The sequence below is a fragment of the Jaculus jaculus genome, chromosome 19 (genome assembly GCF_020740685.1).
Source record: "Jaculus jaculus isolate mJacJac1 chromosome 19, mJacJac1.mat.Y.cur, whole genome shotgun sequence".
Lineage (NCBI taxonomy): Eukaryota > Metazoa > Chordata > Mammalia > Rodentia > Dipodidae > Jaculus > Jaculus jaculus.
The window spans coordinates 20,615,091-20,674,265 of record NC_059120.1 but is presented as its reverse complement, the minus strand read 5'-3'; the positions used below and the strand labels follow the sequence as shown (position 1 = coordinate 20,674,265).

Sequence of the window (59,175 nt, the reverse complement as noted above, 5' to 3'; positions counted from 1 at the left end):
CCTACATGGGTTCTGGATGCTCTCAATCTCTCCTACTTCTCTGCTATCATTTTAATTTCTTACAAACCTTACTTTTTAGTAAAAGTGTGTATTTTGCTGGGGTTTTTTGGCCTTTTTTCCCCAAGGCTGCTTTGGCATGGTTCCTACACTGCCATCTTAATGGGAAGTCATCTAAATTTTTTTTTGTATTTATTTATTTGAGAGCGACAGACAGAGAAAGAGGCAGATATATATAGAATAGGAGTGCCAGGGCCTCTAGCCACTGCAAATGAACTCCTGACACGTGCGCCCCCTTGTGTATCTGGCTTATGTGGGTCCTGGGGAATCGAGCCTCAAATCAGGGTCCTAGGGCTTCACAGGCAAGTGCTTAACCACTAACCCATCTCTCCAGCCCCTCAATTACAACTTTTAATTTTATGTGCTAATGCCAGTAAAATATCCTACCAGTTGCCTTTGCAACTTGTTACTGAAATTCATTTGCTCTCACTACAAACTGATTTCATTGGATGGTCATATCTTTTTCTTTTTTTGAGAGAGAGAGAAAGAGTGAGAGAGAGAATGGGTGGGCCAGGGCCTTTCAGCTGCTGTGAAAGAAATCCACATGTGTGCGCCCCCTTTGTGGGCATACGTGGCATTGCATGCTTGCATCACTGTTGCATCTGGCTATGCCTGGGATCTGAAGGATTAGAATTCTTAGTCTTTGCAGGCAAGTGCCTTAGCCGCTCAGTTGGCTCTCCAGCCATGGTCATATCTTTTTATCTTAAGAGGTTTAACAATGACACCTTTGAGCCTTTATGTTATGAGGATTTTTCCAATATGTTGATCATTAGGAAGGAAGAGATGTTAGAAGAGTGAGAAAGAGAAAGAGAAAGAGAAAGAGAAAGAGAAAGAGAAAGAGAAAGAGAAAGAGAAAGAAGAAGGGTAATGGGCTTCATATGACATGAGGGAGGAAGGAAGAAAGGGAATCAACAAAAGGAGTGAGGAAGTGGGGGAGGACAAAAACAAGGTCAATGAATAAAAAAGAACATAATGCCAAGATGGGCCTGGTGGCACATGCCTTTAATCCCAGCACTCTGAAGGCAGAGGTAGGAGGATCACTGTGAGTTTGAGGCCACCCTGAGACTACATAGTGAATTCCAGGTCAGCCTGGACTAGAGTGAGACCCTACCTTGAAAAACAACAAAAAACTTTATATATATACATATACATATATACATATACACATACACATACACACACACACATGCCATTTATGAGTGAAAAATGCCGTAATGAAACCCATCACTTTGTATGTATGCTAACTTAAAAATAATTAAATACAAAAGAAAATTAGAGAATGTTTATTATCATGGGCCAGAATTAGCTATGCATGCTGGAGTCATATTAACTTTGGTTTACATGGACCAATCAACATTCTAAACTGACTTTCAGTAACCACAAACTTGCAAAATCAGCATTATTAGTAAACAGTTTTGATTTAAATAAAGCAAGGCCTACTTGAGTGTGTCAACACATAGTCCCCAGGACCTATTCCTTCCTTGTTTCACGTGTGAAGTGACCAATAGGGCGCAAGCCAGGCTTTCTTCTATATTTGGTAACATTCTCAACTCGGGAAATGCTATATTGAGGCTTCCAGTGTTTGCAAATTTTCCCAGAGCTACTTATATTGTAAGTCTCTGAATTCCCATCTATTGAACAAAGCACACCAGGTTACTGCTATAACAGGAAGAATTGTGTGGTACCAAATCCAGTTATTCCAAATATGTATGTGAAAGATCTTGGGCTTTACAACCAGGTAGATCTGAGTGACTTCCTGACTCCAACATTTCCACAGGAGGTGACGTTACACATCCAACCTCATTTCACATCTACAGATTAATGATACTCCCTACCTTGCAGTGTTGCTGTGAGGCTCCAATGTGATGTGCATAATTGACTTCTGTTATAAATACAGGTTGCTATGGTAGAATGAGCATTCTCAGGGACATTCCACTTACCTCTGTCATTATCAGGGAAACATTCCTGTCACAAACAGGAGCTTATTTGAGAATACATGGGCGTCACTAAGGTGCCATGATTTGGCAATGTTACCAGTTGCCTCCCATGTCAAAAGAGGATCACCCAATATAATTAGCAGCTGTCCCTTGGGCAGGTATTGTCCTTGTCTGTCTTCTCACTCTTATGATATTCAGTTTTACTCTTGTTGTTGTTGTTGTTGTTTTCGAGGTAGGGTCTCATTCTAGCCTAGGCTGACCTAGAACTCATTCTGTAGTCCCAGGCTGGCCTTGAACTCATGGTGATCCTCCTATCTCTGCCTCCTTAGTGCTGGGACTGAAGGCATACACTACCATGCCTGGCCCATTTCTACTCTTTAAATTGTGTGTAATTGCATTTCTGTTTGCTTCCTAAGGGAAAATATGTGGTATCATGTCATCTTTCTTTTATATTCCCTCACATTGCCAAGAAGTATGTCACATATATTTTAATATTTTTTTTAAAAATATTTTATTCTATTTATTTATTTATTTTATGAGAGAGAAAGAAAGAGAGAGAAAGAGAATGGGCATGCCAGGGCCTCTAACCACTGCAAATGAACTCCAGATGCATATTGCCTCCTTGTGCATTTGGCTTACATGGTTCCTGGGGAATTGAACCAGGGTCCTTAGGCTTTGCAGGCAAATGCCTTAACCACTAAACAATTTCCCTAGCCCTATATTATAATATTTTAACAGATGACCCCCCCTTAACCATAGTTTCAGTTAAGTTACCTGGTTGACCAATCAACTGGGATTTGAAAATCTTAAGTGAAAAATTCCAGAAAAAGTTCTTAAGTTTTTAACTGTGCACCAATCTGAACAGGCGATGAACTTTCACACTGTCCCCGGCCTCGCCCCATTGGGGGCGGTAAATCACCTCTCTGTCCGGCCATGACCAGGCTGGGTACACTTCTACCCAGGAGTTGGTCACTTAATTTACCTGGTAGCCACTCCACTTTCAGAGTGATTGTCCTGGTATTGCAGTGCTTATATTTAAAAACCTTTATTTCACTCAGCAAGACTTTCTTTTGCTCACTGAGGGGAGAATAAGGATGGTAGAAATTCAGATTAGCCAAACAGAAACTGTGAGTATGTGATCCTTTTCAGTGAAAAGCTTCTCCAAAAGGAATGGAAAAGTCTTGTATGCTATGAGCATGGAAGGAAGGGGAAAAGCCATGCATTTGTCACAGCCACACCTCAAGCTGAAAAAGTAACAGCCATAGTTCAAGAAACATGCTAAAGTAAGTTGGAAAAAGCATTATGATCTAGGGTTTGCTTTTCTATCTATAGTTTCAGGCATCTACTATCAATCTTGAAATGCATCCCACATATATTAAAATATATATTTGAATGTCTACAGTGTGCTAGACCTTTATTCTACATTTGCTGTACATCAGTTTTTAAAATCAACCAAAAAAACCCTTACCCTGTAAAATTTAGATTCCAGTGTACACAAGAATTACAGTATTCATTTTCACTGAATGAGGCAAAAGACATTTTTATTCTTTTCCTAGGTCTCACTAATTAATCTGGAGAATCAAGGTGAGTAATTCACTGGATATGCTTTCTTGTTCTGCATTGTTTAACAAATATGTAAATATGACATGATAATTTCCAATTTATTAGTTGATGTAGCATGATACGAGTGTCAAATACAGTTTAACCTGCTCAGTATAAATAGAACTTATGGCCTACTTTAAGAACATATAATCATCTAGTTATGTTCACTTTCAAATTAATTTATATATTATAAATCCAAGAGATTTGATAATATAATTTTGATGGTTAAAAACAGTAAAAAGAACTTTTAAACAACAAAATTAAAGTCAATATCACTGCAGACTTGGCTTTTATGCTATGGCATCTAATCTTTCTTGTGTGTTTGTGAAAGGCACCATATGTTAACAGGATAAAGAACGCAAACAACCAAATTGGAGCCACTTTTCCCAATTTCCTTTTTATACAAGTGTGTGTATTTTAAGGCAGACAATTTTCTGTGCAAGGTACAACCAATGAAAATAAACAGCACATTACATGTTCACAACAGGCATAGATTTTTTTAATACCACTGGTCACTATATTTATGATAAAAGCATAGTAAAACAAGTTTTTTCCTAATAAAACATAAGCTGATGAACATTTTTTAAAAAGTATTTAGAGATTTCATTATAGAGCCTTCATAGAAGATAAAGAAAAGTCACTCTCTTCTTCTTGTTTCTTCTTTCAGAAATGTCCATATCAATTTGTTCACTATGTCAGGTTGGTCTTGCTGAAGCCAATGGCTGGCTTCTGACAAAATAGTGAGTCTGAAGTAGTTTTTCACATAAATCTTTGTGACTTCAGCCATCTCAACTTCCATAAATGCGTCATTCTCTCCCCATAGCAGTAGTGTTGGAGTGCTCACCATGTGGTGTTTGAGAGGCAGGCAGCTAGCAAAAGAAAAGGCAGCTTGAGAGTCATTGCAAAAGCTAAAGTCACATTTTCCTACAATGTTCCACTAAGGCCACATATTCCTTAAAAAGGACAATATAGACTTTTTCTAAAGGGGCAAAAGTTGATTCTTGGGAGAGTAGAAAAGGCCTCACATTTTACAAATAAAAATGCATGAACATGTAGTACATAAACATATTAAAATTTCATGGGGGGATGATTAGGAAAAATGCCTCAAAAGGCTCCTTAGAGAAGTGTTAATGAAAAAAATTTCTGTGGGACATGAGGGGGGGGGGGTGGCATAGTGGTTAAAGGCATTTGCGTGCAAGCCCTGCCTGCTCAGGTTCAATTCCTTAGCCACCCAAAGCCTGCTGACCCAGATTTAATTTCCTAGCCACTCATGTAAAACCAGATGGACATTTGTTTGCAGCCACAAAAGGCACTGGTGTGTCCATCATACACACTCACACACATGTACATGTACAAATACATTTTACTTTAAAAAAAAAAAAAGAGGGCTGGGGAGGTAGCTCAGTAGTTAAGGAAACATGCTTGCAAGCATTCTAGCCTAGGTTTGATTCCTCACTAACCATATAAATCCAGATACACAAAGAGGAATATGTGTCTGTAGTTTGTTTGCAGTAGCAAGAGGCCCTGGTGTGCTTGTTCTCTCTCTTTCTCATAAAGAGATTATAGATATAGATATAGATATAGATATAGATATAGATATAGATATAGATATAGATATATATTTTGGGGGGGTTCGAGGTAGGGTCTCACTCTAGCCCAGGCTGACCTGGAATTCAACTATGGAGTCTCAGGGTGGCCTCAAACTCATGGCGATCCTCCTACCTCTGCCTCCCGAGGGCTGGGATTAAAGGAGTGTGCCACTATGCCTGGCTAGATAAAATATTTTAAGATATTTTTTGCAAGGAGAGAGAAAGAGAGGGAGGGAGGGAGAGAATGGGCATGCTAGGGACTCTTGCCACTGCAAATGAACTCCAGATGCATGTGCCACTTTGTGCATCTAGCTTTATATGGATACTAGGGAATAAAACCTGGACTGTCAGGCTTTGAAAGCAGGCATCCTTAACTGCTGAGCTATCTTTCTAGCCCTAAACAACAACAACAACAACAACAAATTTGAAAACATGTAAAAGGAACTAGTTGTGAAACGCTGCGTTAGAGGCTGGGGATATGGCTGATATAATGCCAGTGCTACTCCAGCTGGTGTACCCAAGACTGGCCCCCAACCCTGTGTAAAAAGCAGGCTTCTGGCTTCTGAATGACTGGGAGATGGGAGGCGGAGATAGAATTTTTCAGAAGTTCATGGAGAGCCCAGCAAATAACAAACAACAGAACGAGAATCCAGAGCCACAAAAACTTTGCCTAAAATGAGGTACAGGGCTGGAGTGACAGCTTAGTGATTAACGTGGTTGCCTGGGAAGCCCAAGGACCCAAGTTTGATTCTCTAGTACTGACATAAGCTAGATGCACAAGGTGGCACAGGCATCTGGAGATTGTTTGCAGTGGCTGGAGGCCCTGGCATACCTATTCTATCTCCCTTTTTTCTCTCTCTCTGCTTGCAAATAAGTGAATACAAAAAAAAAAAAAACAAAAAAAACAAAAAACCACTGCACTACGAGATCAACATGTACAGGATAAATGTTAAAAGGCTATTTTTAAAGGTCACGTGTACTGGGCATGGTAGCACATGCCTGTAATCTTAGCACTCAGGAGCAGAGGTAGGAGGTTCTGAGTCCAGCCTGGCATACATTCTGAGTTCCAGGATAGACTGGGCTAAAGAATGAATTCTGGGCTGGAGAGATGGCTCAGCATTAAAGGTGCCTGCTCGCAAAGCCTGTTGGCCTGAGTTCAATTCCCCAGTATCCATGTAAAGTCAGATGCACAAAGTGATGTATGTATCTGAAATCTGCTTACAGTGGCAAAAGGCTCTGACATGCCTCTTCTCTCTCCCACCCAAGTAAGTAAATAAAAATATTTTAAAAATAAAGAGAAGTGAGATCCTTACTCAACAAAAACACAAAAAACTTCTGTGTGTTTATAACCATGGATTCATTACTGTGGTTATTAAAGTTTGTTTCTCCCATGAAGTGACAAGTTTAGTGAATTCAGGAGACTTATAAAGTTTTATTCATCACTATTCCTTGATTACTAACATAGTCTAGTACAGGGGGAGTGCTTAATAGTTTTTAAATGAATAAATGATCATTACAATAGAACTAAAAAGATAAATCTATGCATAATAACTCAAAGGGAAAGAGTTCCCCAGCAAAACAGATGACAGCTACGTTGGGGAATCTAAGACATTATTCTCTGTACTTTCCCACATATTTTAAGTTTTATATGAAAAAGATTATACAAACACTAAGGAAAAATCAGAATACTATGTCTGGCTCTTTAGATAAGTGGTGAACTTAATCTTAAAAAGCTAGGGGCTGGAGAGATAGGCTCAGTGGCGAGGTGTGCTTTCTGCACCAGCAAGAAGGCTTGAGGGAGCCTGAGACTGCCCGAGTACAAGTATACTGTAACCCCAGTCCTGCAGGGGAGCAGAGACCTGAGACTCCCTGGAACCCCACAAGCTGCAGAATGAGCAGTAGTAATAGTAACGTGACTCCGGCTGATAACAAGGCCCAGTGGAAGAACAATGGAGCTGGACACTTAGGTGCCACTCCAGCTATCCCAGGTGAGCATCCTCTGTTACAGGGAAGAGTATGGGGTGTGGCAAGGGCCACATACATGTGCCTACCTCTCACATACCACACTACACACACATGCTACGTTATACTCATGCACACACACTAGCAAAAAAAATCGATAAAATCAAATATTGTCTCTTCAAGATTGGACTGAAGTATTTTACTTAACCCCAAAGAAATGATACTGACCTGAAAATGCTTCGGTAATGGTTAATGGGACCACTCAGTGCTCCAGGCTGGGAAAAGACATAAACATAAGCTTCAAGATCTTCTGTTGTTAATCGACAGCCTTTTCTTCCAATGCCGGTGCTTTGACTGGTAAACAGGTGTTTCAGAGCCTAATTTAAGTGAAAAGAGAATAATTACAAATGTCCCATTATATAATAATTAAGTAAACCTTTGTCTTTTCTTTAAAAGGAGATGGTAATGAGCATGAAGTGACAACTCCTAATTTCTGTTCTAGTTAGGTTCAAGGTCTCAGAACTTATGAATGCATTTTAAAAAATATTTTATTTATTTATTTGAGAGAAAGAGAAAGAGAGAGAGAGGATGGGCACGCTAGGGCCTCCAGCCACTGCAAATGAACTCCAGATACATGGGCCCTTTGTGCATCTGGCTTACGTGGGTCCTGGAGAGTCGAACTGGGATTCTTGGGCTTTGTAGGCAAAACGTCTTAACCGCTAAGCCATCTCTCCAGTCCACGAATGCATTTTATATGTTTCTGTTTTCCTGGCTTTGTTTTTCATATTCTTCCATTTCATCTCCATTTTCACACTTCATTCTTATGAATAGCATCTTGCCTTGGATGCCTAGACACATTCTACAAGGCCCAACTCAAGTGCCACCTCTGCCAGAACCTTTTTATAATACCCCAGCTATTGCTGGCTGATAACTAGTCTTCTTCCTTCAAAGTTATTCAAATCAGAGTAACAGGTATATGCTACGTCATGACCTAATTCACACCCATTTCATAAATATATGCTAGAAAAATATAAACAAGCATCCCTTGCTCTTAATATAAACATATAGCAAGTAATTTATGTTCTTTGATTTTTTTTTTAATTAAAAAAAGAGGAAAAGCCAGGCATGTGTGGCACACGCACACACTCAGGAGGTAGAGGTAGGAGGAATGCTGAGTTTGAGGCCAGCCTGAGACTAGAGTTAATTCCAGGACAGCCTGGCTAAAGCAAGACTCTACCTCAAAAAAAAAAAAAAAAGAAAGAAAAGAAAAGAAAGAAGAAGAAGAAGGAGAAGGAGGAAGAGGAGAAAGAAGAGAAGAGAAGAGAAGAAAAGAAATAGAGTCAGGCATGTTGGCTCATGTCTTTAATCCCAGCACTTGGGAGACTGAGGTAAGAGAACTGCTGTGAGTGAGTGAGTTTAGGGCTTCCTGGGCTACAGAGTAACTTCTAGGTCAGCTGGGCTAGAGAACCTACCTATAAAAAAGAAAAGAAAAAGAACAGTCCGTGGCCATACCACCCTGAATATATGCAATCTCTAGTCTGACAAAAGGAAATTGAGTAAATTGTTAAATCCATAACAGTTAGGCATGTTGGTGTGCACCTGCTACCTTAGTTACCACAGAGGCTGAGGAGAAAGGATTTCGTGACTTCAGATTTTCAAGGACAGAGCCAGGAATGGTGGCTCATGCCTCTAATCCCAGCACTTGGGAGGCAGAGGTGGGAGGATTTCCATGAGTTTGAGGCCACCCTGAGATGACATAGTGAATTCTAGGTAAACCAGGGCTACAGTGAGACCCTACCTCAACCCCCCCCCCCCACAAAAATTTCAAGGACAATGTGGACAACTTAATAACATCCTGTCTCCTAAAAGGTAAGGAAAAGGAAGAGGAAGAAGGATCAGGGGAGGAGGAGAGGAAAGGGGTAGAAAGAAAAGGGAAAAGGAAAAGAATGTGAAACAAAGCTGTAACAACCAAATCCAACATGAGGCCCTTGTTAGGTTCCTGATTCAAACAGATGAAGTGAATTGTGACAGCTGAAGTTGTTAAAGGAATATGAATAATATTAGATGATATTAAGGTGTTATCATTCATTTTGCTAGGTTTAATAGTAGTATTGGAGTTGTGTGATTTATAAACCCCTCTGTTGTAGTTACCTTTCTGTTACTGGGACAATCATGACCAAAAGCACTTTGTGGGAGGAAAGGGTTTATTTTGGTTTACAGACTTGAGAGGGAGCTCCATGATGGTGTAGGAAAACATGGTGTGAATAGAGGCTGGATATAACATCTTGATCAATATCAGGTGGACAGTAGCAGCAGAGAGAGTAGCTGAGCACTGCCACAGGGAGCTGGCTATAAGACTCACAAGCCTGCCCCAACCACACACTTCCAGGAAGCTCCAATTCCCAAATTTCTATTAGCTAGGGACCTAGCATTCAGAACACATGGGTTTATGGGGGACACCTAATTCAAAGCACCACATTCTGTCCCTGACCCCTATAAACTTTTGACCACACATGATATAAAATACAGTGCATTCAACCAAACATTAAAAGCAAACCTTTAATCCTAGCACGTGGGAGGCAGAGGTAGGAAGATCGCCATGAGTTCTAGGCCACCCTGACACTACTCAGTAAATTCCAGATCAGCCTGGGATAGAGTGAGATACTACCTCTAAAAACAAACAAATAAAAAGCCCCCCCCCCAACAAAACAAAACCATAGTTCAAGGTCTCAAGTGAACTATAAAACTAAAACAAACAACAACAACAACAAAAAAACATGATGGCCTAGTGTGAAAAATATTTACACTGCAAAATGTGGCACTGGGCATAACAAGGAAAGATTGAACCAATACAACGTCTAAAACAAGCATGGAAAATAATCAAGTTCTATAGACCCAAGTCTAACATTTCTAACCAGTAAGCCTCTAGAGTTTCAAAAGGCCAAAGGCCACACAGGTTTCTAGTAGTAAGGAGCCCCACTCTTGGTACCAATTTTCTGTTGCAGTTACATTTTCATTCCTGGGACAAACAACTGAGCAGAAGCAGCCTATGGGAGGGGAGGTTTTATTTCAGGCTTATAGATTCCCAGACAAGTTCCATCAAGGTAGAAGAAGTTAGCTTACCTCCATAGATCCATAGTCAAGAAAGAGAAAATACAATAGCTAACAAGCAAAGGCATATAGAGCTCAAACTTACTCTCTACACACCTTAGAGTTAGACTCAAGATCATCCCCCCAAGTGACACACCCTCCTCTAGCAGGGTTTTGCCCGCTGAAGACTTAAGTAGGCATCTTAATCCTAATAAAAAATCATTGATCTTCTGTGTGTGGTGGCACATGCCTTGAATCTCAGCACTCGGGAGGCAGAGGTAGGAGGATCATTGTGAGTTTGAGGCCATCCCAAGACTATTCCTGGTCAACCTGGACTAGAGAAAGACCATACCCTAAAAAACCAAACCAAAATTACCTGATCTCTTGGGGGCTTTCAGGGACATGCATTCAAACCACCACACCCTTATTGGCTGAGGTGCATCTCAGTTATGTATAAAGTTAGGGTATAGGCTGTAGAAATGGCTTGGAGAGAGAGAAAGAGAGATTTAATTGGCATGCCAGGGCCTCCAGCCACTGAAATTGAACTCTAGACATGTGCCATCTTGTACGCAGGTGCAACATTATACACATGTGTCCCATTGTGTGTCTGGCTTATGTGGGATCTTGTCAAACATGGGACCTTAGACATCACATGTGAGCACCTTAACCATTAAGTCATCTCTTCAGCCCAAGTTTCAACATTTTAATTTCATTTTTCATTCTTCAGATGGGCTTTCATTAAAATACTTTCATCAATAATGACCCATGTATCTGACTTACCTTGAAATCATTTATTGAGAACATAAATTCTGGGAACCGTGGTATTTGGAAGAAGTAGTAAAAGCTGGATTTGAACATCTGGACAGGGTGTCGTAAAATATATTCTGAAATTAAAATGCCAGATTTTATCCAAAGCTAAGTTATTTGGTATTGAGTAAAGGTATTTTTTGGGCAATTTCACTTTTAAGATGATTGCATAAAAAATCCATAATCTTTCTTCATATTTTTAGAACATTTTCTGTGTTGTTTTATTTATTGTTGCTATTTCTGGTATTTAGAAAATTTCTATCACTTTAAGTCAAAAGAAAGTGCCACTTTATGAAGTCTTGGCTCAGAACAAAACAGGAAGTCCAAATTATGAGTAACCTAACACTTTCTTAGTAATTCATAGTGACATAATTTACCATTATTTAGAACATTTTGTTTAAAGACTGATTCAAATTGAAATCCTTATTCATTTCCTATAAATTCATTCATGCATCTAGAAAATTCACTCATTCAATGAATGTCTACCAAGGAACTTAGCAGTAAATGAGACAGAAAGGGCCTCATGAGCAAGGTCCCTTGCACAGAAAGCAACAAATATTTAAAGATCACTTTAGTATTAGGCCAGTGGTAGTGTGCTTGCTTAGCATGAACAAGGTGCTGGATTTAATTCCCAACACACACACACCACTTTGGAGAGCAACAACATCATAAAGAAAACAAGCTAGCCTTAATGAGATGGATAGTGGGATGGGGTGGATGAATTATTAATAGAAGCACAGGCCTCTCTGGGGATATAGTACATGAGCTCAGTGCTAAATGATAAGAAGGTGCCAGCCATGCAATGATCTAGGAAGATGTAGGAATGGTCAAGTCAAGTAGGTCCTGGACTTGTCATATTCAAGAAGCAGGGAAATGGCTCAGTCAATAAAACACTTGCCTTACCAGCATGAGGACCAGAGTTTGGTCCCCAGTATCCATATAATGTCAGGGGTGGTGGTGTATGTCTATAATCCAAGTACTGGGGAGGCAGAGACAGGAGGATGGCTGGGGCTCACTGGCCAACCAATCTAGCCTAATTGATAATTTCCAAGCCAATGAGAGACCCTGTTCCAAAGAAGCAGATGGTATTCCTGAAGATGGCACCCAATGTTATCCTCTAACCTGCACATGCATGCGAACGCAGAGGCATAGTTGAACACACACACACACACACACACACATTCTCTCTCTCTCTCTCGAACATACACTACCCATGTGCCATAAAAAGTCCAAAGTAGCTAGTTTTCAGGGAAGGAATAGATTGTATGGGATGAGTCAGAAGGAGAAACAAAAGCCTGGTTAGATAGGTGTAGAATGGTAGGGAATTTTGTTTTCAGAGAGAGAGAGAGAGAGAGAGAGCAAGAGTGAATGAGAGAGAAAGAGAGAATTAGTGTGCCAAGGCCTCAGCCACTGCAGTGAAACTCCAGACACTTGTGCCACCTAGTGTGCATGTGTGACCTTGCACTTGTGTCATTTTGTGTGTGTGGTTTACAAGGGATCTGGAGAGTGATTGAACATGGGTTCTTAGGCTTCTCAGGCAAGCGCCATAACCACTAAGCCATCTCTCCAGCACTATGGTAGGGATTTTAAGTGCTTTGACCAGGATTCTGAAATCTTAAACTGGGAGTAGCATGCCCACACATATTGGAAGTATATGTTAGTTGGACATTGTGCACTATACTTTCATTTCTTGTGCTATGGACGTCTGTTTTTTTTCTTCTTCTCATTTTATAACTATATTCAACATAGTTGGAGGTTTCAGAAATCAAATTTTCAGGTAAGTGTACCATTGTCATGCTAGACTTCTGTAGTCACCAGCAAACAAGATTTCTCCTCTCTTGCATTAAGAGAAATCAGCTTAACTTCAGGACAAAATATAGGCATGTAACCTGAACATCTCATATTGACCTGATAGGGTGGAAACTATTATTGATAAAAGCTTCCAGAATTATTCCAATCATCTTCTTGATGAAATCATCAATTACAGTCAGTCCACCACCAAAATAACATCTCCTTGAGGGTCCTGATGAGTTGAACCCTTGTGTAGCATTATTTCTGTTGTTTAAGTCAATTGAGAAAACAAATTAATCTCAGGACATTTGGATACCAAGCATGCCCTACTCAACAGAGCTTAGTCAGGTTGAGGCAAATCTAAAATTCAATCTTTACACTTAATAATATATAGTATTTATTTACATAGTCATCAAGGGATTGTTTTCCTCACTTGTTTAATGTTGAGTAGCATAAGGATATTCTGAAATTTGTTTTTAGTAGTTTTTGAACTTGAGAAAACCTAAACAGGGTAATTGATCAGGACAAAATTACAATTTTTCCAAACTCAAATATAAATGTGCCTGTCCATTACCTATAAGTCATTAGTCATTATTAAGCTACTAAAAATACTCATTAATTTGCAAGTAGAAAAAATAAGAGAGGGAATTGGCATGCCAGGTCCTCTTGCCAATGCAAATGAACTCTAAATGCAAGCACCACTTTGTGCATCTGGATTGATATGGGGACTGAGGAATTGAACCCAAAGCAACAGACTTTGCAAGCAAGCGCCTTTCATTACTAAGCCATCTCTCCATCCCCCGCTACTAAGCTCTTAAAAGTTCCCAAAAGATTTCTGAAGTATAGTGCCTTCTTGGGGCTCTCCAGAGTTTCTAAGTGGTTCCTTTCATACCAATACTAAAACATTATTTGCTTTTTGCCACTGTGTTAAAATTTGCATTGATGGTATAGAAGCAATAGTAGATAAAGACCATTCTTGATCTTTGTTAATCAATTTAGTGGCCCCAAACAATATTAATAAGCACTGTATTATTTGCCACTGCACAGTTATAGTAAATAAATTAGCTAACAAATTCAATTGTTGGTTTTATTTTATTTAGTTAGTTACTTTTTGTTTTTTTGAGGTAGGGTCTCACTCTAGCCCAGGCTGACCTGGAATTCACTATGGAGTCTCAGGGTGGCCTTGAATTCACAGCCTCCTACCTCTGTCTCCTGAGTGCTGGAATTAAAGCCATGTGCCACCATGCCCGGCTGGTTTCTTTCTTTCTTTTTTTTTTTTCAAGGTAGGGTCTCATTCTAGCTCAGGCTGACCTGGAATTCACTGTGTAGTCTCAGAGTGGCCTTGAACTCAAGGCGATCCTCCTACCTCTGCCTCCCGAGTGCTGGGATTAAAGGCGTGCACCACCACGACTGCCTGGTTTTATTTTCTTAATTTTTATTTTGTTTATTTATTTGAGAGAGAGAGAACAAGGCAGCGGGAGAGAGAGAGAGAGAGATAGAGAGAGAATGGGTGCACCAGAGCCTCCAGCCACTGCAAACGAGCTCCAGATGCATGAGCCACCTTGTGCATCTGGCTTATATGGGTACTGGGGAATCAAACCAAGGTCCTTTGGTTTTGCAGGCAAGTGCCTTAACCACTAAGCTATCGAGTGTTGGTTTTATTAAACAGTGTCCTGGATGAAATAGAAAAATACTAATTCTATTAATTTCAACCTCTGAACATACTTTTTTTTTTGTAATGAGACAGGATCTTATTAGCCCAGGCTGGCCTCAGAGTTGCTGTGCAACCAACAATTATCTTGAACATCTGACCCTCCTACATCCACCTCCTGAGTGCTAGGATTTCAGGAATCCATTACATATTCAATTTTGTTTGTTTATTTATTAGAGAGAGAGGGAGAAGCAGAGAGAGAGAGAATGGGTGCACCAGGGTTTCTATCCACTGCAAACGAATGTCAGACACATGCGCTACCTTGGGCATCTGGCTTACGTGAGCACTGGAGAGTGGAACCTGGGTCCCTAGGTGTCACAGGCAAGCAACTTAATTGCTAAACCATCTCCCCAGCCCCATAGTTAGTTTTATGTGGTTCTGGGGATTGAACTCAGGCCTTGGTGCATGCTAGGCAAGCACTCTACCAACTGAGTTACATCCCTAGCCCCCACGCATCTTTTAATAATCCATGTGATGAAACATAAAGTATACACAAAGCAGTTCTGTCAAACACCCAAATGCAGTGGTTGTAGCAAGGAAGAATGCTTATGCAATTGAACTAATGAGTGAACTAACTTCACTTTTAATGAAATACCATTTTTACTAGAGAGAAGGTGTAACAAACTATCTTTAACTAAATAGATATTTGGCAGATAACCTCTAGAAAATGAACAAAATGAGCATAACACATAAAGGCAAATAATCCACACTATTGGTGGCCACTGAGTAAAGTTTAGGCTTTCAAATGAAGTCGAATTTTGGAAAATTTTATATCTAGTACTGCCAGTTTGAAAGTTGTTTTTTTTTTTTTTTTTTTTTCCTGAGGTAGGGTCTCACTCTATCCCAGGTTGACCTGGAATTCACTATGGAGTCTCAGGGTGGCCTTGAACTCATGGTAATCCTTCTACCTCTGCCTCCCTGAGTGCTGGGATTAAAGGCGTGTGCCACCACGCCCGGCTTGAGAGTTTTTAATAGTGAAGACTTTCCTGATTTGATTAGGGTAGTATTAATGTGATTTTTTCGAATGTTATACAATGCAATGGGTCAACGTATTCAAGATCTGTCTAACTCAGCAAGCCAGTAATGTTCTAATGAATGATGATACAAAGTCATGGACAGATAGAAAGAGTCACTCAAAGTCCTACAATGACCAAGAGATTTCACTGCACCATGGCATGCAAATTATTCTGTGTTATCACATTCACATTCCATGTGTTACTAGCTTCTAAGGAATGAAATTATTTTTTCTTTCATTTTTAAAAGTCTATTTCAGGCCGGGAGAGGTGGCTTAGCAGGTAAGGCACTTCCCTGGGAAGTCTAAGTCAGGTTCGATTCCTCAGTACCCAGGTAAGCCAGATGCACATGGTGGCATGTGTCTGAAGTTCGTTTGTGTTTGTTAGAAGCCCTGACACACCCATTCTTTCCTCAAATAAATAAAATAATTTCTATTTTATAACAATAACATTCAGATAGATTTTAGCCCAACAGCTGAATACAAAAAAAAATTGGGGGGCTGGAGAGATTGCTTAGCAGTTAAGGCACTTGTCTTCAAAGCCAAAGGACCCAGGTTCAATTCCCCAGTATCCATGTAAAGCCAAATGCACAAGGAGGCAAATTTGTCTGGAGTTTGTTTGCAGTGGCTAGAGGCCCTGGTGTGACCATTCTCTCTCTCCACCCCCCGCAGATAAACCAACTAAAAACTAAACTAAATAAATAAACTAAACAACTAAATAAATAAAATATTTAAAAAATTGGTTATTCAATTTTCCATTAGAATTGTTCTTAGTCAAATACAATATGTAAAGACATTTTTATTTATTTAACTTAACACACAAAGTATTAGATACCATTATGGCATTTTTAAACCCATGGCTTTAGTTGATTGTCCTCACAACCCTAACCCCAAAGAAACCACTAATTTTTGAGTTTATATAGTATTAAGGAAGAAAACTCACTGTTATCTGAAAAAAAAAGCCTATTAAGCCGGGCGTGGTGGCGCATGCCTTTAATCCCAGCACTCGGGAGGCAGAGGTAAGAGGATCACCATGAGTTCAAGGCCACCCTGAGACTCCATAGTGAATTCCAGGTCAGTCTGGGCCAGAGTGAGACCCTACCTCGAAAAACAAAACAAAACCAAAAAAAAACAAACAACAACAAAAAAAGCCTATTAAAACCCTCCTGAGGCTGGGAAGAGAATTCAGTGGTTAAAATTACTTGCTTGCAAAGTGTTCTGGCCTAGGTTCAAGTCCCCAGGCACCTATGTAAAGCTGGATGTAAAAAGTGGTGCATAAGTCTGGTGGTCATGTCCAGAAAGCACTTCTCTTAATGTTCATACTCATATATTAATGCTACTCTCACGTTTGGATTACAGAAGCTTCACTTTTCAGATGGAAGTGACCTCTAGGATGACTCATAAGGCACCATAGTGCTGAGAAGAAGTGACGGAGGAGTGCTCAGCACTGAAACATTTCTATTACACCCTCCAAGGCTCAGGGTCCATTGCAGAAGACGTGGCAGAAAGAATTAAGAGCCAAAGGAAGGGTAGGATTCCTTACAATGCAGTCCTGCAGATACAAAATGGCCTGGATATCCATGACCTCATAATGCCTGGTACTACCTATATAATACCTTCATAACAGGAGGAAAAGATGACATCAAAATAAGAGAGACTGAGAGGGGAAGGGGATATGATGGAGAGTGGATTTGTGAAGGGGAACGTCGGGGGAGAATTATCATGTCTATAACTATGGAAGTCAATAAATTTTTTTTTTGAAAAGTCTGGTGTTCATTTGTAGCAGCAAGAGAAGCTGGTGTGCTCATATACACACAAGCACACACACACACTCACATGCACAAATAAGTAAATAAATATTGTTTTAGAAACTTTCCTTTTTCCATTGACAAATCTGTGTGTGGCCAGTTTTCTTCACATACTTCCATTAGAACAACATTTGCAATAAATGAATTCAGAAGTAGATATGAGAATCCAGCTATCTTTTTCTTAATTTTAAAATTTTATTTGTTTTCAAGCAGAGAGAGGGGAAGGAAGAGAGCGTGAATATAGGCACACCAGGGCCTCTAGCCATTGTAAACTCCAGATACATGTGTCACTTTGTACATCTGGCTTTATGTGGGTACTGGGGAATCAAAGCTGGACTTCTAGGTTTTGCAGGCAAGCGCCCTAACTACTGAACTATCTTCAGTGTCCCTATTTAAATTTTATTATTTATTATTTTTATTAATTATTTGTAAGGAGAGAGAATCTAGCTATCTTCTACTGTAGCAAAACTTATATTTGCCTGGGCGTGATGGCACACACTTTTAATACTAGCACTTGAGAGGCAGAGGTAGGAAGTTTGCCATGAGTTTGAGGCCTCCCTGAGACTACGCATAATGAATTCCAGGTCAGCCTGGGCTAGAGTGAGATCCTACCTCTAAAAACAAAAAAGAAAACTTATATTTGCAAAAAATATAAAGCAATATCATTCTTTTCACTAAAATTTTTCCCAGTGTAGCTAGGAATTAATTTTATAGAGCCAAGTTAGTTTTAATTAAAATATTCTTTTCATAGGTTTGGTGTAGAAGTTCATGTCTATAATCTTAGCATTTGAAAGGCTGAGGCAGGTAAATCACCATGAGTTCAAGGCCAGTATATACTGAGTTCATGATGGTCTGGTGCTAAAGAGTGTGACCCTTTCTTTAAAAAAAAAGTTATTTATGTTTATATGTAATGGATTTAAAAAATACAGATTTGATTTCCTAAATAGTCATTTTTTACAGATATAACCTGTGTAGCAAAATCTCTTTGGGGGTCTTCTCTAATTATTTTAAGAGTACAAAGAAATCCTAAGAACAAAAATTTGAGAAGCACTATTTTGAAAAATACTTTTGGGGACTTCCAGTTAAGATGGTGGCATAGGAACCACACCAGAGCAGCCCTAGGGAAGAAAAAGCCAAAAAAACAAACAAACAAAAACAGCAAAATACACTCTTCTACTAAAAATTGAGGTGTATAAGAAATTATCAACTACAGCAGGGAAGTAGGAGAGATCCAGAGCGTCCAGAGCCCACAGAAGGAGGCAGAAGTGGCTCTGGCAGTGGTGGAACCAGGCCCACATGGCCACAGCCGCAAGGCTCACCCTGAGCCACAGGAAAAGCCAGGTGAGGGGATTCTCCACTCACACCAGCCTGCTCGCAAACTCAAGAAATGTGAAGGGAGGATTGCAGGGAAGAATGGAGAAGTGACTAGTGAGGAAGAGGATCACATGAACCAGTGGGAGAACTAGAGTCACCATCCACAGCCTACCCTCCCCCACCGCCAGTGCAAGCACCAACAAGCACGAGAGATCTGGGGAAGGGAGCTCACCTACATAGCACCTGGCACAGGCAACCAGAGTAGCGATCCAGTGACCCAGCCAGCCTACCTGAGTCCACACCACAGCAAAGAGGGACCCAAGTGGGAGCACAGCATAACCAAGACCAAAACAATCCAAAAGGCAACAGGGATTACACCAGGTTAATACCCGCCAAGTAAGTGTAGTGTATAGACTTGAATCATAAGTGATAATTGTACCGTCCATGTCAGGATAAATTATATGTTCATGTGTTAAACCTGATGGATGGTCGAATTTTCCATTCTTCAGTAAGCTATATTTGGGGCTTGCCATTTGTTGCTTCCTGTTTATAGTGACTTTGTCTCCTCTTCTGTTGTACATTAGGGAAGGGACTCACTTGATCACAAGCTGACTTGGAACCCTTAACAGAACAGAAATCTTAGCCTCTTAGTTGACAGGATTAAGGGTGTGGGGTGACACACATCCTAACGGACTGTGACTTTGTTAGAGAATCTGGTTGTCAGAACACCTACTCTTGCATAAATACTCTGTGCTGTTTTTTATTGAATGTGTACCTTGTTTAATAAATTTTAGAATCTGCCTGGATTTTGCTCCACTCAGTCTACTTGAATACCCTTACAATATGCAAACCCAACATCTAGGGTGACTTTTGTAGATACTCTGAAAGTCTTAAGAGCCACACCTAGAACCTTAAGCTCCTACCCTGAAGATATGTAACAGCAGATTGATTGATACATCTAATAATACTGCAGAGAATTAGCAAATCCAAGCATTAAATTAATCCAAGGTGCCAAAATACGTACATTATAACACAAGAAACACAAAAAAATTAAGACAATATAAATCCACCAAAAAGTATTAATGCATCAGAAATGACATCCAGTGAGAATGATTTAGAGGAAATGCCTGAGAAAGATTTCCAAAGAATGATTATAAATATGTTTGAGGAAATCAAAGAAATGAAAGAAGACACAGGAGCCAAATTAATGAAATAAGGAGGTCAATATAAGACATAAATAAGGAAATAAAAATAATAAAGAAAAAGCAGTCAGAATTACTAGCACTGAATAACATAGTCAATGAAATAAAAAACTCTGTAGAAAATCTCACCAGTAGGATGGATGAAGGAGTGGACAGAATATCTAAACTAGAAGACCAGGTGGCAGATCTAATACAGTCCAACAGAGAGAAAGACAAACTTGTAGGAAAGTGTGAATGGGAATTTCAAGAAATTTGGGACACTATGAAAAGATCAAACATAAGAATTCAGGGTATAGTAGAAGGAGAAAAATTTCACTCCAAAAGGCCTAAGTGAGGTCAAGGGAAGATATTGAAAAAGGAAAGGTGGAGGGAAGGCTAATCAAAATCTAAGAGGAGGGCTGGAGAGATGGCTTAGCGGTTAAGCGCTTGCCTGTGAAGCGTAAGGACCCCGGTTCGAGGCTCGGTTCCCCAGGTCCCACGTTAGCCAGATGCACAAGGGGGCGCACGCGTCTGGAGTTCGTTTGCAGAGGCTGGAAGCCCTGGCGCGCCCATTCCCTCCCTCTCCCTCTATCTGTCTTTCTCTCTGTGTCTGTCGCTCTCAAATAAATAAATAAATAAAATTAAAAAAAAAATCTAAGAGGATATAAATAAATCATATGGAAACTTACTTTTTTGTGCAATACAACACTCAGGAGCTATAGATTGTCACTAGAAAATTTTCAGTGCAGGGGTGGATATCTTCTAGTGAGTTGTTGGCCAGGGAGGTCCCTGATGCCACCAAAGCATTACAGGCCATTGCCAAGGCCCTTGGCTTCCCATCAGGAATAGATTGTAAGACCCTATTGCTGAAGACTCCACATACTTGGGTTACAAGTTCATTGAGAAATCCTGCTGGAACTGAGCTGAAAACCTTCTCCATGTAGACCAGCTGACAGAAAGCTGAGAAAAGCCATTCTGCATGCAGTGCAATGGGAAAGAGAGAAATCACCATTGAATATACTCAACAGCAGACACTGCAAGTCTTAGATTTGGCCAGCCAGGCCAAATGAGCCAACTGGTGCAATAGTGGCATATCTGTTATGGGGGAAACCAACTGCCCTCTAATTTGACTGGAGGCACTCTCCATGGGAGATACTGATACTGAAAACTTACAACAGGGGCAGTCTTTCTGGTCTAAATGCATATACTATGCTCATCAAATGGCTCAGTAAGCACTTCTCTTAATGCTCATGCCCATATATTAATGCTACTCTCACTTTTGGTTAGAGAACCTTCTCTTTTCAGATGGCAATGACCTTGGTATGACTCAGCAGGCATCATGGTACTGAGAAGAAGTGACAGAGGAGTTCTCAGCACTGCAATATCTCTATCACACCTTCTAAGGCTCTGGGTTCATTGCAGAAGAGGTGGCAGAAAGAATCTAAGAGCCAATGGAAGGGCAGGACTCCTTACAACATGCTCCTCCAGACACAAAATGGCCTGGATATCCATGACCTCACTGTGCCTGACACTACCTACACAAGACCATCATAATAGGAGGAAAAGATGATGACATCAAAATAAAAGAGAGATTGATTGAAATGAGGAGGGAATATAATGGAGAATGGAGTTTCAAAGGGGAAAGTGGGAGGAGGGAGGGTATTACCATGGGATATTGTTCACAATCATGGGAGTTGTCAATGAAAAATAAATTAATTATAGAAAAAAATACTTTCGGGCCTGGGAAGATGGCTCATTGGGTCAAAATGCTTGTGCAAGTATGAGAACCTGGCTTCAGAACCCTGGAAAGCACATGAAGCTAAATGCATCTGTAATCCCAGTACAGCAATGGCAAGATGGGAGGAGGAGGCCAGAGAAGGCCCTGAGACTCCAGGGCCAGCTGGCCTGGTGAACACACAGCTAAACAAGAGACCATGCCTCATTATGCCTCATTATGCCTCATTCAAGGTGGAAGGCGAGGACTGACAAGCTCTGACCCCCACATGCACATTGCGGCACATGTGTACCCATGCATAATCACACACACACACGCACACATGCACGCGCGCGCGCGCACACACACACACACACACACATATTAATAGAGTGCAATTATTGTCAGTATCTAAAGCAGTCAGAAAAGAGAATCTATTTCTGCCAAAATTCACTCCTTTCAAAGTAATTTTCTTCTTTATCCCTCTCCAAGTTAACAGTGAAATATTTTCCAGAAGGGAACGAAATTATGCAAGCAAATAGGAAGTTAAATTTTCTCAGATTTTTTTTTCAGAAATATTTAAAACCAAGGTAACTGACTGGCAGCGAGGCTCAGTGGTGGAGTGCCTCCCTAGCACTTATGAAGACCTGAGTGTGTGTGTGTGTGTGTGTGTGTGTGTCTGTATGTCCACATGTGTGAATATGGGTATTCACATGCCACAGGGTGAGTGTGGAAGTCAAAGAACAACTTTTGGGATGGTTCTTGCCTTCCACCTTCTCTGAGGCAAAAGCTCTCATTCTTCTCGCTGACTGCTGAGCTTCAGAGTTTCCAGGAAAGTCTCCTGTCTCTGCCTCTCATCTCATCAATGTGCTGGGATTACAGAAGGCCCCACCCTCAGCTTCTGGCATTTTACATGGGGTCTGGGGATTGAACTCAGGTATTTAGACTTCAGTGGTAGGCACTGTATTTACTAAGCGTGGTGCTTTGATTCAGGTGTCCCCCATAAACTTAGGTGTTCTAAATGCTAGGTGTCCAGCTGATGGAGATTTGGGGATTGACACCTTCTGGAGGCAGTGTATTTTGGGGGGCGGGCTTATGGGTGCTATAGCCAGCTTCCCCTTGCCAGTGTTTGGCACACTCTCCAGTTGCTATTGTCCACTGGATGTTGGCCAGGGGGTGATGTCCACCCTCTGCTCATGCCATTGCTTTCCCCTGCCATTGTGGAGCTTCCCCTCAAGCCTGTAAGCAAAAATAAACCTCTTTTTAACACAAGCTGCTCTTGGTTGGGTAATTTCTACTACCAATGTAAACCTGACTGCAACACTAAGCTATCTCCCCAGACACCAAAGACCTGGATTTAACCCTCAGCACACACGTGCACACACGCACACACACATACACACACAATAAGAGAGAAAGAGAGAGAGCAAAAATATATAAATAAGAAAGAGCCAGGCTTGGTAACAAATGCCTGTAAAACTAGCATGTGGAAGGTTGAGGCATGAGTATTGCAATTTAAAGGCCAACATAGGCTATAATTTAAGACCCTGTCTCAAAACAAAATGAATAAATTAAGTAAGTAAATACATAGAACAGGCCAGCTATTTAACATTATCATGTGTTATCATGGTTTAGTCAGATAGATTTATTATATTTATCCATTTGAGACAGTGACACTATGAAGGTCAGGCTAGCCTTGAATTCTCCTTCATCCTGCATCCTAAATGCTGAAATTATAGTCATGTACTAACATGACAAGCCCTTAGTTCAATTTTTAAAGATGTTAGCCAAATTTTGCTGCTTCTAATCTAAAATGTCAGTGACTACAGTGAGTTATCACATTAGCAGAGGTGTTCTAATAAAAATTAAACTCACCTGTAAATACATTTGGATGAGGGAAGTTAATAACAATAAGCTTTGTCACCATTTCAGGATAACAGATGGCAATCAGCCAGGCAATCATGCCTCCCCAGTCATGGCCAATGAGAACACATTTGCTATATCCTATAATCAAGAAAAAGAAAAGGGTGACATTATTGACAAAAAACAGGTGGATATATAATGACTTCATATAAAACAATTATATTGCTGAAACTACTCTTTCCAGTATCTTACCCTATGTGACCCATAAATTTGCACCTTTTTTGTATTTTTTTTTTTTTTGAGGTAGGGTCTCACCCTATCCCAGGCTGACCTGGAATTCACTATGTAGTCTCAGGCTTGCCTTGAACTCACAGTGATCCTCCTATCTCAGGCTCCCAAGTGCTGGGATTAAAGGTGTGCATCACTATGTCCAGTTGCTTTTTAAAAATTTGTATTTATTTGTTTATTTGAGAGAGAGGCAGACACAGAGAGAATGGGCATGCTAGGTCTCCCTGCCACTGCAAAGGAACTCTAGGTGCATGCACCACTTGGTGCATCTGGCTTTATGTGGGTACTGGGATATTGAACTCAGGTCCTTAGGCTTTGCAAACAAGCACCTTAACCAACTGAGCAATCTCTCCAACCCAGGATGGTTTTTTGTTTTTATTTTTTGAGGCAACTCTCACTCTAGTCCAGGTTGACCTGTAACTCACTGTGTAGCCCAGACTGGCCTTAAACTCATGATGATCCTCCTACCTTAGTCCCTCTAGTGCTGGGATTGCAGGTATGAGCCATGTGCCTGACTAGTAATGAAGTTTAAAAAGATTTATTGAAGCAGGCATGGTGGTACATGCCTGTAATCTTCAGTGAGAGGGGAGGAAGGGAGATAGAAATGGGATCAGAAGTTCAAGATCAGTATGTGGGAAGCTGAGGCAGGAGTATTGCAAGTTTGAGGCCAGCCTAGGCTACATGAGACCAAGTCCAAAACAAAAAACAAAACCATTGTCCTGAGATCCATGAACTGAACAATGAATGATTATGGCTGTATGTCACTAATTTCAGGGAGATTTTTTTTTTGAAAATTATTTATTTACTTATTTATATATTAGGGACAGAAAGAGACAGAGGTAGATAGAGAGAGAGAATGGGCATGCCAGGGTCTATAGCCAGTGAAAATGAACTCCAGACACATGTGCCACCATGTGCATCTGGCTTACATGAGTATTGGGGAATCAAACCTGAGTCCTTACGCTTTGTAGGCAAGTGCCTTAACCACTAAGACATCTCCCCAGTCCCCCCTTTTTTTCATTGTTGCTGTTTAATTTTGTCTGTTTTATGGAGGTGGGATTTCATTCTAGCTCAGACTGACTTGGAACTCACTGCAGCACCAGGCTGGCCTTGAACTCATGGTGATCCTACCTCGGCCTCCCAAGTGTTGGGTCTATAGGTGTGCATCACCATGCTGGTTTGGGGGGGTTTCTTATATGATACTGTAGTAGCTGATCAATACAAAAGAGGCAAGTGCTTCTGAGGCTTATACCATTTTGAAATGAATATTTAGGAGTAGAGAACCGAAGACATAAAGTTTTGGAGTGTAAGAATCAAATACTCAAGAATTAGTTCTAGGAAACAAAACAGTATACATTAAGCTTGTTTTTTCTCAACCAGATGGGACCTTCATTTTACTCTCCCAAAGAAAGGAAAAATTTATTTTGCTATGCCAGGGATTGAACCCAGGCCCTTGCCCATGCTATCCAAAAATGCTACCACTGAGCTATAGCTCCAGCTCTAAGAAAAGTCTTAAATTTTGCTTTTATTCATTTGCAGGTGTGTGTGTGTGTGTGTGTGTGTGAGAGAGAGAGAGAGAGAGAGAGAGAGAGAGAGAGAGAGAGAGAGAAAGAGAGAGAGAGGGAAAGAGAGAGACATGGAGTTGCTGCTGCTACTGCTGTTGCAGCAGCAAAATGTCTGTTTAGCTTTCCATGGGCGGCTGAGGAATTGAAACGAAATTGGCAGGCTTTGTAAGCAAGCACCTTTAACTGCTGAGTCATTTCCCCAGCCCCAGAAAAGTCTATTTCTAAAAGCAAATTCTAAACATCAGTCTTAGCTAGATACTTAAGATGCATTATTTAAATTTTTCTATACAAATATTTTAGGCTGTGTACTCAAAACCGGCTCATGTAGATGGAAAATATCCTCCCAAGAAAAGAAATGCTCAATAAATGTTAGTTCCTTAAAAATAATTTAATACAGTTTAAAAACAAAACTAACTTACCTAAGGAGTCTAAAATATCCTTTATATCTGTAATTAGACAGTCCAGTTTATAATTCTCTTGATGAAGAGGAGCATCCGTTTCTCCATAGCCTCTCAAATCTAGAGCAACAACTCTGTATTCACTTTTAAATTCTCTCAGTTGGTGACGCCAGGAATACCTTCAAGGAAAAAAGTAGCACTGAAAATACCTTTCCTTTTTTTTTTCTAATTAAAAAATTATTTTATTTGAGAGAGAGAGAGAGAGAGAGAGAGAGAGAGAGAGAGAGAGAATGGGCATGCCAGGGCCTATAGCCACTGCAAACAAACTCCAGATGTATGCACCACCTTGTGCATCTGGCTTACGTGGGCACTGTGCCATCAACCTGGGTCCTTAGGCTTCCCAGGCAAGCACCTTAACTGCTAAGCCATCTCTCCAGCCCATATTTCTTTTTTAAATACTTAACAATATTTTATTTATTTATTTGCAAGCAGAGAGAGAAGGGTGCTCCAGGACCTCTAGCCACTGCAAATGAACTCCAGATGCATGTGCTACTTTGTGCATCTGGTTTTACATGGATACTGGAGAATCATACTCAGATCATTAGGTTTTGCAGGCAAGCTCCTTAGCTGCTAAGCCATCTCTCTAGCCACTCCCCCACCCAAAAAAAACCCACCTTCTTGACTCATACAAAGAATGTGATTCACAGGGCATGGTGGGGAGAGCTTGTAGTGCCTGTTTATAGGGAAGTTGGTGTAAGAAGATGGCTTTGGTCTAGGAGTTCTAGGCTAGCCCAGTCAGCATAGTAGCATTCTGTCTCACTCACATTCTGTCTCATTATAACACAAAAATAGTAATATTAAAGATTTCCTAAACCAGGCGTGCTGGCACACGCCTTTAATCCCAGCACACGGGAGGCAGAGGTAGGAGGATTACTGTGAGTTTGAAGCCACCCTGAAACTACATAGTGAATTTCAGGTCAGCCTGGGCTAGAGTGAAACCCTACCTTAGGAAAAAAAAAAAAAAAGGAAGAAAGAAAGAAAGAAAGAAAAAGAAAAAAAAAAAGATTTCCTAAGTGGAACACTGTAAGAAATTCCTCATAAAAAAAAAAAAAAAAAGTTGACAGACATGGTAGTTCATGTCTTTAATCCCAGCCTAGGAAAGCTGAGGTAGGAGGACTGCCTGCCTGGACTACAGAGAAAGTTCCAGGTCAACCTAGGCTAGAGTGAAACCCTGCTTTAAACCTTACCCACAAACAAAAGTTACAGTTAGTTACCTGTCACAAAAGGAAACAGAGAACCATGTGGGGAATAAGTACTGATAATCCTCATGAGAAACATTTCACTTTCTTTTTTTTCCTCCCAAGGTAGGGTCTCACTCTAGCTCAGGCTACCCTGGAATATGTAGTCTAAGGGTGGCCTCGAACTCATGGCAATCCTGCTACCTCTACCTCCCCGAGTGCTGAGATTAAAGGCGTGTGCCACCACGCCTGATGGAGAAATATTTCACCTTTCTTCCAGGGTCAAAGGTCTATAACAAAGAGTCAGTATTTATCAAGCTATAACATATCATATACTAAAATCAATGTGTTTACAAATAATTACTTAGTAAATCAATTTCATAAGCTCTTCTTAAGTGATGCTTGCCACAAGGGAATTCATGCTAACAGCAATTAGTCATCTTACAGACTGAATTTTGAGACAGAACGAACAGACAACTACCATGTTTTAAAATAGTAAAAAGGGAGATGAACTTGAGATCTTTCATTTATCACAATCTGAATGATTATTTGGCCAGGATGGTCAGAGAGAGCTCGATGTTTTTAGTAATTGGATGAAAAAGTCTGGAATTGAAACAAAAATCGATAGACTCCAGCAGGATAAACCATTTGACAGAAATCTATGCTTGCTGAAGAACAATTCTGTGTAGACAGTATTAAACCACAAGCATGTACAAGAATGACATCAGAGCTGGGTGTGGTGGCGCACGCCTTTAATCCCGGCACTCGGGAGGCAGCAGTAGGAGGATCACCGTGAGTTCGAGGCCACCCTGAGACTACAGAGTGAATTCCAGGGTAGCCTGAGCTAGAGTGAGACCCCACCTGGGAAAACAAAACAAAACAAAACAAAACAAAACAAAACAAAACAAAACAAAACAAAACAAAACAAAACAAAACAAAGCAAAGCAAAGCAAAGCAAAGCAACGCAACGCAACGCAACGCAACGCAACGCAACGCAAAGCAAAGCAAAGCAAAGCAAAGCAAAACAAAACAAAACAAAGCAAAAAAAGAATGACATCAGAACATCGGCCAACCCAAGCGGCAGCAGCATAAGTACTCATTACTTGACTCCCATCACGTCCTGGGGTCACGGATGGACAGCATACAGGGGACTGTGTCCTTAGTCAGGGAACCACAGAATTAACTATAAATAATGGAAATCTAAGACTTTCTTCCTCGAATAAGTAGTTATTTTGGATAACTAACAAAAAAATACCAGTATTTTTAAGAGTGACTCACTATATTATGGAATCCAAAATATGCATGTTTTAAAAGCATCTGTAAGCACATTGTCTCAAGATAGCGTAGTGTAAAATTAACTGACAGAAACCAACTGAGAGATTCTTGTCTGAAAATACCTTTGCAGTGTAGTGTGTGGGAAACCAGTAGAGACTGGCAGTAGTGTGGACTGTCAGAGAGCCATACAACCGATATTGCAGTCACCTTGTAGACGCCGATGATGGGAAGGGTGTCAGACACACTGCTGGAATTATCAATGGTTACAGAATCTCTGATTCGCTTCTAGACTATCTGTGACTTATGCAACTCTGTATCAACAGTGACAAGTATGATGGATTTGTCATTTCAATTTGTCTTTGTGCTACTGGAGACTAAGTCACAGGTCTTGTCCATACTAGACCAGTGCTCTGCCCCTGAGTCATAACCACAGTCCTCAGATTAAAGATGGGTTTAAAACATGTTAATAAATATCATAGTGTCTTGGGCTGGAGAGATGGCTTAGTGGTTAAGCGCTTGCCTGTGAAGCCTAAGGACCCCGGTTCGAGGCTCGGTTCCCCAGGTCCCACGTTAGCCAGATGCACAAGGGGGCGCACGCGTCTGGAGTTCGTTTGCAGAGGCTGGAAGCCCTGGCGCGCCCATTCTCTCTCTCTCCCTCTATCTGTCTTTCTCTCTGTGTCTGTCGCTCTCAAATAAATAAATAAAAAAAAATATCATAGTGTCTTGTTAATCTTGTCTCTGGGCTGTAACAAACACATCAAGTAGTTTGTTGCCTTAAGAATTCTCATCTGTCAACTGGTATTATTTTCCCATTAGCCTTACAATTTTGAATTGATTTTTTTTTATGTCTTTAACCAAAGCCCAACTCTTCCCTTTTGATAACCCCTCATGTCCAATCAATAAAGTTCTGCATATTTAACCTCTTATATATTTATGTGATCACGCCTCCTGTCCCTACCGCTGAGATCAGCCTACGGATTGATCTATATCCATTTCATTCCCTTTGCCTGCTATCTTCTATAAAATCAGAGTGATGTAGCAAAAACACAAAGTCTCTCATGTGGTTTCTTGCTAAGATCTTTCCTGACCTGGCATCTACATTGTCTTTACTATGAGCCAGGGACAATGTGCTCTACATGGTGCCATTGCTCTTCAAAACAATACTACAAAGTAAGTAGTAGTATTATCCTTCCTTTATCTATGAGAAATGAGGCACATGGCAAAGTTATCTGAAGTGCCAAAGGTCATGGAGTTAGCCAACAGCAGTCCCCAGGCAGTCACGAGCACACATGGTTACTGTAGTTTGTTCTTATGGCTTTGTTCACACGGCTTCCTTTGACTTAATGTCCACTGTCCCCACTGTCCTTGTTAGCCTCTGATCCCTGTCCTTCACGCCGCAATGAACCCCCTCATGCTGCATACGCTCCTTCACAGGCTAGGGCGGCTGGTCTCTCTGCATGTTTGTGTTTGTGTGCACAGCCTCAGTGCCCTGGGCACATCACTGACATCACGTAGTTCTTTTCTGAGTTCCCCGAGGTGTCTGCAAGTGCGGTACAGATTGGATGGGGCCTGGAGAAATGGCTCAGCCGGTAAAGGCACTTGCTCTGAAACCCTGAGGGCCCGGGTTTGATTCCTCCAAACCCACATGAAGTCAGATGCACAAAGTAGCACATGGATGTGGAATTTGTTGACAATGGCAAGGTGTCCAGGCACACCTACCATTTCTCTCATTCTCTCACTCTTTCTTCACCCCTGTCTATGCTTGCAAGTAATTCAATAAAAATATATTAAAAAAAACCATTGGTTGAGGGGTGGAGGGATAGCTTAGCAGTTAAGGCATTTGCCTGCAAAGCCAAAGGACCCAGGTTCAATCCTCTAGGACCCACATTAGCCAGTTGCATAAGGGGGCGTATGTGTCCAGAGCTCATTTGCAGTGGCTGGAGGCCCTGGTGTGACCATTCTCTCTCTCTCTCTCCATCTTTCTCTGTCAAATAAATAAATAAATAAAAATCAAATATTGAAAAAAAAAAAAACACTGGTTCAATTAGCAACACAAATGAATAATGAAATACTGAGTAATGGCAGTAGTAGAAGGAATAGTTCAGGCCAGGCATGGTGGCGCAGGCCTTTAATCCCAACACGGCAGAGGCAGAGGTAGGAAGATCACTGTGAGTTTGACGTTTGAGGCCAGTTTGGGAGTAAAGAATGAGTTCCAGGTTAATCTAAGCTACAATTGCACCCTATCTCAAAAAAAAAAAAAAAAAAAAAGGAGGAGGAGAAGAAACAGTTCAATAAGATTTCTGAGCTGGACATGGTGGCACATGCCTTTAATCCCAGCACTCAGGAAGCAGAGGTAGGAGTATCTCCGTGAGTTCAAGGTCACACTGAGACTACAGAGTGAATTCCAGGTCAGCCTGAGCTAGAGTGAGACCCTACTCGAAAAATAAATAAATAAAAGAAAGAAAGAAAAAGGAAAAAGAAAAAGTGTGGGGCTGGAGAGATGACTTAGCAGTTAAGGCACTTGCTTGCAAAGCCTAAGGACTCAGATTCAATTCCCTGGGACCCACGTATGCCAGGTGGCACATGTATCTGAAGTTCATTTGCAGTGGCTAGAGGCCCTGGTGTGCCCATTCTTTCCCTCTCCTTCTCTCTCTCCCTCTCTCTCAAATAAATAAATTAAAGAATTTTAAAAAAATCTGGCCTACTTAAAACGGTAACAACTAAAAGTCTCACATTCTTACTGGAGAATTTTATGCAATTTTTATTAAATTGTGCCTTGTTTTAATATCTTAAATATTGGCATTTTCATTTTGATCCATTTAATTAGAGATTTTAGGGCAGAAATTTGACTCAAAGTGCACAATTTCACAACATTTTATATGTAAGATTGTATTACAGATCATGTAAACATAAAACTTACACGTCATATTATTAATATTTTAAATTGCCTTAAAAATAAATGTCACATGGGGACTGGGGAGATGACTCAGCATTTAAAGGCACTTGCTTGAAAAGCCTATTGGCCCAGATGCAATCCCCCAGTACCCACATAAAGCCAAATGACAAACTGACACATTCTCTCTCTCCACAAATACATAAATTTTTTTTGAGGCAAGTCCAACAGACTGCCATTTTTTAAATGTAGGAGTGAGTGAGAGAGAAAGAGAGAGAACTGGCCCACTAGGGCCTCCAGCCACTGCAACTGAACTCCAGACATGTGCTTTCTCCCACCCCCCGCCGTGAGCATGTGCCACCTTGGGAGCTTGTGTCACTAGACATCTGGCTGATGTGGGACCTGGAGAGTTGAACATGAGTCCTTAGGCTTCTCAGGCCAGCGTCTTAACTGCGCAGCCATTTCTCCAGCCCCTGATAAAAATAATTTTAAAAAATAAATGCGACTTGGGGCTGTGAAGTGCTTTAGTGGATAAGATCATTTGCTGCCCAAGTAGCAGGGCTGAATTCAATCCCCAGATCCCATATAAAAAGCTGGGCATGATCATGCCTGCCTGTAAACTCAGTGCTGATCAGGAGGATCCCTGGGACTTCTGACTTGCAGTCTAGCAAAAAAAAAAAAAAAAAAAAAAAAAAAAAAAAAAAAAGGGGGGGGGGAAGCTCTATGTTCAGTGAGTCTTTCTTGGGGAAATAAGGCAGAAGAACTATAGAGGGTGACACCTGACGTCTTCCTCTGGCCTCTGCATGTGTGCACACAGAGTACATGCATCTGCACACACATGGGAATATGCACACATATTATACACATACACACCAAAAACTGCAACTTGGGCTGGAGAGATGGCTCAGCAGTTAAGGATACTTGCTTGCAAAGCCTGATGGCCGGGGTTTGATTTCCTAGCGCCCACATAAAGCCAGATGTAAAGCACATGTGCCTGGAGTTCGTTTGCACTGGCTAGAGGCCCTGGCTCATCTGTTTCTTCTCTCTTTCTCTGTGCTTGCAGATAGATAAAGTAAAAAGTATTTGTAGGGCTGGAGAGATAGCTCAGCAGTTAAGGTGCTTGCTTGCTAAGCCTAAGGACCCAGGTTCAATTCCCTAGTACTCACGTAAGCCAGATACACAAGGAGGTGCATATGTTTGGGATTTGTTTGCAGTGCCTAGAGGCCTTGGCATGCTCACCCTCTCTTTCTCTCTATCTGCCTCTTTTTTTTTCTCTCTCTCTTTCTCATAAATAAATAAAGATATTTTTAAAAATGCAACCTGAAATGAAAAGGCTCCTGCCCAGCCAAAAGAGCAGCGAGCAGACAACATAAATGATGGGAGAAAATCTTTGCCAACAATATGTCTGACAAGGGCTTACCATCCAGAATAGATGAAGAACTAAAAAAGTTGAACACCAAAGCCTCTCAAATCATTCAACCAATAAATGGGCAAACGAACTGAACAGACAGTTCACAAAAGAAAAAGTAAAGTGGCCAGTAAATAGATGAAAAAAGTGTTCAATGCTTTTAACCATCAGGGCCATGTAGATCAATACTACATTGAGATTCCATCTCACCCCAGTCAGAACGGTGATCATCGAGAAGCAAATCACAGATACTGGTGACAGGAGCCTTTGTGGGAGTGGAAACTGGCGCAGCCACTATGGATATTAGCAATGAAGTTCGTCAAAACACGAAAACTAGAGCTACCTTAAGACCCAGCCATGCCAGTCCTCCACATATGCCTCCTGGAGCCCTATTTACATTAGCTGAGATGTGAATCAGCTTAGATGCTTATCAAGAGGTGAGTGGATTAAGAAAACATAGTAAATATGCATAACAGACTATTATTCAGCCATAAAGAAGGATTAAAAACATTTTTTTTTTTTTTGGCTTTTTGAGGTAAGATCTTGCTTTAGCCCAGGCTGACCTGGAATTCACTATGTAGTCTCAGGGTGGCCTCGAACTCATGGCGATTCTCCTACCTCTGCCTCCCAAGTGCTGGGATTAAAGGCGTGTGCCACCATACCCGGCTAAAAACATATTTTTATAGAAAAAGTGACAGAACTGGAGACCATCATGTTAAGCAAAATAAGCCAGTCTCAGAAAGGGCAAATATTGCATGTTTTCTCTCATATTAGGAGTCCGGATTTAAACTTAAAATAATACATATCACATGAAAGCAGAATGGGAACATTTGGGGTAAAGGAAAAGCACAAGCAAGGAGGGAGAAGACAGATAAGGGAGTGTAACTGGGGGTCAAATGTGAGCAAAATATGTATGAAAATGTTATAATGAAACCCATTAATTTATAGGGTAATTTAAAAAATTAATTTAAAATGTGGAAAAAATTGCAACTATTGATATTAACCATGAGTGGAGTCTCACAGTATCCTAAGTACTACTAATACAGAGAGTGCACGCCTTAACAAATTTCAAAAGAATTTGAGGGGGAGCTTTTTCCAGGTAGGGTCTCACTCTGGCCCAGGCTGGCCTGGAACCCACTGAGATCTTCTGATACCTCTGCCTTCTGAACACTGGGATTAAAGGCATGTGCCACTACACCCAGTACAAAACAGTAAGCTTTTTTTTTTTTTTTTTTGATTTTTCAATGTAGCCCAGGCTGACTTAGAATTCACTATGTAGTCTCAAGGTGGCCTCAAACTCATGGTGATCCTTCCTACCCTTTGCCTCCCCAGTGCTGGGATTAAAGGTGTGCATCACCATGCCTGGCTAAGAATAATTTTTAAAAGTCTTGTTCTATAATTCATAAGTAATAAAACATGGGGCTGGGAGATGACTCAGCAGTTAAAGGCACTTGCTTGCAAAGCCTACCAGCTTGAGTTCCATTTCCCCTCCACCCACATAAAGCTAGATGGGCACTGTTTGTAGTGAAAGAGATGCTGGTGGTCCCATACATGTGTGACCCCCTACATAAATAATATTAAAAAAAATCAGCACTCAGGAGGTAGAGGTAGGAGGATCTCTGTGAGTTCGAGGCCACCCTGAGACTCTGTAGTGAATTCCAGGTCGGCCTGGGCTAGAGTGAAACCCTACCTTGAAAAACCAAAGCAATAATAATAATAATTATAAAATATTTGAATCTCACTTCAGTCCTAAACTAGAAACCACCTCAGTGACAGGCTTGTAGACATGTCATTCATATGAACTGGACCTCATTCATAGAATAAAACAAAAACAGCCCAGCAATAACCTGGGCTGGAGAGATGGCTTAGCCATGAAGGCACTTGCCTGTGAAGCCTAAGGATCCAGGTACGATTCCCCCAGGACCCACGTAAGCCATATGCACAAGGTAGCATATGTGTCTGCAGTTCGTTTGCAGTACCTAGAGGCACTGGTGTACCTGTTCTCTCCCTCTTTCCTCCTCCCCCACTCTCAAATAAATAAATAAAATATTTTTTTAAAAAGAGCAATAACCCTTAAAGGTATAGTAACCAAAATTAGTTTTAGGGCTGGAGAGATAGTGGATAAGGTGCTTGCTGTGCAATTGAGGACCTGAGTTTGGATCCCCAGAACCCACATAGAGCTGGATGCAGCCGTGCTTGGCTGCAGGGCCGGCATGCCCTCATGGAAGTGGAAGACACAGGAGAACCCCCCGAAGCTTGAGGCCAGCCAGCCAGAGACCCTGACCCAAGCGGTGTAGAAGATGAAGCCCCACACCTGACACTGTCCTCCGACCTCCACATTCCTGGTATAATTAATACGCACTTGGTCTCCCATGAAGTTTTTTTTTTTTTTTTTTTTTTTTTAAAGTAAAGGAGGGGTGTGGCTGCCCACAAACATCATCTCAGGATTCAGGAGGCAGAGGCAGGAAGATTGCTGAAAGATCAAGGCCAGCTGGGGCCCCACAGTTGAAACACTGTCTTAAAAAATAACCCAAAAACATATTTCCACTCTCAGACACATTACCTTTTATTTTTTTCCCAGAGACAGACAGACAGAGACTGAGAGAGAATGGGCATGCCAGGGCCCAGCCACTGCAAACAAACTCCAGACACACGCACCACTCCATGCATCTGGCTTTATGTGGGTACTCGGGAATCGAACTCCAGTCATCAGGCTTTGCAAGCAAGCTCCTTAAGTGCTGAGCCATCTATCTATCTTGCTTTTAAATTTTAATTAATTAATTAATTAATTTGAGAGAAAGAGGGAGAGAAAGAAGCAGACAGAGTGAGAGAGAATGGGAGTGCCGGGGCCTCCAGCCACTGCAAACTCCAGACCCATGTACCACCTTGTGCATCTGGCTTATGTGGGTACTGGGGAATTGAACCTAGGCCCTTAGGCTTTGCAGGCAAGTACCTTAACAGCTAAGCCATCTCTTCAGCCCCCCGTTTTTTTGAGACAGTCTTGCTATGTATCCCAGGCTGGTCTCAAACTCACCACAATTCTCCTGCCTTGGCCTTCTGAATACTGGGATTATAGAGATGCATCACTATGCCAACCTTTTCTGGTGGCTTTAAATAACAGAGACCATTCAGGAAAAAAAAAAAAAAAGTCCTTTTTGCCTGTCATGACCCTCAACATAAAGAAGACTCCTGGTTTCGCCAGGCCAGCCTCTTTGAGATGCAGAACAACCTTTCCTTTCCATCCTCACCCGACAGGCTGGGGGCTGTGATCTCAGAGCCCAGCTTCCGGCTCGCCTCAGCTCTTGAGTGATGACACGTGCAGTCCAGACAGCTGGGGACAACTCACAGAAATTTCCTGGGTCAGCTCAAAAGATTTTTTAAAAGAGATGCAAATTGAGGTGGAGAGAGTGAGAAAACTCATACTTTGACAAACAGCTGTATTTTGGGTTGATTTAGCTAAAGTTCTCACCGCTGTGTACCTCCTTTGGTTTTAAGAAAGACCCAGCGTTTTGATATGTCTGTGCAGTATGTCTTAGCACACAGGACACATTGTCGGTTCTTGATAGTTATTTGTGGGTAATGATGATAAATGTAGAGAGTATGTTACATTTGTATGCTTAGCTGTTTCCTGTAGTGTTGTTATTTGCTTTTATTTTTTTTTTTTTTGAGGCAAGCCCAACAAACTGGCCTTTATTTATTATTATTATTTTTTAATGAAAGGAGAGAGAAAGAATTGGTGTGCCAGGGCCTCCAGCCACTGCAATCAAACTCCAGAAGCGTGTGCCTCCTTGTGTGCATGTGTGACCTTGGGCACTTATGTCACTTTGTGCGTCTGGCTTATGTGGGACCTGGAGAGTTGAACATGAGTCCTTAGTAGGTGGCAAGTGTCTTAACAGCTAAGCCATCTCTCCAGCCCTGTTTTTATTTTTTTATATATTTTTTAATTTTTATTTATTTATTTATTTGAGAGTGACAGACACAGAGAGAAAGACAGATAGAGGGAGAGAGAGAGAATGGGCGCGCCAGGGCTTCCAGCCTCTGCAAACGAACTCCAGATGCGTGCGCCCCCTTGTGCATCTGGCTAACGTGGGACCTGGGGAACCGAGCCTCGAACCGGGGTCTTTAGGCTTCACAGGCAAGTGCTTAACCACTAAGCCATCTCTCCAGCCCCCTGTTTTTGTTTTTATTTTTATTTTTATTTTTATTTTTACTTTTTCCAGGCAGGGTCTCACTATAGCCCAGACTGACCTCGTACTCACCGTGCCTCAACCGAGGAGGAAAGTGTGAACCAACACCTGAAAGTTGTCCTTCAACCTCCACACAAGTGTTTTGGCACATGCGCACACAGGTGAACACATCTTTTCCAAAATAATCAAAGTAAAAATTTTTAAATGTGACAATTGCTATGTAAAACATGCAAAAAGTATCATTTCAAGATAAAACAGATGGCATCTACTTCCTTGGACCAAGGACCACTGCTATTTGATGGGATTCTTTGAAAGAGTTACCGAGTGTATAGAATGATGTGCGGTTATTTTCTCTCCATGTTCTCGTAGATGGTGTGGGATGAGGGATGCAGCTCAGGTGATGAGTGCTTGTCTAGCATGCATGAAGCTCTGGGTTCCTTCCCCAGCACCACAAAACCTAGGTGTGGGTCAGAGTTGAAAAACGGCTTGTTGGGCAGGAGAGATGGCTTAGCAGTTAAGGAACATGCCTGCAAAGCCTAAGGATCCAGGTTCAATTCCCCAGTACCCATGTAAGCCAGGTGCACATGATGGCACATGCGTCTGGAGTTGGTTTGCAGCGGCTGGAGGCCCTGGTGTGCCCATTCTCACTTACTCACTATCTCTCTCTCTCTCTTCCTTACCTCTCTGTCTCAAATAAATAAATAAAAATAAATCTTAAAGAAAAAAGGCTGTTACCAGGCTGAAAAGATAGCTTAGCGATTAAGGCACATGCCTACGAAGCCTAAGGACCCAGGTAAGATTCTCCAGGTTCCACATAAGCCACATGCACATGGTGGCACATGCATCTGGAGTTCATTTGCGTGCCCATTCTCTTTCCTCCTCTCTCTGTCTTTCATAAATAAATAAAAAATAAAATATATTTTTTAAATTATTTATTTATTTATTTGAGAGAGACAGACACACAGAGAGAAAGACAGATAGAGGGAGAGAGAGAGAATGGGCACGCCAGGGCTTCCAGCCTCTGCAAACGAACTCCAGACGCGTGCGCCCCCTTGTGCATCTGGCTAACGTGGGACCTGGGGAACCGAGCCTCGAACCGGGGTCCTTAGGCTTCACAGGCAAGCGCTTAACCGCTAAGCCATCTCTCCAGCCCAATAAAATATTTTTTAAAAAGGCATGTTACCAACTAGAATGACATGGAAATATATAGAGAGAATATACGACTCAACAGCAGGCTGTTCTTTACTGAGGAGTGGGTGAACAGTGAAAGACGGCCAGCCCCATACAGTTTGAGGCTGCGGCTACTGAGCTGGATATTTAAAGAGAGGGACGAGCAGGGCAGAGAATGGGGGAAGGGAGAGGAGAAAAGGATATGACAGGGCCATTTCTTTTGTTGACTTGTTTTCCCAAGTAGGACTCTTAGGTTTTGACTAGCTCTTTGATGATAGCAGGTGTGCATGGCTCCTGCGCCTGCAGGTGACATTATCAGGTTGTGGTTTGAGAAGTTATTGACAACCCAAAAGAATTTCCTCTGTGCTATAGCCTGTTCCAGGTCAGCATGTGCCAGTCATTTCTGTGACTCTAATGATTGCTGGGGCCCCAGACTGATTAACCCTTACACTGGGGAGGTAGAGGCAGAAACATCCAAAGTTAAAAGTCATCCTTGGCTGCTTAGTGAATTTGAAGCCATTGTGATCTATCTATCTCAAAAAGAGAGCTGAGGCTGATTGTCTCGGCGTTAATAAAAAAAAAAAAAAAAAAGAGCAGACAAACATGGGCATAAATATCATCGCTTTTCCTGATTAAGATAATGAGTTTAATTCAGAATGATGATTTAAAGTGCTATGGTGATGGATTCTTATGTTGCTTGGTGTAGCAGCCGCCTCAGGTTGCTGGCATGAACTTCCAAACCAGGCACAGTTATGGAGGAAGGGATATTTATTGAAGCTTACAGATCCAGGGAAAGTTCCACAACAGTAGATGAAACTGGCCTGCATTCACAGGTCCAAGGAGAGAGAGAGAGAAAAGCCACAAGCCACACCAACACCATAAGCAAGCACACTTAGGAACTCCAGGCAAAGCTCCATCACTCTGCATATCTTTAGATTGGAATTACATACCCATCCCCACACCTCAGGGCTGGACCCTAGGGTGTGCCCACTGTGACACCTCCTCCAGCCAGGTAGCTGGAAATCTAAATTACAAACTTTAATAAAATCCTGAATATATTGGGGGCCATCCATTCAAGCTACCATACTTGTTTTTTTTTTTTTTTTTTTTTTTTGAGATAGGATTTCCTGCAGCCCAGGCTGGCTTCAGACTCACGATGCAGTCAAAAATGGCCACAAACTCCTAGTCTTCCTACCTCTACCTCCAAAGTGCTGGGATTGCAAGTAATTGCCATCATGCCTATGGACTGATTTTTTAAAAAATATTTTATTTTTACTTATTTATTTGAGAGAGAGAGAGAGAAATAGGCAGGTAGACAGAGAGAATGGGCATGCCACGGCTTCCAGCCACTGCAAACGAACTCCAGACGTGTGCACCCCTTGTGCATCTGCTAATGTGGGTCCTGGGGAATCGAGCCTCGAACCGAGGTCCTTGTGCTTCACAGGCAAGCGCTTAACTGCTAAACCATCTCTCCAGCCCTTATGGACTGATTTTTAATATCCAGTTGAACATATAAAGTGTGACATTTGATGGGTCAAGATCTGTGTATGTTATTGGCTTATTCTCACACCATAGACTAAGGCGAGAGATGAGCAGAAATTTCAAGGGCAGGTAGAAGTTTACTTTTTGGCACTGCCAGTTTCAGGATAGTTATGATGTTTAACTGGGAAGAAACATGTGAAGCCCTTGTAAGAGAACCTGGGACATGGTAAATGTTCAATAAGTGTTAACTGTCATCAGCAGAATGAGGAAACTATGGGTATCCACATTGAGTGAGTGAGAAAAGCAAAAGAACATGTTGTGAGTTTTTGGGGGCCATGTAGACGGTCTTTGATTATCTTCTGAATCTATCCTCATAGCATTTCTTCAAGGTCATTGTACATGCTTGTGCAGGGTCCTGGAGCCAATAGTGGTGAGGACTGAATTCACTGGTCATGCTACTCTGGGAAAATTTGACAATTGCTCCAGAGTAACATTTTGTTGTGAATTAGTCATGTCATGCACTGTACGAGGTGATTCCTTTTATACATATGCTTGCATTGTACTGGGGAGTTTTTCTACCACCTAATTATGTTGTATCCAGATGGAAGAACAGATGAAAATGACTTATGTTTATTCATGCAGCTGAATCCAGAGGGAGGGTAATCTTCATGTGGGGAAAGACTTGTCAGAAAGAGGCTCCTAAAGGCTCCTTGCTCTGCAAAAGCTATGAGGTATCTGGGTCTTTGCCACCATGATTCCTTTCTTCAATATCTAGTCGTTCCTGGTACACTAACATTCTCAATGCATTTGTTCATAGCATCTTTCTCATTCATAAAGCCTTAATTACATCGACTAAAGGTAATACTTACTTTACAGCTAGTTGCATTTTAAATCAGGACTCGGGTTACACAAGATCTTTAAAGTTATAAAGAAAATAGCAGAGAAAACAGCTTACAAAACAAGAGAAGATGTTTGCCATCTATAATTCAGATAGGGGGTAAATACCTGCAACATATAAATAACTGCAAAATTTAAACACCAAAACCCCCTGCCAATCAATAAATGGGCTAATGAAATTCAAACCACAGCATGGTGCCTGAATGTAAAATGTCCCCATAGCCTTGCTGAAGCTTCCTCCTCAGTCCTCAACTTGGAGTGTTTGGGAGGTGGAGCCCTGCTGGAGGGGTGTCACTGGGGAGTGGGGGATGATCTTGAGTCCAGCCCCAAGGTGTGTTCTGAGCCAGTTTGAACTCTGGCTGCTCTCTTTCTCTCCCTGATGAAGTAAGTCAGTTTCCTTTGCCATGATGAAGTTTCCCAATCCATAAACCTGAAATAAACCCTTTCCTCTCCCAAGTTGCTTCTGGTTGGATGTTTGTCTCAGCAACAAGAAAGTGACTACCATACAGTTCTCAAAGGAAGGAACACAAATAGCCAATGAATCATTTAAATGTGCTCAACATCCTAAGCCCTCAGGGAAATTCCAAATTAGACTACTGTGAGATTCCACCTCACACCAGTCAGAATGGTTATCATCAAAAATAAAAACAACAACAATACAAAAAGCCAACCAAATCAAAACAAAGGGCAACAACAAATGCTGGCAAGGAAATGGGGGAAGAGAAGAAGAACCTTATCTCTATTGGAAGGATTGTAAATTTGTGCAGCCACTTTGGAAATCAGTGTAGAGGTGTCTCTCAAAAAATTAAAAATAGAGCTGGGTCTGGTGGCACACACCTTTAATCCCAGCACTCCGGAGGCAGAGGTAGGAGGATGGCCATGAGTTCAAGGCCAGCCTGGAACTACATTGTGAATTACAGGCCAGTCTGGGCTAGAGTGAGACCCTACCTTAAAAAATCAAAAGAAAAAAATTAAAAACAGAATGACCAGGGCTGGAGAGATGGTTTAGTGGTTAAGCACTTGCCAGTAAAGCTTAAGGACCCTGGTTTGAGGCTCAATTCCCCAGGACCCACGTAAGCCAGATGCACAAGGGGGCGCATGTGTCTGGAGTTTGTATGCAGTGGCTGGAGACCCTGGCGTGCCCATTCTCTCTCTCTCTGCCTCATTCTCTCTCTGTCACTCTTAAATAAATAAAAACTTGAAAAAAAAATAGAATGGCCATATAACCAAGCTATGTCACTCCTGAGCATATACCCAGAACCCTGTGTCCTCTCACAGAGGTACTTGGACGTCCATGTTCACTGCTGCTGCTCTGCTCACAACACCAAGGAACTAGAACCAGCCTAGATGTCCCTCAGCAAATGAATAGATTATGAAACTAATTCATATACACAATAGCATTTTATGGGTCCAACACACTGCTTCCTCTGTACCACTCTGCTCGATACCACAATAGAATTTTATTCAGTTGCAAAGAAAAATGAAATTATGACAGTTGCAAGAAAATGGAATGAATCTCAAAATTATATAAAGTGAGGAAACCCAGATTCGGAAAGGCAAATAACACACATTCGCTCTCATGTAGCCTAGCTGTTAACGCTTATATATATGTATCTATGTGGGTGTAAATGTGGGTATAGATAATGAAGCTAGAAAGGGGACCAGGAAGTGGGGAAAAGAGGTATTGAAGGATGGAGAACAGAATAGAAGGGAAGTCAGGGGGCCTGAGGAAGAAGAGGGGAAAGGATGATCAATCAAAAATAAATTATGCTGGGCTGGATAGATGACTTAGTGGTTAAGGCGCTTGCCTGTAAAGTCTCAGGAATCATGTTCGACTCTCCAGGTCCCACATAAACCGGACACACAGTGATGCAAGAGCACAAGGCCGCACATGCGCACTAGGGGGCGCACAAGGCCACACATGCGCACTAGGGGGCTCACAAGGTCACACATGCGCACTAGGGGGCGCACGCATCTGGAGTTCGACTGGAGTGGCTGGAGGCCCTGGTGTGCCAATTCTCTCTTTCTCTCTCTCTCTTGCTCTCTCATACACAGAAAAAAGCCAGTCTGTTGGGCTTTCCTCAAAATATATATATATAGATAAATTATGTCTGAAAATCATAATGGAAACGCATTTTGCTCTCACCCCTCCAGAGTGCATTCATGACTCCATGGTGAACGCCAGTAACCCCACTGAGGAAGGCCTTTGGTGGAATGAGGGTGGGAAGAGAGGATATAAGAGGATAACCTGAAGGGAATATGACCAACATGTGATTTGTTCATAATAAAAATAAAAATTGGGCTGGAGAGATGGCTTAGCAGTTAAGGTGGTTGCCTAAGAAGCCAAAGGACCCAGGTTCAATTCCCCAGGACCCATGTAAGCCAGATGCACCAGGTGGTGCATGCATCTAGCGTTCATGTGCCTCTTTCTCTCTCAAATACATGCATACATACATAAAAGTTAGCGCTGGAGACATGGATCATCAGTTAAAGGTGCTTGTTTGCAAAAGGCTGAAGACCTGGGTTCAATTCCCCAGTACCCAGGTAAAGCCAGATGCACAAAGCAATGCATGCATCTGGGGTTTGTAGGCAGTGGCAGGAGACTCTGACGTGCCCATTCCCCAATTCTCTCCCTTTCTCCTTTCTCTATTGCTGCTTGTAAATAAATAAATAAATATTTTAAAAAGCTCCAGGGGCTAGAGGGACAGCTCAATCAGTGAGAAACTTGTCACATAAATTTGGAAGAGTAGTTTGGATCCCAGTAGCTCTTTCAGGCATATCAGCACCTGCCTGTAATCCCAGTGCCCCTGAGGCAGACAGGTGGATCCCTGGGGCAAGCTGGCTAGTTGGAGCAGCCGAATTGATGAGCTGCAAGTTATATTTCCATAAATGAGGTAGATAGCAATTAAGGAAGACTTCTGCTATTAAATTCTGGCCTCTACCTGCACATGCATGTATGCACACATACACCCATGCACACACATACACACCCACCCACACATAAATGAACACATTCACACACATGCAAAAGAAAAAAGCTCCAAAAGAGGTGAAGATTTTGTAAATAGTGGAGTTCTAGGCGGCATGAGACAGTAAGGAGGACATTTGCAGACAGGATGTGATTTCAGTCCATTCAAAAGTTAGTCAATATTCTACTTTTTCATGAACTCACAATACCCTTATCATCCATTTCTCGAGCTACTTAGTTCACGACCCATCGACAGAGAGCAGACCTCTGTCACCAAACCTGGTGTCTTTTCATCACTATATCTTCAATCTTTCTTAAAGATACTCATTTTTAAAAAAGTTTATTAGGTTTTGTTTTCATTTGATCCTTTGGGGTCAAGAAAATGGATGGCTTAGTGGTTAAGGCACTTGTCTGAAAAGCCCAAGGGCCCAGATTTGAGTCCCCAGTACCCATGAAAGCCAGATGCACATGGTGAGGCATGCATCTGGAGTTCTTTTGCATTGGATGGGGGCTCTGGTCCACCCATTCACTCTTTATCTCTAATAAATAAATAAAAATAAAATACTTTTAAAAATGCAAAAGAAAAAAAAAGCCATGTGTGGTAGCACACGCCTTTAATCCTAGCACTTGGGAGGCAGAGGAAGGAGGATCATCATGAGTTTGAGGCCACCCTGAGGCTGAGACTACATAGTGAATTCCAGTTCAACCTGGACTTGAGTGAGACCCTACCTGGCAAAATGAAAAAAAAAAAAAAAAAAAAAAAAAGCAAGTGGAAAATTTGCCATCTGGGTAACTTTATCACCTGAGTGTATATGTTCAGGTTCATACACTGAAATATATACTAATAAAATGGTATTAAGAGAAGGGCCAAGATTGAGGAGGTGGCTCTTGGGTTAAAGGCACTTGCTTGCAAAGCCTGCCTGCCTAAGTTCTATTCCCAACCACACACACAAAGCCAGATGCAAAAAGTGGTGAATGTATGTGGCATTGTAATGGCAGGAGACCCTGGCATCCCCCCCCCACACACAAATAAATAAAAATTGAAAAAAGAAAGGCCTTTGGGTAGCGATTAAATCATGAGGACAGAGCCATCAGAAGTGTTAGCACCCTGGGAAAAGGGATATAAGGTAGCTGGGCCCTTTTATGACCTTCTATACCTTGACCATGTATTTGCTCCCTCTGAAAGACCTGGCATCTAGACACCATTTTTGGAAGTTGAGGCTGAGCCCTCAGCAGACACTGAACTTGCCAGGCCTTGGTCCTGGACATTCTGGCCTCTAGAACTGTGGGAAATGAATTTCTCATTTTACTTATCTTATTATAGCAGAATAAGCAGACTAAATAACAAATACTGTGTATTTTTGGCTTTAGGTTTTCATCTTACTGTGAAAAATTTATGTCTTTGATATCTCCCAATCCACATGAGCCTGAAGCTATGGACACGGGAAGCAATACATTTTATTTCCTAAAGTCTCTCTGCCTTCATTTCTGCCTCACCAAAAGCTTCCTGACAACAAGTACTCCAAGTCTGTGGTGTTTTGGAATCTCCCTTCCTCACCCAATGCTGTATTTTCTCCACAACAATGGCTCTATAGAAACTGATTTAGGGGCTGGAGAGATGGCTTAGTGTTTAAGGCACTTGCCTGTGAAACCTAAGGACCCATGTTCACTTCTTCAGATCCCATGTAAGCCAGATATACAAGATGACACAAACATGCAAGGTCGCACATGGACACAGGTGGCACGCATATATGGAGTTAGATTACAGAGTCTGGATGTCCTGGCACACCAATTCTTTCTAGAGTGCATGTGTGCACACTCATTCTTGCTGTTTCACGTAAAAAAAATTGCTTCATAATGGTTCAGAAATTTAAAACATTAAAAGATACTTTGTTAAAATATTTTTTATTTTACTTTTTATAGAAAGAGAGAGAGAGAGAGAGAGAATTGGTACACCAGGGCCTCAGCCACTGTAATCCAACACCAGAAGCTTGTGCCACCTAGTGGGCATGTGCGACCTTGTGCTTGCTCACCTTTGTGTGTCTGTAAAAGGTATTTTTCTAATCTCAAAAAAAGAAGTTAGAACCTGTCAGGTGCACACTTGCAACCCCAGCACTCAAGAGGCCTGAGGAAGCAGAAGGATCATGAGCTCCCTGTCAGCCTAGGCTACATGCAAGACTTGGATTCAACTATACAGATAGAGATAGATCAGATATAAATCATATATATACACATATAGATAGATAGATAGATAGATAGATAGATAGATAGATATAGATGGATGGATATAGATTAGATCTAGATTAGATACAGATGATTAGATATAGATAGGTAAATACAGATTAGATATAAATAGGTAGATATAGATTAGATATAGACAGATACAGAGATAGGGAAAGAGAAAGGGAGAGTCAACTTTCTTTTCCTTCCTTTCTTTCTGCTGTGAATGAAACCAAGCTCTAATGCTGAACTATATTTCAAGCTTCAAAAACAAATGGTGGCGGGGGGGGGGGTTGTTGGAGAGCTGGCTCAATGGTCAAAGGCACTTGTTTTGAAAGTCTGTGAAAGTCTGGTTGCAGGAGTTCAATTCCCCATATATGGAGTTTGATACAGTGACTGGATGTCCTGGCACACCAATTCTTTCTAGAGTGCATGTGTGCACAGTCATTCTTGCTCTTTCACATAAAAAAAAACTGCTTCATAAGCCGGATGCACAAAGTGGCACATGCATCTAAAATCTGTTTGCAGTGGCAAGAGGCTCTGGCATACACATCCATTCTCTTTCTGCGCGCGTGCGCACACACACACACACACATATATTTTTTTTTTAATTTTTTTTTTTTTTACAAAAAAGAAGGAGTTAGCTGGGCAAGGTGGCACACACCTTTAATCCCAACACTCAGGAGGCAGAGGTAGGAGGATCACTGTGAGTTCAATGCCACCCTGAAACTACGTAGTGAATTCCAGGTCACCCTGGGCTAGAATGAGACCCTACCTCAAAAAACTAAACAAAACAAAAATAACACAGAAGGGAGGCTGAGAGAGGAGACTTTCCCAGACACCCCCCGCCCTTCCGCCCAGAGCAGTAAACAAGAGACCCTGCCTCAAACAAGATGGAAGGCAAGGACCAACCTGAAAGCTATCTCCTGCCCGCCACATAAACACCACAGCAAGGGCGTACAGCCGGGCCTGCACTCGTCAAACACACACCAAAACGACAACAATAATGACAACAGCAACAACAATAACAATAGAATGGGACGATAAAAAGTGACTAGCCCATGAGAAATCTGCACTCATGGAACTAATACATATGTCAATATGAATCTGCCCTCTTTCACCTTCTGATCTTTCCACTATGTGATGATGTCCTATACCAGTGACTTGATCTTGGATTTCCAGCCTCCAGACCTGAGGGAATATACCCAGTCTGTGGGGGTCTTTTATAGCAGCACAGAACAGACTAAGCCAGTAAGTTAAGTGTTGATGCAAAAGAAAAAGAGAAAGCTGGTACGTTTACCAGAATTCGGGAAATCCATGGAGCAGCAGCATAAGCGGTTTGCCTCGTTCTCCAGCAGCAACATAATGAAATCTTAAGCCTGAATCCTGAAAATGGAATTTTAGTGATATTGAGCATTGTCCAACTAATACATTTAACTTTTCTATTTCATTAAAAATATTGAAATTATTTTAACATCAAGAAATAAAGGAAGGCTGGAGACGTGGTTCATTGGTTAAGGCACTTGCCTGCAAAGCCTGAAGACTCAAGTTCAGTTCCCCAGTACCCACATAAAGCCAGATGTACAAGGTAGTGCATATGTCTGGAGTTAATTTGCAGTGGCTGGAGGCCCTGGTACACCCATATTTTCTCTCTCTCATGCCCATTCAAATAAAGAAAAAAAATAATAAAGTATTTTAAAGAATGAAATAAAGAAAAAAATATTTTAAAAGAAAAAAATATTTTTAAAAACATGATCTAACAATAGGATATATGATTAATCACCGTGGCAGGCATTCGCTACATAATTCCTTCCCTTTTTGTTCTAAGGCCAATTTCTATATTTTGAGTTTCTGAAGCACTGTCACAATTTGTAGCTTTCGTTGTATTGATGTGTCACATTTCATCTTGAATTTTGCAGGACACGTAAATAATTCAGGCCTGCATGGAAATTCCTGCTAGGTTTCCCTCCTCGTCATGGATGTTTCTCAGCTTGATCGTCAGAAGCTGCACCAGCCGTTACATGATTCACACCTCCCTCTCTTTTTTTTTTTTAGGTGTCTCCTTCCCACATTTTTATTTTGAGTGTTGCATGTACGGCTCCCCTTGCTGCCTGCCCCTCTCACCATGTCAGTGTGCGTTTCTGAAAGCAGAAAACACTGATTACTCAAGACTTCACTCTGCACATGGGAGATGAGGCAGCCCAAGGAAAATGAAAGGAATGGAAATGAGGGGAGAGCAACAGCATACACTAAACAAGCAACAGAGGAGAAGACAGCGAGAAAGGAAAGTGCACAGTCTGAAAGCTTGGAAGAACCTTAGAACTACAAGCTGAACACGGACATTGGATTTGTGTCCAGGCCACCCAAGCAATTGGCTTGTGGAAGTGTCCTAAGGGTCATTTTACACATTTAGGAAATGTGACCCAGGTGTGTGGTGATTCATGCTCATGATTGCAGCATTCAGAAGGCTGAGGTTGGAGGATCACCATGAGTTCCAGGTCAGCCTGGGCTACAGTGAGATCATGCCTCAAAACAAATAAAAAGCCACATTTAGGAAAACAGCCCAAAGATGTAAACATAGGTCATAAAGGTGGTTGGGAGGGCTGAGAGAGCAGTTCAGTGGTAGAGTACTTGCCTAGTATGCCTGAAATCCTGGGTTTATCCCTTGCGCCACTAAATAATAAATAAATAGGGAGCTGGAGAGATGACATAGTGGTTAAGGCGTTTGCCAGCAAAGCCAAAGGATCCTAGTTCAACTCTCCAGACCCCATGTAAGCCAGATGCACAAGGGGGTTCATGCATCTGGAGTTTGTTTGCAGTGGCTGGAAGCCCTGGTGTACCCCGTTCTCCCTCTCTCCTTCAAATTAATTAATTAATTAATTAATATAAATAAATAAATAGTGCTTGGGAAGTAAGGTAGTGATTAGGGAACTAGAAGCCCCAACTTGTTCTAGCTCCTAGGACAATGTTTTTCCATCCTTTGGTTCTACATTTGTAGGGAAGAGGAAAGACATTATAAGGAATTTCAAATAACTCATAAGCTATGTTTAGTCCTCAAGTTGGACGGTTTGCAAATGCAACTTTGCCTTTAACTAGCTTGCTTTCTTCCCCTCCTCTTTCTCCTTTTTTTAAATATTTATTTATTTGATAGAGAAAGAGGGAGAAAGAGTGAGAGAATGGGCGTGCCAGGGCCTCCAGTCACTGCAAACAAACTCCGCACGCGCGGGCCCCCTCGTGCATCTGGCTAATGTGGGTCCTGGGGAATCGAACCTGGGTCCTTTGGCTTTGCAGGCAAACGCCTTAACTGTTAAGTCATCCCTCCTTCTTTCTCCTTCCTTTGTCCCTTCCTCTCTCACTTCCTTCCCTTCTTCCTCTCTCTCTCTCTCTCTCTCCCTCCCTCCCTTCCTCTCTCATTTTCTTTCTTTCTTTCTTTCTTTCTTTCTTTCTTTCTTTCTTTCTTTCTTTCTTTCTTTCTTTCTTTCTTTCTTTCTTTCTTCTTTCCTTCCTTTGCCTTTCTTCCTTTCTTTTCTTCTTTTCCTCTGGCGGTGAGTCTTGGAAGAAGAAAAGCTATGGCACTGGGCTGGATTTAGTAAAGAAATACTTTATTGCACCAATGTGCCAGTACATGAATTTAGAATAATAAATTGTACTAATTTCCAAGTTTGTTTGGCTTGAATTTTTGTTTTGGGGAAAAGATTAATTCAGTTAATTCTGACACCTATTGCGGGCTCTTCTTGCCTTTCTGAAGCGTAGCTGCTAGTCAGGACTCAGCGACATAAATACCTCCTCGCACGCTTGTGAAGGGCCTGTGAGTCAGACTGTAGGTGTATCACAGGAACTAGTCCCTTCGCCTCCTGGAGCATCAGGAAATAGAATATCTGTGGGCTGTGAGCGAAGCTGGGACAAGCGTGGACCCCGAGCCGGGGTGCGTGCGGGCTTGACGCTTGCGTGATGAGCATTCCTCTGGTCCCTGACTTCCCACTGCCGTCCTGGCTCCTAAACACACACCGGTTCTTGTTTCATGCGCCCTAGGTCACCTGCGACCACCATCAGTTTCTAGTTTCCAAAGATTTCTTCTGTCTGCTCTATTTCAAAACTTGGGCAAGCCCAGCCTCCTGAGACACAGCAAGGCCATTGCCAAGAATGACCAGACAGCTGTTCTGAACCCTGGAGGGCAAAAAGGTGACCGAGGGACCGCAAGCAGGATTACTCTTGAGTTGCTGAGACAAGAGAATCCCGATTCGAGAAACGACACATTCAGAAACACCTAAGGCGCCCGCAGGGCGGAATCTCTCTCTGTCCTTCCTCCAACCCCTTCTCCCCGTCGCCTCTCCTGCCTCCCCTCGGGGTCGTCCCCGTCCCCCACCGCGGACACTAGGGGTCGCTGAGCCGGCTCCGCCCGGAGCCCCGCGCTCCCCGGGGCCGCGTCCGGTCCCGTGCCCTCCCGAGATCGCCAGGCCCGCCGGCCTTCACCTTGATGCTCACGTAGCAGTGGGTGCCCAGGGAGGGGTCGTTCAGGCACGCGGGGGGCTGCTCGCGGGCCGCGCGGCGGAAGGTCTGCGCGGGCCCCTGGCCGACCACGCAGCGCACAAGTTTGAGCAGCTGGACGGCGGCGCACAGCCCGCAGTAGCCGTAGACCAGCGCCCAGTAGAGCAGGGCGCGCAGCGCGGGCAGCAGGCGGGGCAGGCGGTCCCGCAGCCCCGCCATGGGAGCCGGGAGCCGGGCGAGCGCCGCGCCGCGCAGCGTCAGGCCCGCTCCCGGGATGCCGCCGCCGCCGCCGGCCCCGCGCGCGCCTCCCCCGTCCCGCGGCCCGCGATCCGGGTCCCCGCCGCGGGCTCCCGCACACTCGCCGCGCGCCCCGGCCGCCGGGCCCGGGCCCAGGCCAGCCAGGGTGGGCGCCGGCCGCCGGCCCCGCTCCGCCGAGGGGAAGCGTTGAAACGGAGCAAGCAGCCGGCGACCCTCTCCAGACGTCTCATCCCGGGATCCGCGGAAGGGCCGCGGTGGTCCTGACCGGGGACCCACGCTCCACTGCCCAGCTAACAGGCGGGGTGACCCTAGGCCCTTTGCTAGACCAAAGATGGGGTGCGGAGAGGGAGGGGCAGAAGATGACTTTGGTACCAAATTACTGTTATTTTGTGTTTTCCTGACACTTTTGAAAATGTTAAAGTTCAACTAGGTTCAAGGTAATCAGCCCAGCTAGAAAATGGCAAATAGGCACTTTAGACCAAGGCAAGCTCCTGGGAGCCTTGGTCTGTTTTCTGTTCCTATTTTCCTCCCTCCCTCCCATCTTTCTTCTTTCCTTTTCTCCCTTCTTTCCTTCATTCCCTCCCTCCCTTCATCCCTATTTTTCTCTTCCCTCCTTTCTTCCTTCCCTGCGTTCCTTCCTATAATTGTTTACCAGGTCCCTAGTTAAGGAAATTTAATAATTATATTTTCATTTAAAATATTTTATTATTTGCAAGGAGGGAGGGTTAGAATGAGAGACACAGAGAGAAAGAGTGAGAGAGAATGTGGGAGCCAGGGTCTCTTGCCCCTGCAAGTAAATGTATGCACCATTTTGTGTATCTGGCTTTACTGGGGAATCAGACCCAAGCCGTCAAGCTTTGCAAGCAACTGCTTTGAACCACAGAGACATCTCCAGCCTATTATTATTTTAAAGTTTAAGGCTGTTATAAACTAATCTACTCTAAAGAATCACCGAACATAGTTTGTGCGTGAATATTTAACAAAAGATTTATTGCCAAGCATGGTGGCACACACTTTTAATCCCAATGCTCAAGAGGCAGAGGTAGAAAGATCTCTATGAGTTTGAGGCCACCGTGGACTACAGAGTGAGTTCCAGTGTGTCTGGGCTAGAGTGAGACCCTAACCTCAATAAAACAAAAAGCAAAAAGTGGTGTGTTTTTTTTTCTCTCTTCTTTTTTGAACGGAAGTAGCATACCAGGGATTCTTGCCATTGCAAATGAACTCCAGATGAATGTACCACTTTGTGCATCTGGCTTTTACATGGGCACTAGTGAGCAGAACCTGGACCAGTAGGCTTTGCAAGCAGACACCTTTCACCTCTAAGCTCTCTCTCTCCAGCCCTAACATTTAAAAAAAAAAATCACCCTTGGACAAACACCTAGAAATGGCATTGTAGCATTGGGTGGTAAGTGTACTTTTAACATTATAAGAAAGCATCACACTGGTTTATAAAGTGTGCACAAGGCTAAATGAAAGGGTAGTGGTAGGGTCTGAGCTCAACCCCTAGTACCAAAACGTGGCTACACACTGCAATCACACCAGCTATATGAGAGAATAAGTACATAAGGTCACATTCTTGAAAGTACTGGGTATTGGAGAAAAAAAAATCTTTTAACTTTCAGCCATTCCACAGGTATGTAGTGATATCTCAACAAACACTTAATTTGCAACAGAAGGGGACACTGTCTGGGGGGGGGTAAGGAAACATCAGGAGGAGGATGGGGGGCACAGAAGAGGGCAGGGGGACAAATGAGAACAGTATAATGACACATATGTATGATAACGAAGCTCATTATATGCTAATTTGTTCATAGAAAAACCCTTAATTTGCATTGTGCTAATGACTAATACTGGTGAGCATCTTTCAGCCAAGTACTTACCAGGCCCCGTGCTGTTTAGCTTCAGTTTTAGGGCATGTTCAGAGTAGCATGGTCATTGACGATACTGTGCATCTTCTATGTGCTTACCTGTCACTCCCACATACTCTTCTTTGACAGTCTGTTTCTCATCCCTACTGACTGAATCCAAGGCCTCTGAATGAGTGCTAGGCCTGAGTGAGTTGGCACAGAGGTAAAGCCCCAAACCTTTTTACTCCCCCTTTTTTTATTTAATTAGATTTCCATACAATTGACTTTGGTAGTTTTAAAAAATAATTTTTGGTTACAAGTGCCTTCTGTACATAATGTTGTTTGCAAATATTTTCTCTTAGTCTATGGTTTGTCTTTTCAGAAAAAAAAAAAGGTTTAACTTGTGCTGGAGAGATGGCTCAGAGTTTGAAGATATTTGTTTGCAAAGTCTGGCTTAATTCCCCAGTACTCAGGTAAGCCAGATGCACAAAGTGGTGCATCTATCTGGAGTTCGTGTGCAGAGGCAAGTGGCCCTGGCGTGCCCATTCTCATTCATATTCTCTCTTTTCTTCTGCTCACAAACAAAAATATTTTTTAAAAAGGCTTAACTTTAATGAGTTCAATTATTTCATTTATTAATCTTGCTTTTGATGTCACCTAAAACTTTTGCCTGGCCAAGAGACTTTTAAGTTTTATAGTTTTACATTTTATTTTTAATTTCATGACCAACCTTAAGTTTTGCATACTGAATGAAATGCAGGTTGTTATGTATATATACACACATGAGGCAAGATAACAACAGTGAAGAGAAAGGAATCTCTTATTCTGGAGTCTTGTCAGAGCCTCTCCCCAGCTGGGAATTGAAAACATTTTCTATGGAGGTTGCCAACATGGATACAATGTTTCTGTATGTATGTATGTATGTATGTATGTATGTATGTATGTATGTGTGTGTGTGTACACATGTGTAGGCATATATATTCAAATACAAATGTTAAAATAGCAATGAATTATGCTTAAGGGCTAAGCGTAGATAGACTTTCTCCTTTCCCAGATGCAAACCTGCATCTGCAAACCTGCAATTTTTTAAGAATCTCATGAACAACCCCATTTACAGTTAAAGACATATCTTAATATCCTTGTGCAACTCATATGGTCCATTTTATCTCATCAGATTGTAATCCAGTAAGAGGAAGGGGGAAAGTTTCTTAGCAACCTTTAGGTTACAACCTAAAATGGTATGTATATCTGGCTATTAGTTAAGACACTTAACTCTCTCTTGAAAAGCTCACATTCACACTTGGAATGTATTTTTCTGAACACCTCTCTTTCTATTAATACCTGTTCTTAAGATCTTTCCTTAGGGTGCTTTTGTCAGGTCTTCTGTCACAGGAGCTAGAAAATTAACCTATATAAACTATAATGTGGAAGAAACCTGCCATTTTCCTTCCTTCACTCAAAAACTTAAATTACACAAATGCTCCTGTGGCAAACAGTTCAGAAAAGGGTGCAAAGAAACTGTATGCTGACATATGCACAACCTGCTAATGAAAAGACATGATTAAGCTACACTGTTCCTGATAACCAGTGTGCCAAAGGGGGCACTATCATAAGACAAACTGCAGCCAAGAAAAGCTAACTATAGACTCCCAGTGAGAAAGTAAACTGCATGATTAATATCTGCTCAATTCTGGGAAAAAAAAAATCACAGCCCCCTAAAAGACTTCACATTCTAAGCTATTTTCTTTCTCTCAAAACTATGAAAATCTAATCCCATGGTTGCTGGTTGTTGCTGATAATTCGTTTCCATCTGGTAAAATCAAAATAGATCCTTTCCTTGTTTGCTTGCAAAATTTTGTTTATGGTGTAGTGCTGGCCATTGAAAAATGTCTTGGGTGGGGCTGGAGAGATGGCTCAATGGTTAAAGGTGTTTACTTGCACAGCCTGACTGCCCGGGTTCAAGTCCCCAGTATCCACATAAAGCCACAGACATATATGATTCATTTTTTTCTCGATTTTAAGAAAGTCATAATTATCTTTGAGACAGGATCTCATGTAACTCAGGCTAGCTTTGAGCTAGCTATTATAGTCCAGGATGATTTTGAACTGCTGATCCTCCTGCCTCTAACTCTTGAATATTAGGACAAGTGTAACCACCATGCCAGGTTTGAAAACATCACTATTGTTTGTTTAAAATAATGATCTCCTTCACTCTGGTTGGGTGCAGGGTTTCTTATTAGATATATGTTAAGACTTTTACTTTATCCTATAGCTTCCATGGTTGGCATCACTTCTGACACTTCCTCAGTAAGAACTCAAGTGATATTTTTGTTTTGAGGACAATTTGTCAAAACTACTGGACCCCATCCCTACAGCACAAAAGTGACCTTGGGCATTATACAAGAATAGATGCACGTGCTTGTGTTCTGACTGAGCTTCATTCCAGGCAGCAAGCTGGATCTAACTTGTGGGCCATAGTTTGCTGAGCCCTACTCTAACATCTTAACACCTTGATTACACTCTCCTTTGTTGTCCTTCTGTGTCGTATCCCAGTCAATATGCTTGTCTGTATCTTCTAGTGTGTGTGTTTTTTGCTGGAGATTTGAACTCATGGCTCTGTGTATGCTACCCATGAGCTACACACGCAGTTAGCTCATTACTTCCCTCTTACCTTTGATATGTTTTAACCTCTTCACTGAGCTCTGTAAGTCTATTTAACCACTTTCTTTCCTTGAAGTTTCATTTTCCAGCTTTGTCCATTTACTGCCAAGAAAGTCTTATTTCTAGTTTTCAAAATTAAAAAAAAAATTTTGTTCATTTTTATTTATTTGAGAGTGACAAGCAGATATATATATATATATATATATAGAGAGAGAGAGAGAGAGAATGGGCACGCCAGGGCTTCCAGCCACTGCAAACGAACTCCACACACATGCACCGTTGTGCATCTGGCTTATTATGTAGGTCCTGGAGAATCAAGCCTCGAACCAGGGTTCTTAGGCATCACAGGCAAGTGCTTAACCACTAAGCCGTTTCTCCAGCCAATATTTTTCAAAATATTTATTATTCATTTGTAAACAGACAAGAGAAAGAGAGATAATATTAATGAACATGGTTGTGACAGGGCCTCCAGCTGCTGCAAATTAACCCGTATGCATGTGCTACTTTGTGCATATGCCTTTATGTGGATACTGGGTAATCAAACCTGGATTATTTATTAGGCATGGTATCGAAGCCATGGGGACAGTGGAGTGAGAGTATGTCATTGTTTCTGTTTCCATTCATTGTGGCCTGCTTGGTTTATTTATTTGCTAAGACCTTTATTTAATCTTAAGGAGAGGGGAGTTAATGAGATTGAATGAATGCTTTTGAGTGCACCAGGGCCTCTTGCACTGAAAACCCAGCGCTCTCCCTCTCTCTCTCTGTGTTTGTGTGTGTATTTTATCTTTGGTGGTAGGTGAATTTAATCTGTGGTGATCCTGCTTCTGCCTCTAGCTAGCAAGGGACCTTTAGCCTCTTGAAGACCTTCCTTGAGTTCTTCCCCACATCACTGGCACATGGCTCAGGCAGCACACTAACGTGTCTTTAGGCATCTGACTTCCAGGATGTCCCACCGTCCTGGTTGCTTACTGTTCTGCTGCCATCTAATTTTGGAGTAGAAGACCATGCATAGTATATTTGTAAAACTTAAAGTAAATTGATAAGCCATTAAATCTTCTGCAATTTCACTAATAAATCTAATAGTATTAGAGTTTATTTAACCAATTAGACACAGTGATTATAAATCTTATGCAGTAACAGTTATGCCATTCAGTAAATAAACTGTGGTAGTACCAAGAACAATTCATTTGGAAAGAAGGAACTAATATCATAGATTAAAAATATATTTAGGATATGATGGAGAATGGAATTTCCAAGGGGAAAGTGTGTGTGGGGGGGAGGGAATTACCATGGGATTTTTTTTATAATCAAGGAAAATGTTAATAAAAATTAAAAAAAATATATATATATGTAGGGTGTGGAGGGATTGCTCAGTGGTTAAGGTGCTTGCCTGAGAAGCTTAAGGACCCACGTTTGATGCTCCAGGTCCCACATAAGCCAGTGGTGCAGGCGTCTGGAGGTCATTTGTAGTAGCTAGAAGCCCTGGCACGCCCATTCTCTCTCCCCATCTCTGTATCAAATTAAAAAAAAAAAAAAAATATATATATATATATATATATATATATATATATATATATATACACACACATACATACATATACACACACATACACACACACACACACATACATACATATATGTATGTATAGTAACTATGGAATCTTAATTTTAAATGCAAAACTCCATGAGAATCTTATCACCTTGATGTGGGGTAAATTCTTAAACAAGGCAGAATATCCACACAGTATAAAGGAAAAGTTATATAACCACCATGGCAGGAAGGAAGATATTCTTTAGAGATACTTGTGTCCCTCTCTTTGTCTCTTGGACTATTGAAACAATGGACCCCCAACAATTGGAGTCTCATGCTGGGAAACAGAAAAGGCTGAAGCTGAATGCCAGCCCAAGGGAGAACTTGTGTCCTAGAGGGATTTCACAGAGCTCTGAGCACTTGTCAAGAGTGGCTTGCAGCACAGGCAGTGAAGATGGGCAGGACCCCACCTTGACCAGGACTGCTAAGTCACACAGGGCAAGCCTCTTTTCTTCTATCTGAACCGAGCCTCATGTCAGGACTGCAAAGATGGACTTGGGGGTCACTGCACCTCTTTATTTGTTCCTCTTCCCAACATGGCCACATTGAATCACTTTTATTTGTCTGTTTAAATAGCCCATTGAGTACAAGTGGTAGGACTTACTGCTTCTTAGGGCTGCTGTGGCCTAGGCTCTCCCCTAACAACTGTGGTGACATAATCACTCTCTTCCACATACAAAGTAAACTGGAAACAGGAGAAGTGAGAGAATAAGATGTTTGAAGCTGAGACTGAGGATGGCTCAAGCTCATCTTGCTAATCAAGACCATTAGCAGAGAAGAATCTCCTACAGAGAAATAAAGATAGAGCCTAGAGTCTGTGAACAAAAAGGACTGAACCAGGGATGAGAGATGACTGTGGGCTGTGTAGTTTAATGACTTAAAAGATGAAAGCAGGGATTTTAGCGAAGAGGGAAAAAGGATGGTCTGAAAGTGGCTCTACAAAGGTAAGACAAGGCAGAAGAAAGTACTAAGGGAGGCCAAGGAATGAAATGGAGTCAGCTGTTTGGAACATTACTTGGAAGGCGTATTCAAAAGCTGATTACTGTACCACTTCCCAGATCAAGCAGATATGGCTGACTGAGGGACCATACTTCCTGAACAGAAAAGAGCAGAGTGGAGGAGTGGGACACAAGAAAAACAAGCAAGAATGTGGACTCTGTAGGAATGATGGTTTTTCAAAATGTCCCAAGAACACATTGGGAAGATTTTAGGAGCTGGAGAACAATGAGCAATGGGGCAGAAAAAATGCCCTCACAAAGCCAGGTTTTACTTTGAAGAGAGTCACATGGATGAAAGTTAAGAGAACTCAATCTTTAATTTTTTTTCTTTCACAAAAGGCATAATAAAAGAAAGATCATTATACACCAGTACTTTTCTCCAAACAGACTTCAACCAAGTGTACAATGTAATCAGATTGCTGACAAACTAAGAATAAACTGTCAGGTTGGCTAGTCTAAACATGACAACTATAACACAGTTCTCCGTAATCCTTTATACTATATATGTTCTTTTAGGAAAACAACACCACAAAGGTTAAATGTACTAACTTCTTTTCTTAAAATAGGCATAATGGGGATTCAGATGTTGCTCAGCTGGTAGATCTCTGTCCTAGCGTCCACTAAGCCAAAGGTTTAATCTCTAGCACCACATAAACTGGTGTGATGACACACACTTACAATCTCAGGACTTGGGAGGGGAAGGAAAGATGACCTTAAGCTCTTGATCTTCCCTTCATCTACCGAGTCCTGGAAAGGAGTTGAGGCCAGCCTGAGCTACATAAAGACTTTGTTTCAAAAAAAAAAAAAAAAAAAAAAAGAAGGTACAGTGGAATAAAAACAGTTGTCACTTTAATTCCGTCTGCTTCATAAAGGCAATACAACTTTTATTTTATTTCTAAAAACACAACACACACACATTAAAACTTTTATTTTTTTGAGACAGGGACTATCTCCTATGTAGCTCCTACATGCAGCCCTAGCAGTCTGAAATTCACTATGTAAACCAGACTGGCCTTGAACTTGTGGCAATACCTCCTGCCTCTGCCTCCTAAGTACTGGGACTATAGGCAGATACTACCTTGCTTACATACTTTAAATGTTTCTTTACATAATATCAGAATGACTAAATCATGTTACATTTTAAGAATTCAAAAATCTTACATACAAGAAACTAATGTACATGATTTATACATAATTGCAACTTAAAATGACTAAAGTGTTTTACAGAAAATTTAGGGAATAAAGTAAAATTAAACATTCACTCTAATCACATGTATATGTTAAGAAGTGTTGGGTAACCAGAAAAAAAAAAAAACACAAAAAACCCTAGTAAAAACAAGTCTGGGACTACAGAGTGAGTTCCAGGTCAGCCTGGGCTACAGTGAGACACTACATCTTGAAAAAAACAACAAAAAAGGAGTATCTGGTAGATTCCTATAGAAATGTGCATACATAATTAACATTATGCATGTTACTTTACTTCAAATTAAACATCTTTCAAGTGGCTGGCAATATTCCTTTAAGCTGTCACAACAAAATCTAAACACAGAACTAGCAGTCTTATGCAACCTGATACTCAAGGAATCATTATTTGTTAGAAGCTCTGAATAGCTCTTGTTCCACAGGCAGCTAGGTGTGGTGGCGCACACCTGTCGCCCCAGCACTTGGGAAACAGAAGCAAGATCAGGCAGTCAGAGGCATCGGAGCTACACAGTGAGACTGAAGCCAGCCTCAGAAAACACAATACAAATAAAAACATCATAAAACAATAAGTTAAAAACTCAGGAAATGCTTTTTATATACTTTTATATACTTTTTTTCAACAATTACGGGCTCTTTTTTATTTGCTTAGATGAGGCCCTATATTACCATAGTTGACAATCTTTTGTAGAACAAATAAAATCT

At 41.7% G+C, this 59,175-nt stretch overlaps 1 protein-coding gene across 2 annotated transcripts; it reads right to left on the bottom strand.

The window, feature by feature from the left end:
* Window positions 1–3,462: 3,462 nt before the first annotated feature.
* On the bottom strand, window positions 3,463–50,134 carry Ephx4 (epoxide hydrolase 4). Of its 2 annotated transcripts, none has more exons than XM_004653678.2 (7): window positions 49,901–50,134; window positions 46,728–46,813; window positions 25,711–25,868; window positions 23,451–23,579; window positions 11,018–11,121; window positions 7,376–7,524; window positions 3,463–4,465 (listed from the first exon to the last, which is right to left on the bottom strand). In XM_004653678.2, exons 1-7 carry the CDS (start codon window positions 50,132–50,134, stop codon window positions 4,234–4,236), a joined length of 1,092 nt encoding a protein of 363 aa, XP_004653735.1. In that variant the 3' UTR covers window positions 3,463–4,233. The 2 variants fall into 2 exon arrangements, with proteins under 2 accessions (XP_004653735.1, XP_044994173.1); XM_045138238.1 differs by having other exon boundaries at window positions 49,913–49,965.
* Between the last annotated feature and the right edge of the window lie 9,041 nt (window positions 50,135–59,175).

Excerpts from the sequence above, each read along its gene's own strand:
- Ephx4 (XM_004653678.2), bottom strand. The coding sequence starts at position 50,134 with ATGGCGGGGCTGCGGGACCGCCTGCCCCGCCTGCTGCCCGCGCTGCGC. Across the intron at positions 23,580-25,710 it reads GGATATTTTAGACTCCTTAG|GATATAGCAAATGTGTTCTC; the intron begins GTAAGTTAGTTT and ends TCTTGATTATAG. Across the intron at positions 4,466-7,375 it reads CATTACCGAAGCATTTTCAG|CTGCCTGCCTCTCAAACACC; the intron begins GTCAGTATCATT and ends TTCTTTTGCTAG.